At 41.8% G+C, this 72089-nt stretch overlaps 2 protein-coding genes across 3 annotated transcripts in view; both read left to right on the top strand.

The window, feature by feature from the left end:
- LOC130294195 (galactoside alpha-(1,2)-fucosyltransferase 2-like) overlaps positions 1-2406 on the top strand; it is a 3322-nt gene extending 916 nt beyond the window's left edge. Inside the window, exon 2 of the mRNA XM_056543729.1 lies at positions 1016-2406. Within this exon, the coding sequence (XP_056399704.1) occupies positions 1033-2088 (1056 nt within the window). The 5' untranslated portion in view covers positions 1016-1032 and the 3' untranslated portion in view covers positions 2089-2406. The remainder of the gene's footprint in view (positions 1-1015) is intronic.
- An 11757-nt stretch (positions 2407-14163) lies between these two features.
- Positions 14164-53827, top strand: LOC130293765 (galactoside alpha-(1,2)-fucosyltransferase 2-like). Of its 2 annotated transcripts, none has more exons than XM_056542839.1 (2): positions 14164-14194; positions 52080-53827. In XM_056542839.1, the coding sequence occupies exon 2, from the start codon at positions 52097-52099 to the stop codon at positions 53153-53155; it is 1059 nt and encodes a 352-aa protein (XP_056398814.1). In that variant the 5' UTR covers positions 14164-14194; positions 52080-52096; the 3' UTR covers positions 53156-53827. The 2 variants fall into 2 exon arrangements, with proteins under 2 accessions (XP_056398814.1, XP_056398813.1); XM_056542838.1 differs by lacking the exon at positions 14164-14194 and adding an exon at positions 51379-51603.
- The last annotated feature ends 18262 nt before the right edge of the window (positions 53828-72089 follow it).

Here is a 72089-nt window from a genome sequence, read left to right as displayed (position 1 = left end):
ATCTAATACCATTGCTCTATCACAAGCTGTTTGTTTGCAGCAGTTTTGTTAGCTAGCTATATCAAAACACCAAGGGGGAGATTTATCAAAACCTTTCCAAATGAAGAGTGGTGCAGTGGGGATATAGACAGTTTCACTCTTTTTTGCCTACCCGTAGAACTTTTTCTTTTTGACCATGCAGTGGTTACGTATTTATCATTTGCGACTTTTATCAAAAGTCGCTATTTTGTGTACAAAGGTACTTTTATAGGTGCAAGGCTACGCCACCTACCAGTAGGCATGAGAATCACTTCTATCTTCCACAATTCAACCTTTAACCTCTTTAACCCACTCCCCTTCCATGACAAGTGCTCAGGAGCTGAGCGCAGGTCATAGCTGGGCGGCTATCTGCCACCAGGACCCATCTCTAATGCCAGACATCACAGATCACAGTGATGCCCAGCTTTAGCCCCTTAGACACCACAATCAGATTTGATTGTAGCGTCTAAAATTCAAGTAAAAATGTCCCGGCAGCTCTGTTAAAGTAAGTAAACACACCTAACCTGCCAAATTCAGGACCTATGAAAGTGTCTACTTCCCTCCCTCACAAGCGTCTAGAAGAAGTGTATGTGGTAGATCCTTTCCCACCACAGCAGAGCTGCGCAAAATTCATCATCCTGCTGCACCTCCTTGATAAATAAGATGCACGCTAGTCAAACCCACCACCCAAATAGGAAAATAGCTCTACCGTAGACATTCTTTGATAAATCTGGGCCATTGTCTTTAGTAGATATTCAGCAATTAAACTGGTTGACCTCTTTGGGCAATCCCTTTTTCTTAGAAATATTCCCGATAAAGGTTTAATTACATTGTGGTGACCCATAGTTTTCTTCAGCAAGATATATGAGGATTCCAATATTAGGGCTATTTCTATGCATATATATCCTACACTTACAAACTTTTGTACACATTTGTATGAAATCTATGACTACATCTTTATCTATTTACTTAACATCTTTTTCTATTTCATTTGTAGCTGGAACCGCTGCAAAAATGAGCAAACTTTTTTTCTGGTTCACTATGGCAACTCTACTTATCCTTGTTGTCATGAGGTTCTCCTACATTTACCACTCCAAGCTGGACATAAACATGTTTATGACCGCGATTAGAGAACGGACTTTGAAGAACATAATGGAAGACAAACCTCCCAGAAAGGAGTTAGAGCCAGTAATAAGCAAACCCAAATCACTGACTGGTATGTGGACAGTCAATGCCATTGGACGTTTGGGCAACTTAATGGGCGAGTATGCAACACTATATGCCCTTGCTAAGATGAATGGTCACCAAGCTTACATTGTGCCAAATATGCACAACCAGCTGTCAAAGATCTTTAAGATTAGATTACCTGTGCTTCACCAAGATGTCATAAACCGCATTAAATGGAGACATTATGGACTACACGACTGGATGTCTGATGAGTACAGACACATTGAAGGGGAATATATCAGCCTTGGAGGTTACCCGTGTTCATTTACTTTCTACCACCATATAAGAGATGAGATTCTTCGAGAATTTACTTTCCATGATTTTATTAAAGAGGAGTCTAACGCTTATCTTGAGAAAATTCGAGGAGACAAGAAGAACGTCACCTTTGTCGGGGTTCACGTTCGGAGGGGAGACTACGTGCATGTGATGCCAAACACATGGAAAGGGGTGATTGCTGACAAAGGTTACTTGCAAAAAGCCACGGACTACTTCAGAAAGAAGTATGAGAACCCTCTTTTTGTGGTCACCAGTAATGGGATGGATTGGTGTAAAGAGAATATGGACAATTCATTGGGTGATGTCCACTTCGCTGGAGATGGACAGGAGGGCTCGCCTGCTCGGGATTTTGCATTGCTGGCACATTGTAACCACACCATCATGACCATAGGAACGTTTGGTATTTGGGTGGGTTACTTGGTAGGAGGAGAAACCGTCTACTTAACCAACTACACTTTACCTGACTCGCCCTTCCTTAGACTTTTTAAGTATGAAGCTGCTTTTCTTCCAGAATGGATTGGGATTCCGGCGGACCTCTCACCACTTCTTAATAAGAAAAATCCTTAATGAGTGCTCACCTAGTTGTCGGTAAGGCAGCTAGGACAATCTTTATTAGGACAAAAATTATGAGGTGCTTTAAAAGGTAAAAATACAGTTCGCAACAGAAAGTAAAATAATACCTTCAGGCACATTGATTTAAAACCCTGGTGCTGGAGCAAATTTTAATAACATTTAATACCAGTATGAGGCTATGTTTACATTTGTGTCTGAAGAAAATATTACCATTTTGCAGGTTATTGCTGTGAGTTATCGCACATTTTTTAAAATCATTATCTTTCATTTGAAAGCCATGTTTACACACTAGTTGTTTTTTTTGTTTTTGTTTTTTTTCTTAGTGAACACGACCACAAATAATTTTAACAACTGTAAGGAATTACAACTTATTGGGGAGATTTATCAAAACCTGTACAAAGGAAAAGTTGCCCAGTTGCCCATAGCAACCAATTTTTAACAATGCCTCTGTTTTTAAAGGAGAACTCCAGAATAGAAAAATGGTCCTCCATACTGCCGGCAGTAAAAAAAATAAAGAGGTGCATACCTTCCTTTGCTCCCCCGGAGCCTCCGGTAACCCACTCCGGTCTCTGCCGCGATCCTCTTCCTTGTTGCTGGTGGTCGGAGAGTCATACTGCACTCAGCCAATCACCGGCCGCAGCGAAGTCCCCACTCGGTCGGCGATAGGCTGAGTGGCAGTGTGACATTTTCAGCCCTGGTAGCAGGTTGGAGGACAATTTTTCTATTCTGGAGTTCTCCTTTAACTGTGCAGCTTTCATTTTTAACAATGACTCTGTAAAATGAAAGAAGCGATCTGATTGGTTGCTATGGGCAACTGGACAACTTTTTCTTTGCACAGATTTTGATAAATCGCTTGTTTTACACAGTGTAAACATAGCCTTAGTGTCAGGTATAAAAAAGAGAGGAGTAGAAGCCCAATTGAAATATTATGAATACATTTAGGAATATTTTTGATAATCTTCCAAAATCCCAACATTTTACATTCAGTGTTTCATCTTTAACAATATTCTTCTTAAATGGTTGAATATGATTTTTTAAATTCATTATTGGGGGTTTGTATAAATGTTGCAGCGCAGCATCTGTTGTTTTGTATATAAGTTGGGCTCGTCCACACTGCAGACATCTTACTGGCTAAATTCTACTGCAGACAATGGGGGACATTTCCTAATCTAGTCTATTCTGGGTATGCCTATAGACCAGCGTATGTGGTAGTCTCCTGTCTATTGTGCTCCTAATTTATCAAAGGTCTCACAGCCCTTGATAAATTCTGTGCTCAGACTTCAGGGTCTACAGCTTAAACTGCATTTAGACCTGCTCCAACATGGTCTGACATTTCAGCGTATTTTGGGCAGATGCGACTTGTCGCACAAAAGTCGCACTTGATAAATTCAGCACCAATGCATTTTCCAATGCATTTCCGTCTAAAATAGACTTGCATGCATCATGTTCTAAAAATCCTCTACAGCAAAAATCGCAGAAAAGTTGCACATATTTAGACTGCGACTTTCTGTGCGACAAATTTAGACAGGAAAAACCAGTCTAAATCCTTTGATAAATATCCCCCAATGTTTTTGATGTGATTCTGATTCTTTGTTCAAACTGTGAAATCGCGACACCGGAGTCCTTTCGGCTGACAGTTAGTCTGCCCAAAGAATAAACATGTTTATTCTTTGGGCAGAATTCTGCCAGACTGCACTGCCATCTATAAACCGCCAAAGTATTAAGTGGCATCTTCTACACGTGGAATTTAGCCAGCGGAATAGTCTGTAGTGTGGACAAACCCCAATTGTCTGGAAAAAGACACTGTGAAAAATTTGCTAAGCATTTTGCACCTTTTTCAGTGCTGCATTTTGCACTACAAGGTTTTTTTTAATGACTTTTTAGACACGTTCATCACCATTTTTATTGTGATTTTATTGTGTTTTAAGTGTCACTCCTTTTTTAGACACATTTAGGGTTGGGTAAAATCCACTGGACAAAAGTGCGGTGACAAATAAAAGGCAAATTCCTCCTATGCATCATGCAACGATATAATATATTTTGTGCAATTGATACAGCCATTAGGGAGAAAGTGCAAGTAGGTGGGGGGAAGTTATAAAAAATTAAATTCCCTCTATACAGTTGTATTTACACAGCATCACCCCTAGGTCTGAAAAAACATAATTCTGTATGGAAAATACAATGTGTTATTAAGAATTCAAAGAAACTGACATTATTCTATTTTATTCTATTACAATGGGTGTTCACATCATGATTTTACCTTCGTTTACCATATACATTGGGAAAAGTTCCTAACATATATATTAAATATGATAAACTGTCCATTTCCAACTTGTTTGCTAAACATAGGGGAAAAAAACATTTAGTAACACCCCTAATTCCACTTTCTTTCAATTGTACTTTATTTTTATGTGTCCTTCCTTCTGCACCCCCCATTTTTATATTGGCTCTATTGCATAGAGAAGAAAATAACTACCATATAAATATTGGTTCTATTCTTATTTATAATATTTATTATAGACAATTATTGGTTGATGCCACAAAATGTCCACCTCGAATTACTAGGCAGCACTGTAGTGACGCACAGCCCCCTGTTGTTCCTATACGGGAATGTAAGATTACAAATAATATTCACAATATTTTTCATTATTAGAACAATATTCATTGTGCCACTGGTGATAATCTGGTTGTTTTGACTACTGTTATATACTGGGAGGACTGGTAAGTTTAGGTTAAAGTTGGGATGATTTTCCATGGGAAAAAAAAAAAAGTCTATTTTGTAACTAAATATGGTTTATCTGACGGAGAAAAAAACTACAACCACGGCTCATGTACATCCTTTGCAAACCCTATGCCTTCATTGCCTTTCGAATTGTTCACACATTGTTTTTTTTACCATATTTTAAACCGTAAAACAGTAGTTTTACAACTCAAAAAAGGGAGAAAAAAATTTGTTGTCATGCCCTTTTTTCAACTGAGTCACGGCACAAATTGTGACAGTTAGTATGGCCAGTTAGTATTGAGGAAAGTACTTAACGCATACATCTGTTTTTTTTTAATTGTAAAATTACTGCTCAAAGAATAATGTGAGCATAGCCTTAACAAGCTTCTTCATAGAAGACTTAGGCTAAGTTTCCACTTTTTCTGGCAGTTTTTGAGCCAAAGCTAGAAGTGTACTCAAAAGGAATAGGACATATGAAGGAAGGACTTACACTTCTCCTCCCTTATGGATCCACTTCTGACTTTGACTCAAAAACAAGTGGAAACTTAGCCTTGGGGTGGCTTTATTTGATGCATTTATAGTCCCTGCCCATTGGATATCCAAGGGAGAATGGGCGTCAAAGACATTGACGCTAGTTTTAGTAGCAGTCAAAGAGGCATGTGATGAAACCATTGGTGAATGAGTAGTTATTAGGTGGTGGAGTTAAAGAAAAATTCTGGTGTAAAATTCTTCCTATATTGCTGGGGCTGTAACTCCGGTTGTGACTCTTCCCGATCCCCACTGCTCATCTCCTCTGCCTGCTTCCAAGATGAGAAATCAGAGCAGGAGCTGTCTATATAGTCATAGTCCCAGATATATAGTAATCATTTTAGAACATGAGAATGCGCCTTTAAAAACACATATGGGTAGATTTATCAAAACCTGTGCAGAGGAAGAGTGGTGTAGTTGCCCATAGCAACCAATCAGATCGTCTCTTTAATTTTTAAATAGTCCTGTGAAAAATGAAAGAAGCGATCTGATTGGTTGCTATGGGCAACTGCTCCACTCTTGCTCTGCACAGGTTTTGATAAATCTCCCCCATGGTGATGTAGTTAACACGGCATGGTTAGAGACTTTCCTTGTTGCTGGAGGAGAATTTTTGTAGCATACAAGAGAGAACAAGGCAGCTCATAGGACCCATCAGGAAATACAAAATGATTCTGTGATAGTGTCTATTACCCACCTTCTGACCTTCAGCAGACAGAATAATACAGTCCTTTATCATGTGCTGCCTGACACTCATGACATACATATGCCTGGTCATACCGCCCTGGTACCTCCCAGCCATTGTTTGAATTGTTTCGTTTACCACAGGAGACACCACACTGGGCAGTGATCGAGAAGTCTCATAAATACAAATGTCCGATATGGTTTCATAGATGCTGTGAGCCCTGCCGGTGCAGAGAGTTTGATTCTAATAGTAACCTGTAGGACTGTGAAGAAACTGCTGGGTCTATTGTCCTACAGCTATCAGCTGAGTATGCAGGGTACTGAGTGATCACATATTGTATAGGACATACTGTATGTATTCTGTTACAGGAACACCATTACATGTCATAATATGAGCACATAAATGGAGCAATATTGCATTGGCCCCTAGTATGATCTACCAGAAGCAACTTCTCTGTAGACGTTTCCCAACTGGACTGTGTAGAATAGAGATTCTGAGTGGGAGACCCTGCTGGGGTATCTCCATTATAGAATAGAAGAGTAGAATATTATTTTAGGGAACAATTGATTCATTATTAGATCTCAAACTATTTAAGTTATTATAGACTAAGTAGAGAAAATCTCTTGTCTATCGTGAACATGGAAATACATTCTACCATTTCTCTGCTAACACAGTTCTTTTAACCTATCTACAGAAATTCCTGTTTCATTGCCCAAGCCTGACTGTCGCTAGACCATGGATTGTATGTTTTTGGCATCCAAAAAAGCAATATATCTACTCATAAAATGTATTTCCATCTATCTCAACTTCCCTTTTCTTTTAGATACTTTTCATCACTGCCAGTAAACATGATATCTATAATATAATTTTTTTCCATAGGTACCACTATTGCCATGTCAGCAGTTTATTAGTAGGCACAGTAACATAGTACCCGATTAGGAAACTTCGAGTAACTAGAAAAAAGACTACCAGTTATCTATTAGACAGAATGAAGAACAAATACTGTACATATATTACTTTGCTTGTAACATACTTCGAAAGTGTGGGAGGGGCTCTTACCAAACTAGTAACCTACGACCCGAGCAACTCAAATGGCACCTATACCCACGGTGTCAAAAATTGGCAAATAAGTAGTAAAATAATTTAGGCTCAGGGTCTAGAATATTAGATAAATAAAAATTTTTATTTAAAATTGTGTTGCTAATACCAACAGTCACCAACCATTTTGTTTCATCATTTTTACAACTACTGCTGCTATATTTATTGGGATTATTTTTAAATGTGCACAACCTATAATCTATATGCTGGATAGCCACAGATGTGTGGCCACTAAATAATTCTGTATTAGACCTTTCTATTTTTATTTATTAGATTGTTTTATTTCCTTATATATGTATATTTTTTGCCATATTAAATATATTACATGTTTCCGTTGACCCACAAGGGCCCTGTGAGTCACGGTATACTTATATTTTATCCAATCATTTGGTACACACAACTTTAAATAAACAATTTTATTTATCCAATATTCTAGACCCTGAACCTCAATTATTTTACTATTTATTTGTAACGTACTTTGTTGACCTCTAGCCAGACATTCCCTGGGGTAGCTAAAATTTAAAATATTGCAACCCGGGCTCATGTATTGTATACCCTTAGATTAAGCACCTTTTATGGCCTTAATCTCCATTTATAACTTAAAGATGCTGCTTTATAAAGACTCAGTATTTTTTTTTTGGTCCCGCTGATATGAATGGAGAAACCATTGCTGACAGGGTAGGCATTATGGTGGCGGACCTTCAGTGGTGAGGGAGTTAACATGACATGGTAAGAGACTTTTTTTTTTTTTTTTTTTACTGGTACTGGAGGAGAATTTATTATAACATAGAACAGAGAACAAGGCCCTTAGGACCCATTAGATAGCCACAAGGGGCATGTTTCTCCGGAGCATCACATTCAACACTGAGTCTTTTTGTATCATGGTCTACTGCCCATCTTATCAGTTTCATCAGACAGGTGCCAGGATGAATAACACCTTACCGTGTGCTAACAAATGTCTAACCATGCCATCCAGGCCCCTCCCAGCCATTGTTTAAATTGTTTAGTTTACCAATGAGGCACCACACAGGAAATCCACATTTCCACCATTGTTTGATAAATGCCGTGAGCCCTGTCTGAGCATAGAATGTATCTTTTTATGTAATCTGTATATGTTTCTTGTTATCAGATTCAGCAAAGTAGAAGAATTTTGAATTTCCATCCAATACCGCAGTGGCCGGTAGTAGGGTCTTTAAGGAGAAATACCTCTGTAGAGGCTTTACAAGTAGACTTAATGGACTGGAAGTTCTCCATTGAAAAACAGAATAGAATTGTAGATAAGAAGACAACTATTTATTTATTTATTGTTGTTGAAATTTTTCGTTGCATTAGTAGTTACACAAGTTTCAGTCGGATTGTGGCTAGATCATGAATTTTATGTTTTTGGCATCCAAAGTGCAGTATGATATCTGCTCATAAAAATGTATTACCCTCTGTTTCAACCTCCATTTCTTTTGGAAACCTGATATCTGGGTCAGCACTATATGAGTAGGCATAGCAGCCTAGTACCGGATTAGGAAATTCTGAGTAAATATGGGAAAGACCACCAGTCAGGTTCCCTGTCTATTAGACAGAGGGCAGAACAGCTAAGGGCGTATCTCTCGACACATACATGCAGTACACTGTCAGCCCATTGATTTGAAAAAGAACCATGTAATGCTTCACTTCTCCTGCGGTGGCGCTCCAGGGGAATTGAACGAACTGTGTTAGGCCATGTTCACACGTCGGAATTTCCGTGCCGGATTCCACATCGGAATTCAGCACAAAGATTTAACGGGATACTGCTTCGCTGTGCAAACGGCAGAATTTCCGCACCAGATGTTTTCGCCACAGAAATTACGTTTTTCGTGTCCGAAGAAAGAATAAACACGTTCATTCTTTCTGCGGACATGGCAAGGAATGCATAGCCTTTTTTTGAGACGGCACATTCATGTGCGATCCTAGCGTCGGCATGTTAAATTGGCCTTACGGTCCCTCACTTGGCCTTACAGTCCCTCACACCCACAGTTTGTGAAATGTCTGCATGGAGACCCTCACATTAGAGGACTCGGTGGTGGAATACTTTTTGATAGGCTCACTCTCATGGGACCCTTCTTATAAAAACAGATTATCCAATGATCACAAGTCGTAGGCTTCAAAGTAATCTTAGATATAGAGCTGCTGACCCAAGTGTGGTGTAAAGGTCAAAATCCACTAGAGCAGTGGCCTCCAAACTGTGGCCCTGTGAATCCAATTCTTATTATTATTTTTTATTTTTTTTTAAAGCCGAAACAAAAGAAGAATCACACACTTGCATTCCGTGTGCAGCGAGCATGCAAAAGATGGCAAAGAAATATGTGGCTAAGCAGTATTATATTCTGCTTACACAAACAGCCAGACAAGATGCAAACCAGTCTAAGTTAAACATACGTCTGCTAGCTGTGTGGCCGAGGTGGAAATTTCCATTAAAAGTGACATTGAAAACATAGTCTGTGTGATCTGCTGGCATCAAGTTATAGAGCAGGAGGAGCAGAGCAGATTGATGTATAGATTTATGGGAAAAGATTCTGGATTACTGGTTTTAAACCTTTAAGCTAAGTTCACACCAGCGTTGTGCTCTGTTCACAACAGGACTTGGGTGGGAAAAAAAATACAGCAAGCAGTTATTTTTATCTCCACTCAACTCCTGCAGTACAATGGACACCTGATGGAGACCCAATTTAAAGTCAGTGGGACGCATTGGGACCAGACAGTGACAATCGTGCTTTGTTTCATTCAGGGTTCCTTTGGTACACAAAAAAAAGGGTGGAAGCACATGGGTGGACGCACAATGCTGATGTAACCCTTGCCTTGCTTAGTTAAATCTCTGCTTATTTTAGGCTAAATATACAGGTGGGCAGTCCTACTGATTCACAGCCATCTGAGAAACCTGTCGGTTAGGGAGTAAGAAAAAAGAGAAATGCCTGCCCAAAACAACACACAATTTCATACATTTCTACTACGATTTAATCAAATATTTGGCACTCAAATTCTCTTTAGGGCTCTAGGTGGCTTCCTACTAGTCACCTCCAAGTTTTGTTTAAAGGGGTAGTCCAGGGAACTGAATTTTTTTGACACCACTAGAATAGTTAATAAGTGTCTGATCGTGGAGGGTCTGACCACTGGGACCCCTGCAATCTCCTGTATGGGGCCTTAGCTACTTATGGGTCCTAAGTGCACTCTTGCCCCCACCTTCCTGGACAGGAGCAAGTGACAGCTCGCTCAGCCGGTGATTGGTTGAGCAGCCCGTCACTCTCGTCTGTCCAGGAAAGTAGGAGCCAAGTAGCCGGAGCCCCATACAGGAGATTGCAGGTATCCCAGCGGTCTGATCCCCCCCCCCCCCTGAATCAGACACTTATTCCCTGTGGATAGGGGTTAAGTGTTTAAAAAGTTCAGTTCCTTGGACTACCCCTTTAAGGTAAGAAAACAAAAAAACTACCAGAAACATTTTATTTATTATTATATATTTGTAAATTACTTTAGAATATTTTTAATTAAATGGTAATGTATAAACATGTTGCTTATATGATTACATGTTTTTTTTTTTTTTAGGGGATTATGGAAATGTATTAATGTACTGAAAAATAAATTCTCTTTCTGCATTAGGTGCGGCAGTGAATGATTGCCTTATTTCTATAAACAGTGTAATATGTTTACAGGAGATTTATATTGTGTTTTGTATTCAAATGTCTAAAAAAAATTCAAAAAGCTGTAAGGCTTGTCCTGCTGTAGATGATGATGTCAGGTTCGCCTTATTTATATCTTTATTGTTCTTGTTAATTTTTGACAATCAAAATAAAATATTTCTATTTTCATAATAAAGTTCAGTTTGCGTTTTTTTTTTCTTAAAGAATATGTACAATTAAGATAACCCCCCCCCCCACACACACACACACACACACACACACCAAAAAAAAAAAAAAAATGTTATATTGTAATATTTATATTAAGATAAAAAAATTATATTAAGATGAAACTTGGTATTATATTTAGACTATAGAACTAGGTTATTATTTATTCTGGTGGGGCTTTTATTGAATATGTATTTAGGTCAGTATTTTTTGCCAAAACCAGGAGTGGAACCACACACAGTAAAACTATAATAGAAAGATTTGCATTTTGTTTGTGTTTTGGACCCACTCCTGGTTTTGGGTACAAATACTGACCAAAATACTACATGTGAACATAGCCTTATGGCAAAAGAATTATAGTTTTATGGGATTCATTAATACTGTATAAATATTATTTTTAATATTATTATTTATTTTTAATATTATTTATTATTTATTTTAGTATCACTTTCTCACCAGAGGACCCAGCACCCCTGTGTAAAATGGGATGTATGGCTGACAATGATAGAAGTAAGGGGTATGGAGCAGCATGAACAATCCAGAAATTATTAGTGTGGCCCGGCCCGCAGGATACTTGAGTCATGTAATAGGCTTCTTAAACAATCAATAATCTGCTTATTCTGCCTATGTAACACCACACTTTTTAAGGCAATAAAGGAGAACTACATTGCATGCAACTAATACAAAATGTCTGAGACCGTGGTCATAGAAAATAAGGTCATTGTAACCTACTGCAATCTTAGTTGTGGCACATTATGTAAGAATTTATGCAATATATATATATTATGCAAAAAAAGGTAATAGGCAGGATTTTCATTAATTTATATATTAAACGGATTAAAACACAATTTTGTATTAGCAGAAACAAGTTTCTGGGGAAAGAATGCATGCTGTTAAAGGGGTACTCCACCCCTAAATCTCATCCCCTATTCTAAGATGTCCATGGGGTGGAGTACCCCTTTAAGTCTTCTAAACCTTGTTCACATTGTCAATAAAAAGGTAAAAGAGTAAAATTGGTTAGAAGTTGAACACTAGTCAGTTACAGGTTTCACACCAGTTACAAGTTGCACACAAGTAAGTTACAGGTTACACACTAGTTAATTACAAGTTGCACACTAGTTAGTAACAGGTTACACACTAGTTAGTTACATGTTGCACACTAGTTGGCTTTCTAGTGAGCAAAGCATCAGAAACCGTTAAATAAAAATCGCATTAACAGTAAGATGCACGTAATGTTAAGTATATTTGTACAAATATAATGTGACCTGCTGCATAACAACACGGCACCACAAACGTCAATAAAGCTAAAATAAAAAAATAAGCTGCCAGTGCCAGTTCATAATCTAGATTTTATGTCAGTTCATATCTGTTTGTTGCATGTAATAACATCGCACCTACAGACTAAATTTATACAGAATGTAAAGTAGTTTACAGAAATTGACTATTACCTATTTGATAGACAACATAATTTGAACAATCTTTGCATAAATCAATAATATAAGCTAATATATGAAAGTTTGTAATATATCTTATTAGACAAAATGCTTCTTTCTCCACTTATTAATCTTCCTCCCTTCCTCCTATGGCTACAACTCTGAAAATCAGCTCAGCTTTGTCCTGTGTCTGCAACATAAGTCTATGGAGAGAGACGCTCCGCCCACCAGCTCTGGGAGAACTGCAACTTAGAAATGATGTCTGCAGAGTAGAAATCTGCTGAAAACGGCCATAGACGAGTTATATAATGGCCGTAAATAGTGCTGCTCCTCATGTACACATGTACACAGCTTATTCTGAAAAGTTACCTGAAATTACAGGTACGCTTTAAAGCCAACTTGAGAAAAAAAGGATGCAATAAGAGATGTACATTCAATTTAAATGTGTGTCAACACAAGGATGTTCAACGTACAGTAATGACTAGACCTAAAATGAGAGACAAGCACCTTTTCGGACACTCAGGGGTTGGCCATGGTATTTATGTAACAACAAATTGCTAAGTGGGAGCTAACATCTAGCAAAATGACCAATAAAGTCATGGAAAACTTAAAGGGGTTATCCGGCCAAAGACCTCTTATCCCCTACCCAAACGATAGGGGATAAGATGTCTGATTGCGGGGGGCCCTCCACTAGGACCCCCCACGATCTCTATGCAGCAACCGCATTCTATGTGGGGCTGCGTCTCCAGTGTCGGAAAGCTCTTTTTTTCCGGGACTGGGGACGTGAGATAATACCACACCCTCTTGTGATGTCATGCCTCATCATATCTATGGAAGGGGGCGTTAAAGCAGTCACGCCCCCTTCCATAGATATGAATGGAGGGGGTGTGGCATGATGTCACAAGAAGGCGTGGTATTATCTCAAGTCCCCAGTCCCGGAAAAAAAGAGCTTTCCGAGCTTTCCACTTTTAATTTAACCACAGGATTTGAAAGCTTTGAAGTTTTTTCTCATTAAGGTATAATTTTTGCCCCATTTGTAGACTTAATTTTTTTGTCATTTCTATATTAGTAAAGTATTATTTTTGGTCATTTGAGCAGTTTAAAAAAAAAATACTAATAATAACAATTTTCATTATATTTCTTTCTTTTTTGGTTCCCTTAGGGCCGGAATGAATAGCAGAACAGGCCAGCGCCAGGACCACTCAGAAATGTGCCCTAGATGTCAATGCATTTCTGAGTGCAGTCTGGAGAGTCTGGAATTTGAATTTCCGCAGCAGAAGTTTTTGCAGTGAAAATACACGATGCAGCAGACATTCTGCTGTGTGACTGTGACCAACGCCTCCGGATAACCCCTATGCTGGATAACCCCTTGAATTGCTAACCCCCCTGATGTTTTAAGTCAAGGGGCAGTAGTTAAAAACTGCCCCACAGCTGGACCAACTGGGAGAAGGGGGCAGCCAATTGGCCATGAAGGGGAAGTTGGAAGAAACTTCAGATGTGTTTCTATGAGAGCGTTCCTAACACCTCAATAGGACCTCCACAGTAAATTGAAGCAATTTTGCACCAGATTTCGAGCTAAAGAAAGAGATGGCTGCAAAGCATGAGTTGCAGCAAGGCACTTGCCGGTGTTATGGGCAGGTGCCAGGAGCCAGAAGAGAAGCTGCATCCTGAAGCAGTTGGAATGACAGATCCCTAACAGCTAGAGCCTTCAGGAGCCACCCCATGCCTGAATTTCTGGAGAAGGACCTCATTGTCTGCTATGATGCAGGTAATGGCGCTGTTACACAGTAGCAAGCAACACAACCCTGAAGTATAATCACTGCTCGGCCACAATGAGTGGTAAATGTAAGGGCATATATCATTGTATGGAGATAAGCACAAATTACACTGTGTGTAGGAAGGGGCACACATGGCACAGTGTCCCAATGTATGGTCATATGAAGGAAGAATGGTGCCAGGGCTAGGTCGGCGCGTGCACAGTGCATGCAAAACAATAACGACAGGCTATTTGTATGGAGGAAATAATGATGCATTCTAGTTTATTTTAGCCGGAAAAATGCATTGGTGCTGAATTTATCAATAGCGAATCGGCCAAAAGTACGCTGAAATGTCAGACCATGCTGAAGCAGGTTAAAATACAGTTTAAACCGTAGATCCCGAAGTCCGTGCACAGAATTTTTCAAGAGCCGTGCGACTTTTGATAAATGAAGCGCACAATAGACCAGCCTTATGCTCTGTAGGTTGGTCTATATTGATGTGGCAAATAGAAAGCTTTGATAAATCCCCCCCCCCCCCCCCCATAGTATCAGAGCTGTAACTTGTAGCTCCTATGTCCCTATGCAAAATCTGGTGAAAATGGAAAAGGATTCCCCTGGATGAAGGCACTTGTTCTGATGGATTGATTAAGAACTTTTAATGCAACGTGTTTCGATCCTGAACTAGGATCGAAACGCATTGCAATAAGTTCTTAATCAATCCATCGGGACAAGTGCCTTCATCCAGGGGAATCCTTTCCCATTTTCCCCGTTCTTGTGCTTCCACTGGACTAGCTGACATCATTCCCGGGTCTTCCCCTTGGCGGCTACCCTGCACTTTCTTTTCCACACGATACTGTAGGTGTTGTGCCCTCAGCGCAACACCTAAGGGTAAGGACCCCAACTTCGGGCGCACCCTGTTGTGTTTTTTTTGTTTGTCTGCCCATGCTAAATCTGGAACAGGGACCCCTATCGACCACATAATGATGATGATGTCTTTCTATGTGACAAATGGAGACACTATGGATGGAATACGACTGCTACATCAGCACCCCTATAACTACACCCATGCTCAGTGTATTACTCTTTTTTTGTAAAATGTTAGATTCAATACAAAGAAACAGTCATATCAGTCATGGAATAATGTGGCGTTAGATAATATGACAATTGGCTATTGGCCATGTGTTGCATTTAAATATTTATTCAAAAACCTTAATAAAAACCTTTTGTAAAGTAAAAAAAATCTCTCCATTGGCCCCACAGGCCCATACATTTCTCTTGAGTATCGGAGTCCAAACTAGCTAACGCCTGAAATCTTGTGATTTGCTGAACGTTGTTCATTTTGGCTTAGAAGGGGATATGTATCACACCAATGCAAGTGAATATATGAAGAACAGTGGGTTGGTTGTATTTCAAGGGGTTGAATCGTGGAAATGGGACCCATAAAAAGATGGGACACATTGTCATAGAGACATTTGTCTCCTTCATAGGCACCATGGTGAAATAAGAAAACAACTGCACTCGACTGGTATGGAATGAAAAGGGTGGCTGAGAGGTCGATGGAAAGAATGCAGTGTGACCAGAAAAGAAAGGTTAATGTTTAATATAGGAAAACATACAAAATTATATTGTCATTTTTCTGTCTATGGAACTTTGTGGCTCATAGTTTTTTGCACCATGGTCTATAGTTTTAATTGGCAAATTCTCTTTTAAGTTAGATTTTTTTTTGATAATTAGTCAGAAACTTACCTTTCTTCCCTCCTGTGGCTCTTCCAGTGTGGGTTTCCCTATTGACCAGCCCTGTTAAGTGCAGAGCTCCTTGTCAGAATTTAAGGCATTCAGGGACTCGGGGACAACCAAGTGCTATATTTAAACAGGAATCAACTGGCCAATTTTTGGTTGTGGTCTTTCTCTTCACTAGCATTCCTAATGGTTTCCACATTCCTGACCATTGCAGGCTTCCTGACCTTCCTTTTGCCTCCAATTTTTGGGACTTGACCTTGACTCTCCTGGTTTGGCCTGTGCCTGTATTACTTTGTCTCTGGTTTTGATTTGGTATGTCTTTGTCCTCCTGGTTATGACCTCTAAGCCCGAGCTAGCTAATTAAGCTAGCTAGCAGTTTGCTGAGTCTGCCCTTGACATGTCTGTTTGGTTTTGACCTGTGCTGTCTAACCTTCCTCTTAGTTACCTGTGAACTTAGTGAGTATAGGGACCGTCGCCCAGTTTAGGGTCACTGTTTAGCATTGATCATCCAAGAAACTATGGACAGTGGTTTGGGTGGGTTGAGGGCTGCACTGTTCCCTGCATCACTTTTTTAAAAAATCGATGATGTGACCAAAACTCAGCAATGTATGGTATTTGTTTTATGCCATTCACTGTGCAGGATTATAAACATTCTATTTTAACAATTCAGACTAGTACACATGAGGTGATAACAAATATGTTTTCATATTGTTCTTGCTTAGACGAAAGGTCTATAAACCTGAAACGAGTCTGTGCTGTTTCTTCCTGTGCCTTGTGACAATTTTTATCCTGTATGTTTACCACATGCCTGTGGATTTTACGATGATCCAATAAAATCTGATGATTTTATTGGAACATCTTATACAAACATCTTCTTTCTGCAGTATGCCAGAGCACTCAGGGGACTGATAAGTATAGGAGTGAGAGGGGGCCCCATACAGGAGATCGTGGGGGGGAAGGGGGGTGTTCTACTGCTGACTTGCCCTGGGTGCTGCCAATGTACGGTATGCCACTGGTTTTAAGTAAGCTTGGTTATCAAGAAAGTGGTTTCAATTTCTCATTTCTACATATTACTTCATGTTTCTGTCTATATAGATCATAATATCCAGGTTGAGCCCTTAGCTGTTTTGATTGGTAGTTAGTGATTTGTGGTATTTTACAATATTTGGCTTATCAACAACCCTTTTATTAGACTGGTTATTCCGACTGTAATCCAAAGAAAATAATTAATATGCAATTCAACCAAAGGATAGGGGATAAGATGTCTGATCGCAGGGGAATAAAGAGCTATAACTCATCTCTTCACCACTCACCTCATGTCTTCACCACTCACCTCATGTCTTCACCACTCACCTCATGTCTTCACCACTCACTCATCTCTTCACCTGCTCACCTCATGTCCACATCATTTCAGAAGGATAAGCAGATGGTGGCAAGTGACCCTTCTTCAGGACCTCAGTGAAGTAAGAAGAATCGTGTTTTCAGATGGGATTATCTCCTTCTAAACCCTAGGTCTTCTTACAGTGTTGCAAAACTACAACTTCAAGCATGCTAGGAAGTGTAGTTTTGCAACATCTTGAAGTCCACAGTTTGAAGAGCACTGGTCGAAACAATGCTGAAGGTTGCACCAGTCCCAACATGTTTGGTGGATATGCCTCATTTTCCAACCCTATTGAGTGAAAAAAAGTATGGGAATTCACAAGATTTGTAAAAATATGATCATCCTATTGACACAAAATCTCATCACCCTTCTACATATTACATAATACACAACCAAAAACATATACGATGAATAACATGTAGGAGGTGGATGAAATCGCAGCCGTATACTCTTTTGAGCAGTCTCTTACGGTAATAACAAAAATGCAGCAGGACACTTCTGTTTGTGCGGCTAAAGTCGACTCTATACTATGTATCCACCACTAATCTACCAACTTCCCGAAATAAACACACTACAACCATTTTTTCGTGGAAAGGCCACAGCGGGCTTTTATCAAACAAGAAGAAATATTTATAAACCGTGCAAAAAAAATTGTTCAAAAACTGTCTCTCCTGCTGCCGGACCAGCGTGATAGTAAAGTATGAATTAACTGTCCGGCAGGCTGGTGCAGAGAATAGTTAGTGTGGGGGATGGGATTCTGGATCTAAGTACTCAATATATGGATGGAAATGAGGTTGGGATATGAGGATGGGATATGAGGGCAGGATATGAAGTCGGGATAGGAGTACGGGATAGTAGGATGGGATATGAGGTCTGGATATGAAGTTGGGATATGAGGACAGGATTTAAGGTCCGGATTTCGTAACGGGATATGAGGTCTGGTTATCAGGACACGATATGAAGATAGGATATGAGGATGAGAGTGTTATTGTTGCTTTTCCTCTCCCACAAGGTTTAGATAGGAAGACCAGACAACAACGGGTATTCTGCTAGTATGATAATAAACACACTCGGTCATTAACAATTAATGGTTAGCCAATCAGAATTAGGGGTCCTTGAAAGCCATATTTGTCACCCTAAATACATTTTTGCAGCTATTCTCTGACTACTTCCCTCAGCAATGCTACAAGGTTCTGCCCTATACTCTTAAGCCTTTTTCCACCTAAACTCCTTAGGTGGAGAGCACCTGCTCATTTCCCTGAAGTGTGCCCCTTTTGTTACGTCACTGGCTACACTCTAGGGCTTTGTTTCCTACTCGAAAAAAAAACACATATTCTTTTCTTTTATCTTTGGAGCGGTCTATGGCCAAACTGGTTATTCAGGTTTAAAACAAAGTGGGATTACAGGATTGTTAGTTCCTCTCTACATCTCCAACATCTACTCTATGTGGAAGATTAGATCTAGATATATGACAGTCACCTTTTTGTCCCATCCCTGACCTTTTCCTACATCTGTTTGAAAATCTTGTGGTAAGCTAAGGAAATACCCAAATGTGCTGTAGGGGGTACATACAGGGCTTCCAAAATATTATGCATATCATAAATTCTTATACTGACTGGTCATTTTATTACCATATCCTTATTACACAGCACTGCTGTTGTTTTCAGAGTGATGCATTCGGCTCGTCTCCTCTTATGGGAGTGTTGCTACCTGTATGTAGATACTGGCACGTGAGTTGCACTTTGGCCGGTAGCATGACCTCACACCATTTTTAAGTAATCGTCCTCTTTTGTCTGGGTGGGTTTGGGAGGAGTAGGTAGATCTCTCCAGCAGGTAGATAGGTCTCTTTAGTAGGTAGGTCCCACCACTATGAAGTTTCCCTCAATCGCTAGGGGTCCCTAATATGTAGTTTCCACCTGTAGGTATGTGTCGTCCAGTAGATTTTTTTTCTCCCTAGTAAGTAGGTGCCCCCTTGCCAAGATAAAAAAAAAAACATACAAAAAAAACATACACTATGCTTCTCTGCACAGACCCTCAACACCTCTTCTTCCTTTCTTGTTCTGTAGGGGTGTATGAAGAATGACATCATCATGGGCCTTTGCCGAAGTGCCAAGAAGGCGACGTAGTGTGGCCTCTTGTGGCTGTAGGCATGAAGCAGCCTGTGGCTAAAGGATGGAGCAAGGAGCCAATGCTTCTTTGCACCATGAAATTCGAGATTTTCCTAGTTTTTATGAAGGAAAATATAGATTTTATAACGACAGGAGGCGAATAATATGCTGTCCAAATTCTTTACTACTCATAGCAGCTGAATAACATAGTACAGATACAGGAGAGAAAAACTTTAACAGTACAACCAAACATGTTGAACAGGTATAGGTGTGTTGACCAATCATACATCATGAGAGGTAATATAAGTCCAGGTGACCTAATAACGTCTCCTTTCTTTGATGTGTGTAGGAGAAAACAATCCATATTTGCATCATAAACAGTTAGGCAGGTCAAATCTTCATCTTAAAGGTATGAAGGTTGAATCCATAATGACTTGACTTAGGAGGTAAGATTAAAAGAAGAAGAGTCATCCGAGGGAGAAGTCGTCGTAGGCTGGTCATTTCGTCGAATCTAGTAGGCTGGAAAATATAAATGAATAATATCATTAGGGTTGGGTATGGGTGGGATATTATTCGCCTCCTGTCGTTATAAAATCTATATTTTCCTTCATAAAAACTAGGAAAATCTCGAATTTTATTGCCGACTAGGAGGCTCATAATATGCAAGTTTAAAGCTAAAACATAAAAATTTTATAAACAGTCATAGTATCATATATACAATTAATATAATTTAAAAGACAGACATAGAAACATGAGGTTCAGGGCGGAAATAAAAAGTTCTAAAAGTTGCTTCAGAAGACCAGTCTGCGGCCTTCAAAATATCTGATAGAGAGCCACCTGTGAGTGCTGTTTTTGTAGCCATGGCGCTACGAACTGAATGGGCACCGAAAAGGGATATGTCAATGCCAGCTAGGGACATGGTAGACCTGACCCATCTAGCTAGAGTAGAAGAAGAAACGGGTAGATGAGGTTTGCAAAAGGATATGAGAAGTTGAGGAGAAGAAGAACGAAGAGAGGAAGTTCTTTGTTCATAGGTGCGTAGACAAGAGACCACACATAGATCAGGACGGTTAGGGAAGTAAGGATAGAAAATTGATTGAATAGAAGTTTTGGTGCGTCTACAAATTTCAAAACGAACACCGTGAGGAGAAAAAGTTCTTCTGGATATGTCCAGAGCATGTACATCTGAAATCCGTTTGATAGAAATAAGACATAATAGCATGGTTAATTTGAAAGAAAGAAATTTTAAAGGTATAGATTCATTGTCTGACCAAGATGAAAGTAAAGATATAACTAGGGAGACATCCCAAGTAGATTGATATTTGGGTCGAGGAGGTCTTTGGAGTCGAATGCCTTTAAGTAATTTACAGATAAGAGGGTGTTTGCCTACAGGAGTGTCTAAGAATAAAGAGTGATGAGCAGAAATGGCAGAACGATATAAGTTAATAGTACGATAAGCTTTGCCTGAATCGAATAATTCAGACAGGAAATTTATGATGTGGGGGATAGATGCTTGAAAGGGATCCAGGTGTCTTCTAAAGCACCAATTATCCCAAACTTTCCAAGCTGATCGGTAAGATTTTCTGGTGCCTGGAGCCCAGACCTCGGCCAGAATGTTCTTAGATGACTGTGAAAGTTCGATATCGTCTGAAGGTTGCCCGAAATGAACCAAGCCACTAGAGACATGGAATTCGAATGGATTAGGGGATGAGGATTGAAGTATGGGTCTAGAAGGATGTGAGGAAAAGAAGGAAGGATCCTCGGAAAATCTATGGTCATGCCCAAGATCTGAGGGAACCATGCCTGAGTTGGCCACCAAGGTGTGATGAGAATCAACGTAGATTGAAGTGACATTGTTTGAAGAAGAACTCTGGGGATCATTGCGAAAGGAGGGAAAGCATAGAGAATGCCTGAGGGCCAAGTTTGAAGGAATGCGTCCTGAGCTATAGCTTCCGGATCTGGGCGCCAACTGTAAAACATTGGAACTTGATGGTTGAGGCGAGACGCGAAGAGGTCTAATATTATTGGACCCCAAAGGTTGTTGATAGTCTGGAAAATTGTACGATCTAACATCCAATCGCTGGAATCTATTAAATAACGGGAGTTCCAGTCCGCGATTGAGTTGTATAGGCCCGGAAGGTATTCTGATTTCAAAATTATGTTTCTGGCTAAGCAAAAATTCCATAATTGGGTGGCTATGTCTGATAGGGTTTTGGAACCCGTGCCACCTAAGCGATTGATATATTGAACCGCCGAGATGTTGTCCATGCGGATCAATACACAACAATGCGATCTGAATTTCGCAAAGCTCTTTAGGGCGAAGAAACCAGCCAACAGTTCTAGACAATTGATGTGGAGTTTTTGTTCTGTCTCTGACCAATTGCCTCCTGTTGAAGCCGAGCCGCATCGAGCTCCCCAACCTTGGAGACTGGCGTCTGATTCTATCACCAGGTCTGGTCTGCAGTTGAAAATTGCTTTCCCATTCCAAAGTTGGATATGAGTTAGCCACCATTGTAGTTCCTCCTCTGCTTCTGGAGATAAGGAAATCTCGTCTGCATAAGATAAGCCTTTCTGGAGGTAGTACTTTTTCAATCTCTGTAGAGCTCTGTAGTGTAAAGGTGCAGGGAAAATTGCTTGGATGGAGGCCGAAAGAAGGCCTACGATCCTCGCGATCGTTCTCAAAGAAACTGATTGTTTGCGAAGAATAGAAAGAATTTCTTTCTTGATAGTGAATAATTTTTTGTTGGGGAGGCTGAGAGTAGATGATGGGAGATATGATTGAGTCGGGGGGTATAGAAATTCTATCAGATATCCTGAGATTGTCTGAAGAACCCAGACATCTGTAGTGATGGAAGCCCAAGCGGGGAAAAAATGTTGGAGTCGACCACCTAGAGGAAGAAGGGAAGAAAGTTTTAGAGAAAGGCTCACCTGATGTTGGTCTGGATCTGGGGAATCCGCGTTGACCTCGGGATCTCCATGGACGTCCTCTTGATGGGAAAAACGGGGTTGGATTCGGTTGGAAGGAAGGTCCGGGGTAATTATATTGTTGTGGTTGGAAAGAGCCTCTATTGGATTGTCTATTAGGGAAGGGGCGGCCGGGAAAACGGCCCCTACTTCTCCCGGCCTTCCCAAAAACTCTTTGGGAGAACACTTTTTTCAAAGAGTTTTGGGCTTTATCTAGGGATGTGAAAATATTGACATATTTGCCTATCTCTTTTATGGCATCATCACCGAAAAGAAGTCCCTCATTGGAAGGTTCGGATTCTGAGTTGGCTAGATAAGCTAACTGTGGATCAAGTCTCATCAAGAGAGTTTTCTTTCTCTCAGAGCATAATGCTGCATTGGCATTGCCGAAGTGACAAATGGATCTCTGGAGCCATCCTCTCATGACCTCTGTGTCCAGAGTAGTGCCTGAAGCATGTGCATGTTCAACAATGTCCATCATCTGGGCCAATGGACCAAGTAAGTCCAATAACTTATCCTGACATATACGAAGTGATCTGTCTAGACCCTTTTTGGGGTGTTTGCCCGTTTTTAGCATGTATTTTACAAGTACGGGATCAATATCAGGGGTAGAGGCTGCCTTTCCTGGTAAGGTAGGCCTGGGGCATTCAGCCCTAAGTTTATTCCTGGCTGTCTTATCTAATGGTTTCTTAATCCATACAGACAGGTATTTAGATACAATAGGTTGAGGAAACCATTCGCCAGATCTGGGATGGGATATAAGGTATGGGTCAAATAGAGGGTTCCCTTTCTCATCATAAACAATGGTTTGAGATTTTGATGTTTCATCAGGGACCTGATATTCAGAGACCTCTCCTTCCTCGATATCAGATTCCTGAACGAGGTCAATATAATCATCATCATTATCCTCTTCCTCATCTGAGGAATTAGAGGAAAGAACATTATATGAGTCCGGTTTTGCTCTGGACTGAGCTTTTCGTGCCCTTTTTATTTTATCCACCTCCAGGGCTGAGGGTCTGTGGTGAGAAACTGAGTCACCTGTCATATTTACACTGACGTTAGCAGTGGGGTCTTTATTCTCAGAAGAGGTCCCTAAAGGGTTAGATATTCTGGGGTCTGTGTTGCAATATCGCCTTTTATGAGTTCTTTTGCCTGTCTTTTTATGCCCTCTGGCTAATTTAGATACTGAGTCATCTGCTGACCAGAAAATGTCAGAGGGGGTATTAGGCTGAAGGGTAGAAGTATTGGGATTATTCATAGCTAGAGACTTTGTAATTGTATCTTGAATAGTCTCTATGGCCGATTTGAGAGCAGTCTGTACTGACTGGTCCACTAATTTTTGTATATGAGTGGGGTCATTATTGCCCTGTTCAGGAGTAGGGTTGGTAGACATATTAAATTAATATAATAGGGTAGTCTATAGAGAATACTGTCTATAAAGAATACTGTGAGGAGAGTAGCGAAATGTATGTAACCTGCTGCTGAGTATCGCGGCGACTGAGGAGAATTGAAAAAGAGCGCGAAAATAGCGAGAGAGGGAGTGGACGCGAAATCTCGCAGACGCGAAATCTCGCGAGAGGACGTGCGTGAGGGAGAGCGCGTTCAGATAGGGAACAATGGCGCCGGCGGAGATGCGAGAGCGGAACACTGCGCTAAGGTGAGTAGATTCGTTAGGATGTGAATTACCAAGTGAAGACAGAATGAAATACAAAGGAGTTATGTATGTATATAAATATATAAGAGAAAATAATGTAATGATAACTGGAATGAAAGGGGGGGGGGGGGAGGGGAGGAGGGGGGGGAATGGATGTATGGAGGATATATATATAAAAATAAAGACCGATAGGAATATACTAAACGGGGAAAGATGATGTATACATAAGAAAGTAAAGAAAATATAAAATATATAATATATATAATGTGTTATCACACTGAGGAAAAAATTGAAGTATATATATGAAGTACTTAACTCTCCTGTGGAGCAGCAAAGAAAGGAGACGTTATTAGGTCACCTGGACTTATATTACCTCTCATGATGTATGATTGGTCAACACACCTATACCTGTTCAACATGTTTGGTTGTACTGTTAAAGTTTTTCTCTCCTGTATCTGTACTATGTTATTCAGCTGCTATGAGTAGTAAAGAATTTGGACAGCATATTATGAGCCTCCTAGTCGGCAATAAAATCTTTCAACTGAGCACCATTTTACACTGTACATGTGTCAATTGAAACTGCTTACAGTAAAAAGTGGTGCTCAGCAGGAGAAATCAGACATTTTCTTCTGCGCCTCTTCTGCACCACAGCTTGGGTTGCAGAATTGGCAGTCATTGAACGCAAAGGATGTGTATCCAGATACTAATGATAATAAATATAATAATAATAATGATGTCAGTTTGTGACATATCATAATTATCCTAATAATCATAATAATTATGTCAGTTTGTCCAATCCTTTTGAGCCTCCAAAAATAAAGGGACTATATGGTTAATGTAATATTGTTGATAAATCCCTTGAAATATACAGTATCATGGACAACATGACTTAGATGCCCAATATGTGCAACGGATATTGTTTCCTATGCAACCATTACATGGTGGGGTAACTACAAACATCTACAGCTAAATTGCAGACATTTTCCACAGAGAAATATTGGTCAGGGTCAGGGTAGGGTCAGGGTAGGGTCAGGGTACATTCCCCGAGATCTATGGCAGAAATTGCAGTCAGAAAACTGGTTTTGTTTACACAACAAAAGACGAGCAAGTAGTACAACGAAAATATTAATACCTCTCTTGTAGCTCAACGCTTCCCCACCTGCAATAAACATGGAGCGGCCTAATAAAAGAAATATTATATACAGGATTAAGGAATTCATGGACTACGTTGAACATTGGTGTATCTTCGTTTTAGAAACTTTGCAGCCTTGAACCTCTTATGTTAACGATAAAAATGTGGCAGAACCGGTCTGTTAATAGATCAACACTTTTAACTAGTTGTCCTTTCTCAGCTGGAAAAACACGGAATATGGATCTTTATTCAACTGGTATGCTGTTAGCCGACCGCACCTGAGGCACCGTCTGCTGCCCCGTTCTGTAAAATTGTAGCTCCCCCATTCTCCTGTGTGCTTGTTGGTTTCCCAGTACATATGCAGCACCCTGAAGAACGGGAGAGTGGAACAGAGCTACAATTTTACAGCACGGGGATGGGAAAACTACCTACATGGGCAAACTATCTCCTAGGGGTCCTAAGTATAACTACAGGGAGGGGGAGGGAGGGGAACTACCTACAGAGGGAAAAACTACTGACAGGGGTTTCTACTGACTGCGGAGGGGGAAAACTACCTACATGGGGCAGACTATCTCCTAGGGGTCCTAACTATAAAGAGATTCGCAGAATGGGATTTTGGAGCTTGATGTCCACGCTGCCAATGGGATGACGATTCCAAGGAGGGACTCGACCAGGAGAGGGTAAGATAATATTTGTTTTATTCACACACAACGCGTTTCTGGGCCAGGCTGGCCCTTTCATTAGGCGTGTATAAAAACAATGAATGAGTCAATATATATAAAGAATCAATGGAGTACGTCATCCACCGGATATGATAACACCATTGTTACGCCCAGGATTGTAAATTTACATCACATAAAACAAGCATAAAACCTAATAACAAGAACAAAATAAATATATAAATAGAAAAATGTATATACTAGCAGGAACAGATTATACAAATATCAGATACACCAAAAATATATGTCATATAGTTGTCCTTTCAATGGTTTCATTCAAACCCTCAGGGTATAATGAGTTAATTTTGAAAATCCAAAAAGATCCTCTGTTAATGAGCTGTTGCTTTCATTTAAAGCTTCATTAAAAGCTGCTGTCGTTAAAATTGTATTGATCTATAGAATAAAAATAACATGTCAGTTTTACTGTAAACCAAAACTCACATTTTATTTTTACTGCACAAAAATAAAATCCCCAAAAATGCTATTTTATTTTATTTTTTTAAATATCCTCCCACAATTATTATTATTTTTTTTTGGTTGCAGTACATATTTTATAGCAACATGAAAGGCGTCCTCACTAAGTACAATTTATTCCATAGAAAACGCACTAACACGGCTCTGTGGATGAAAAAAAATAAGTGTTATGTCTCGACATGTGCACAATGCAAAAATTTGTTTCTACTAGTTTTGTTAGGTTTAATGTCTTCTACAGACCGGGCAGATAATGGTAATTCATATATGCCATGACCAATAATATGTGGTATGATAAGTATTAATGTAAAATTTATATATTGTCCTGTAGTAAAGTTATCACAGTATTAGTATTTATACCAATTCCTATATTAATGTTATAAAGCTGATATGGGGGTACGAATAGAAATGGGGTCCTAGTAATTATATAATAGTCATGCACTGTCACAGTAAGTCACTTTATTAGCACCTTTTTTGTAAATAATTGTCATTGGCACTTGCACTTTATAAATGCAATTCACCCAGAAGTAATGTGATATCTCACAATTGCCATTACTTGCTGATGCGCTTCATGTCATAGGTCGCGCGCTCTCAGGATATCACAGAAGCGCGATGCACTCAGGGGTCTAAAGACACTATGCTCGGCTATGAGAAAGCCGGGACATGCGCAATGGTATGGAGAAAACAAATAAAACAAACTTTAACTCCCCTTCCTACGTTCCCCCGTTGCTCCGGTATCAGTGTCCCGTTCCTCCGCTGCTGGGCTCTGTGCTATTTAGGCTTGAAACGTCAGGCTGCCGTCAGTGTATCGCCGGCCACAATGATGTCCCACCTCGGCAGGTGATAGGCTGAGCGCACTGTCATGTTAGGAGCTCGGGTCGGCTCCTTACATGACAGTGTGCTTAGCCTATCACCGGCCAAGGCGGGACATTGCTGCAGCCGGCGATACACCGACCGCAGCGTGATGTTTTGAGCCTAAGAAGCAAGCATCCCGGGCATAGGGGGACATAAAAATGTCATGCTGCATATATCTTCTTTAAATGGACACTGTCAGATTCAAAAACTTTTTATATGTTGTACATCTTGGCAAAACATTAACCTTTCAAATATACTTTATAAAAAATGTTACCACCTTTTTATAGAAATAAGGAGCTTTGAAAAAAAAAAAAAAGACTGCAAGGGGTCCCCATACCATCCAGAACATAAATTCGTCCAGCTACAGCACCATTTTTATCCCAGCTGAAACACAGGCAGGGACAAAGTCCAGGAAGTGAGGATGGGTCTAGTGCTCACTCCTGTCCTATAAGACTGCAGCATGAAAACAGAAAGAGAGAAAGGGTTACAGACCATCCTGCAGTGATTGGTTGAAGAGACCCATTACAGCACAAAAGACTCAGGGAGGAAGTGAATGCATGGTGAGTGATGGCGGACTCAGTGCTTGTCTTAGAGTGGTTTCACACCACGTTTTGTACTTACGGTTCCCGTATACGGTTGGGAGGAGGGGGCGGGGCTTAATCGCGGCGCCCGCACTCAGCCGTATAGGGGAACAGTATTTAATGCATGTCTATGAGCCGACCGGAGTGAACCGCAGCCACCGGTCGGCTGCGTTTTTGGCCATATGCGGTTTCCCTACGGTCGGGAAACCGCATACGGCCAAAAACGCAGCCGACCGGAGGCTGCGGTTCACTCCGGTTGGCTCATAGACATGCATTAAATACGGTTCCCCTATACGGCTTAGTGCGGGCGCCGAGATTAAGCACCGCCCCCCCTCCTCCCAGCCGTATACGGGAACCGTAAGTACAAAAGGTGGCATGAAACCACCCTTAGACATGCCCCTTCCTAAGCAGTGGATGTCAGAATGAGTTGACAGAATGGAGGAATTTGTCAGCCAAACACAGAAGCTACACACAAAAAAAAAGACTCGTAACGAATTAGCATGACTTAGTAACATATAGAAGCATTATTTTTTTTCCTGTGATATGACAGATATACTTTGTTTTCTTTTTTTTGTTATTTCTGACTATAATTGATGACCCTCACATGTGGAAAGGGGTGAAGTTATGTATAATATACATACATACTTGCAAGATGTGGAGAGATGTTCAGGCCCCCAGTCCTGACTCTTAGGTCAGCATATACAGGCCGCGTGCACTTTAGGCTGCTGAATGTCTCTCTGACTGATGTTCCTAGGTTAAGGATCCAATCTAATAGACATAGGAAAGTAACCTGAATATACAAGCACTGTCTGACTCTGCAAAATTACAAAAAAAATAAATGACAGGACGCGCTCCGTAGTGTGATATCTTCAGGGAAAGAGATAACGCAACATGTAAATTTGTGCTTACCAAATCAGGTTCTACTCTGTCCAATTACAATCATGGATAAGGGTATAATAGTGATGGGTCTCTGCTGCCGCTCCACCTCATAGAAATGAAGATACAAAAGAGAACTCCTCTAAACCCAGCAGAGTATATGAGGTGCTGAGACCAAAGTAAAAGCAAGATATTCTTTATTCCCACAATGCAACGTGTTTCGCGGAAGTTCTGCTTCATCAGGCTGATGAAGCGGAACTTCCGCGAAACGCGTTGCATTGAGGGAATAAAGAATATCTTGCTTTTACTTTGGTCTCAGCGCCTCATATACTCTGCTAGGTTTGGAGGAGTTCTCTTTTGTATCTATATGCAAAATTTCAGGCAGTTTTTCAAAATATAATTTCTACATGTTTTGCTAGACCTTGCTAGGAGATGTGTACAAAGTGAAATAAGATATGTAAATGCCTTCCTGGTAAAACTGAATTTTCATAAACCGGAATGTTCCACTTCCCTTTCTTAAAGTCATGTGAATATTGATGATTAAACTGATATATTAAAAAAAAAATACATGAAATGTGGTGTATCCTGGAGAAGGGTCACCTTTTGCTACCATAAACACTGTTCAGGTGGCTGTTGCCTCCAAGGTCCCCAGCTTACTCTTAGGTCTATTACTGTAAATGTTTTGCTATGCAAGTGTATTTTTCTACATATGCATATGTCTTTATGCACTGAGACAAAACAAGTGCAAGGGGGTTAACTGTCTGCACCTTAAGAGTAGGGTCACTCATGCGTATTTTGCTGCATATTTGCTGCTGTGTATTTTCCTACCCATTGAAGTCAACAAAATCAGCTGCAGCAAAATACGGCATGTGAGACCCTACCCTTAGTAATAGTCTGCATTCATGAATATTCCAGGTCTAAACAGCAAGCTGCAACCTTTGTGGTTTGTCCCTTTACAGGGGTAGTACCAACAAAAGTGGATGCTTTAGGGATAAGAGCAAAGCTGATGTACCCTCTAGCAAAGGGAGGACTGGGTTCGGGTATCCTCTTGGCCAGCCTGTACAAAGCCGCAGATTAAAGGAGTGCTCCAGGATCTGAAAATCACTGCACAAAGTGGCAGATAACACGCCCTCTCAATGCAGCGCTATGGCAAAGCTGGAGATTGCCCAATGCAGCGCATTGAGGGGGCATGTCAGCAGCCACTTCTTGCAGTGGGCGACATGTGTCCTTTGTGCGGACTTCTGGGGCTCCGTACGGGAGATCACGGGGAGTCCTAGCTGTCGGACCCCCGCAATCTGACACTTATCCCATGTCAGTCTAAAGTCAAGTCTGAAGTTGTAGTGTAAAGTTTCAAGTGTCTAATCTTATCCTGAAAATGCAGAATAGTACAGGCCAAGACTGCCGCATGCCAGCTCTTACCCCTAGGGATAGAAAACCAGTCTACTCAGGATGAATACAAGTCAAACAATTCCCAAGTCTATATTCTTCATAGTTACAAGGACTGCGACAGTGATATACTACAAGCTATCGCTACCTAACGTGTCTATCATGTGTGATATTCACAGTCTTTGTCATCATCACTGTCTTCTGTTATAATGGATCTGCAACATTAGTAAAGAACAAGCTGTTATGCATAATTCCTGACTTTTGAGGTATTTATTCCTGGGGCTTCAATATGAATAGCTGCTTTATTTGAAGTATTGGTTAGTGGACACTGTCAGTTAACTACCAGGTTGTTAAACTTCAGCCACAGGACACTACAACCCTCATCATCATTCATACTAACTACAACCCTACTTCTGATGTCACAACATGATAACCTGCCAGCCAAGTGTCCAAATCCATTTCACAGCATTTATGCTGGATCCCTGCTCATCACCACAAACGCTAGTCCCGTAGTCTCCACTTCTATTCAGATATTTTTTAAGTTATCTTGAGTCTCCCAGATGTCGGACAGATGCAGGTGACTAAATCAATTAGAGGCGATTACAAAGTTCTATATCTATTGATTTCTGCAACTCATTGTCAGATTGACCACAGGTCAATATTTGACCACTATTTAACATGCCGTCTGTGAGAATACTGGTGACAATTCCTATGGACTCTGTAACGTACTCTCTACGGCTAGAGAAAAGAGGGTTTCACCATCATCACAGACAGAGATAAGAGCAGTAAGAGCAGTAAGACAATGGAAATCTCTGCCGCATGATGTTGTGATGTCTGACTGAATAAACAAGTTCAAGGGAGGTCTGGAAGTTTTTAATTGAAAAAAATATATATAATATTACAGGTTAAAGTGTACCTGTTGCCAACAAAAACTTTTGATATAATGTAGATAATACCATTATGTATATATTTGTAATACACATTGATTAAAAAAATGTGTATATTTTTGGGTGAAAAAAATGCTGACCACCACATTGGAGCCACGGTCCTCCCAGGCCACTTTATGGTGGCACAGCATATTTGACACATGGCCGTGGTGCCAACATTGGGATCCTGGCCACACTTCACCTTCTGCCGACATATCTTGCATGTGGCTAGGTTAACCTCCTCTGGATGCTTGATGAAAAACTGCCACACTGCCGAGTAGCTGATTTTTCCACCAACATTCTGCACTAATTGACTGCTACTGCCGCCGTCTACAGGAACCCCTGTTCCACTACCTCCCGGGAAGGTGGTCTCCCCCTGCCACGTTTGGCTCCAGACATTCCACTTCTGCCACCATGCTGACTGTCAATCATGCTACAACCTTGCTGGCTCAGCTTCTGCCTCACGGGTAACCTGCAACCCTCTTCTCCTGATGATGATGAAGCCCCTTCTGCACCTGGCTCCCAAGTGCGATCGGCTTCATCATCATCGAGTTGTGTCTGCACGTCACTGATGTCCTCCTCAGGTTCCTCAACAGTGTCTGCTTCAGGACCCTGAACGCTGGCAACACCACATCCCATGTCACTCTCCTCATCACTACTTGCCCGCCTAGCGGAGAAAGCGGTGGATGTCTCCCCTAGTCTGCTGCGACCTCTGCCTGCACCTGATGAATTTAGGCCCCTGCCACTCCTCTGTGCACATCCTGATGGGAGTACAATACTCTTCACTGCGCTTAAAACAGTAGGTGTGTACTTTTGGATGGCCTTTTACAGTAACTGGGCCCTTAAGACTTTATCAGGAACAAAATAGTACACCACTTAGATATGTGGTACGCACTTATGAGGGCAGAAACATGCGCTACAGAAAACGTAAAAAGTATTTGGGTAAAACACCAGCCGGTGAGTACTTTTGCCTGGACTTTCACAGTATCTAGGGCTTTGAGAGTTTAACAGGTACAAACTAGTACACCGCTTAGATGTAGGTATGTGGTATCCACTTATGAGGGCAGAAAAATGCGCCACAGTACGCTTAAAAAAGTATTTGAGTAAAACACCAGCCGGTGATTAATTTTGCCTGGACTTTCACAGTATCTAGGCCCTTGAGAGTTTACCAGGTACAAAATAGTACACCATTTAGATGTAGGTATGTGGTATGCACTTATGAGGGCAGAAAAATGCGCTACAGTATGCTTAAAAAAGTATTTGAGTAAGACACCAGCCAGTGATTACTTTTGCCTGGCCTTTCACAGTGTCTAGGCCCTTGAAAGATTAAAAGGTACAAAATAGTACACCACTTAGATGTAGTTATGTGGTATGCACTTATGAGGGCAGAAAAATGCGCTACAGTATGCTTAAAAAAGTATTTGAGTAAGACACCAGCCAGTGATTACTTTTGCCTGGTTTTTCACAGTGTCTAGATCCTTGACAGATTAAAAGGTACAAAATAGTACACCACTGAGATGTAGGTATGTGGTATGCACTTATGAGGGCAGAAAAATGCGCTACAGTATGCTTAAAAAGTATTTGAGCAAGACACCAGCCAGTGATTACTTTTGCCTGGCCTTTCACAGTATCTAGGCCCTCAACAGATTAACAGGTACAAAATAGTACACTACTTAGATGTAGGTATGTGGTATGCACTTATGACGGCAGAAAAATGCGCTACAGTATGCTTAAAAAAGTATTTGAGTAAGACACCAGCCGGTGATTACTTTTGCCTGGCCTTTCACAGTGTCTAGGCTCTTGACAGATTAAAAGGTACAAAATAGTACACCACTTAGATGTAAATATGTGGTATGCACTTATGAGGGTGAAAAAATGCACGCTACAGTACGCTAAAAATAGTATTTGAGTACAACACCAGCCAGTGATTACTTTTGCCTGGACTTTCACAGTATCTAGGCCCTCAACAGATTAACAGGTACAAAATAGTACGCTACTTAGATGTAGGTATGTGGTATGCACTTATGAGGGCAGAAAAATGCACTACATTATGCTTAAAAAAAGTATTTGAGTAAGACACAGCCAGTGATTACTTTTGCCTGGCCTTTCACAGTGTCTAGGCCCTTGAAAGATTAAAAGGTACAAAATAGTACACCACTTAGATGTAGTTATGTGGTATGCACTTATGAGGGCAGAAAAATGCGCTACAGTATGCTTAAAAAGTATTTGAGCAAGACACCAGCCAGTGATTACTTTTGCCTGGCCTTTCACAGTATCTAGGCCCTCAACAGATTAACAGGTACAAAATAGTACACTACTTAGATGTAGGTGTGTGGTATGCACTTATGAGGGCAGAAAAATGCGCTATAGTATGCTTTAAAAAGTATTTGAGTACAACACCAGCCGGTGAGTACTTTTGCTGGGCCTTTCACAGTATCTAGGCCCTTGACAGATTAACAGGTACAAAATAGTACACTACTTAGATGTAGGTATGTGGTATGCACTTATTAGGGCAGAAAAATGTGCTACAGTACGCTTAAATAAGTATTTGTGCCCAACACCAGCAGTAGACAACAGTGTACTAAACTCAAAATTGCACTCTCTCTCTCTCAAAGGCTATTAGGAATGGACTGCTGGGTATGCATTATACTGTCTACAGACTAGTATAACCAGCAGACCATTTGTTGTGGAACAAAGACACAGAGTTGTGCTAAATACTTTTTCCTCCCTCCTCTCCTAACGTTTCTCCAGGTGAGCCAGCTTGTTCAAATGTATGAGTCAACACACAGCTCTATGCCCCTCTCTGTCATACAATGCTGTAGAAAGTGACTAGGAGGTTAATTGCTGCAGTAAAAAAAAAAAAAAAAATCGGTGAAAAACGCACTGCTCCCTGTCCAACAGAACACTGACGTGACTAGGAGGTGAAACGCTGCTGGAAAAAGCATTTCTGTGTAACACACACAGCGCTGTCTGCCCTATCTCTCTGCAGTGAAAGGATAAAGTGACTAGCCAAAATATGGCTACCGATTATATAGGGCTGAGACATCACAGTGGTGACTGGCTGCTGATAGGCTGCATCCTGCATGTGATTCAGGGTCATCCCGCCTACCCTTGTTCCCGCCTTCCCAGGATTCCTTACCCCATGTCCTCACATGTTGTCAGGATTTGGCAGGCTGGAGGTGGATCCTCTGTGTCAGAGAGGGATTGGCCTGGACTGTGTCAGTGGACCGGTTCTAAGTTGCTACTGGTTTTCACCAGAGCAGCCGCAAAGCGGGATGGGCTTGCAGCGGCGGTAGCAACCAGGTCGTATCCACCGGCAACGGCTCAACCTCTCTGACTGCTGAGATAGGCGCGGTACAAGGGAGTAGACAAGAGCAGGGTCGGACGTAGCAGAAGGTCAGGGCAGGCAGCAAGGATCGTAGTCAGGGGCAACGGCAGGAGGTCTGGAACACAGGCTAGGAACACACAAGGAAACGCTTTCACTGGCACAATGGCAACAAGATCCGGCAAGGAAGTGCAGGGGAAGTGAGGTATTTTAGGAAAGTGCACAGGTGAAGATACTGATTAAAACCCATGCGCCAATCAGTGGCGCACCGGCGCTTTAAATCGCAAAGACCTAGGGAGCGGGGCCGCGCGCGCCGGGACAGCACAGACGGGGAACGAGCCTGGTAAGCGGGTCGGGATGCACATCGCGAATCGCATCCCGGCTGGGGACATAATCGCAGTGCACCCGGTCAGCGGGTCTGACCGGGGCGCTGCGAACAGGAGAACACCATGAGCGCTCCGGGGAGGAGCGGGGACCCGTCGCGCTCAGCGTAACACATGTGGATCCCCCATTTTAGATGCCCTGTAGCCTGGACTGCACTAAATGGAGTTTAATGAAGCGATTCACACTATAGAATTGTGGCAATATTCGCGTTCGATGCAAATCGAATTTTTCATGAAATTTGTAACGAATTTTGATTAGTCAGATTTGATTCGCTCATCTCTAGAAGTGACCAAAAATGCGTAATTCCAGACTATGTTTTTAAGTTTACAACAGGGATGATTCAAACTATTATTAGGAAAGGGGCTTATTTACATTTATTAACATTTTTTTTCCACATTTTATTCACTATTTTTAAGTCTCCATAGGGGATTATTACATGTCATATTAGGATTGCATACATTGAACAAAGCTGTACCATAGCAGAGCATTGATCAGTGTTATCAGCACTTTGTTAATGTAGGCTGCTTAGGCTACATGCATTATTAGAGCACTGATTGGACAAGCCAAAGGCAGGTAGGGACCCTCCGCTCCTCCTCTTAACTGATCGGAACCCTGCAATGCTGTCACAGTGGTCCCGATCAGCTCCCTGAGCTAGTCAGCAACGCTATCGTCTTGTTTAGATGCCGTTGACAAATTTGATTGCAGTTTCTACTGTTTTAATGCTTTACATCAGCCTGATCGGCGATTTCCGGCATTCGCCATGGGTCCCGGCTGCTGATGGCAACTGGGACCCACCAGGAGCTGGAGCTCCACCAGAGCTGAACACGCTTTTATACAACCAAAGTGGGACTAGGGCGTACATTTACGCTCGATGTTCTGATGGAGTTACGAACTGGTTTGAAGCTTTTATTCTTTTTGCATGCTACAATAAAACATAACTTTTAGACCAATATTCCAATTTTTCTATGAAACAGCATAGAAGTCATATTAAAACTATTGTATTAGAGGAGACATCCCAAGATTATAACATATCATCAATCCACATGATAGGTGTTAAAGGAGTAGTCCAGGTCAGAAAAATGTATCCCCGGCTCTCCTCCTGCATGGACTTGTGTCAATCACTGCACAAAGCGGTGGTCAACATGCCCTCTCCATGCATCTCTATGGGAGAGCCAGAGATACCCGAGCTCAGCGATTCGGCTTGCTGACCCCACCTCTGTGCAGGAGGAGAGTCGGGACGCCAGGCAGGAGATTATGACGGTCCCAATGGTAGACCCCCCCCCCCCCAAACTGATATTCCCTTTGGATAGGGAATACATTTTTCTATGCTGAACAACCCCTTTAAGTATCTGATCAGTGAAGGTACAACCACTGGGACCTCTGCCGATCATGAGAGAAGGGTTTGATTGCCCCCTCTGTGTAAATATAGAGGTGGTCAAGTATGCATGCTGCTTCTCCATTCACTCTTTATGGCAGTGTTTTTCAACCAGTGTGCCTCCAACTGTTGGCATGCTGAGAGTTGTAGTTTTGCAACAGCTGGAGGCACGCTGTTCTACAATATGTTTTATGGCAAAGGTGTCCAAAGGTGTCCAATTCCCTGCTCTGACAGTCAAAGGCTGTTCAGACATGCTGGTAGCTGTAGTTTTACAAGAGCTGGAGGGCCGCAGGTTGGACACAGCAGTTCTATGGGTATGTTCATTGCGGACTGGCTGCAGATTTTCCCAATTAAATTTAATAAGGAAGTTAAAATCTGCAACAAATCTGCAGCAGATCTGCAACAAATCCACAGTGTGAACTCACCCCAACTCACTATATTTATTACTTTTATTCCTTATTGCAGCTTGTTCAGGAGTATATTGTGAGTTGGATTTCCCTATAGCTTTACCGACACTGTGTTCATTTTATTACCAGCTGTAAAGGGGCTTATATAGATAACAGGAGTATATTGGGAGTATATTGTGAGAACACAAGGTCACACGTGTCACAATTATTACCAAGACACAACTTGGTCGTTTCCCTATAGATGGTCACAAGAGACTTTTTGTCTCATAAGAAAACATTGACGTTTGCATCATGCTCTTGGGAATCCTGCAATATTTCCAGGAAAATTAAAGGGGTTATCTAGTATTAGAGAAAAAAAAAAAAAAAACATAGATACTGTCTTCCAAAAACAGCACCACCTCTGTCTTTAGGTTGCATGTGGTATTGCAGCTCTGCTGCATTAACTTTAAAGGAACTGAGCTGCAATATCACAGACAAACTGAGGACAAAAGTGGTGCTGTTTCTGTAATAAAGCAAATCTATGGGGGAGATTTATCAAAACCTGTGCAGAAGAAAAGTTGCTGAGTTGCCCAAAGCAACCAATCAGATGGCTTCTTTCATTTTTCAGAGGCCTTTTCAAAAATAAAAGAACGTCTCTGGAGCAATGGAAAAGGTCCGGGATCTTCGGCATGTACCGTGCAAGTATCACAGGAGCGTATTGCAAAAGGTTTCTTTATTGCCCAATACACTTAAACGCGCTTCGAGGCTTCCTGCCTCTTTTTCAATAAGACATAGGCTTAATAACATGTATAGTGTGCAGCAAGCTTTTAAAATGGAAAAAACCTGCAAAATTCTCGGGTTCCTCGCCGCCCACTTGTGACGTGCGCACACTTGTGACGTATCATATTTTTCGTCCTATAGGACGCACCGGCGTAGAAGACGCATCCTATTTTTAGGTGCAAAATCAAAAAAATTAAAGATTTTGAACCCAATAGTGGTCTTCAACCTGCGGACCTCCAGATGTTGCAAAACTACAACTCCCAGCATGCTCGGACAGCCGTTGGCTGTCCGGGCATGCTGGGAGTTGTAGTTTTGCAACATCTGGAGGTCCGCAGATTGAAGACCACTGCATAGGAGGTAATACTCACGTGTCCCCGCCGCTCCGGACCCGTCACCGCTGCCCTGGATGTCGCTCCATCGCTGTTGCCGTGTCCCCGTCGCTCCGGAACGTCTCTGCTGCCGGCCGTGTATCCTCGCTCTCCGTCGCCGTCATCACGTCGTTACGCACGCCGACGCACGTACCCGACGACGTGATGACGAGGAAGGAGAGCGCCGGCCATACAGGGGATCCCTGAACGGAGAAGACACCGAGGAGGCAGGTAAGGTCCCTCCAGGTGTCCTGTAAGCACTAACCCGGCTATTCAGTCGGGCTGTTCGGGACCACCGCGGTGAAATCGCGGCGGTCCCGAACAGCCCGACTGAACAGCCGGGTTAGTGTCACTTTCCCTTCAGATGCGGCGGTCACCTTTGATCGCCGCGTCTGAAGGGTTAATACAGGGCATGACCGCGATCAGTGATGTCCTGTATTAGCCGCGGGTCCCGGCCGTTGATGGTCACAGGGACCGCCGCGATAGGGGTGTATTCGCCGTATAAGACGCACCGACTTTTCCCCCACAGTTTTGGGGAAGAAAAAGTGCGTCTTATACGGCGAAAAATACGGTAACTTGCATAGTCACCAAGTTGCTATTCATTCATGCGTTTGTAGTGTAAACATCCTGTCCACGTCGTGTCCACACGTCGGGCGTTTTTTAAGACAGGAGTTGCTCCCAGAATGGAATACTAAAAAGGTACATATAAATCAATGAATAAATTAAAACCGCAATATAGACAACAACTGACAAACAAATGAATGCATATGCATGTATAAATAAGAGAAAAATTGAAATAAAAAAATAATAAAAGGAGCTAAATTAAAAAACACTATTCCGTTCTGCATTTTAAGCAGAGGTTAGAATGCCGGCGCGTGATGATCACTGCTGCTCGTGGTAAAAGTGTCGCGCCTGTCTATTAATAGTAGGGTACCGTAACAAGGGATATAGGTTGTTCACAAGAATGTGTCTATACGCTCCTGTGAATATATACAGTAGTAGTTAGGGTGTAGCGATAATGTTACAGTGTGTCGAGCATTCAGTGGCAATATAAGTATACAGTTTCTATACATTGCAATTGAATGAGGTTATACATCTAGTTAGACCAGAGTGTGTGCTAAATGATACGTGAATGATGATATAAATGCCTAGTCTTACACCATCACGGTGCTTACTGGTTTCACAGGGGTTGTATTTAAATTTTGTTTGAATTTAAACAACAACGTGACGAAATAGGAATTAAGGGTAGATATATGTTTGCAACAGAATGTCGCTGTGCTTAAGAGAGGTTTTGGAGATTATGAACTGCATGATGGGTAATTATTTTAGTACCGACCGATGTGCCTACCCATATTATCATTAGGAGTGATTATATGATATAGAGGTAATCAAAAACCGATATTCTTTCGTTCAGAAGGAATATGTTGGTAGCAAAGTTTTAATAGGCAAATGTCAAAGAGGGTGTGTGGGCTGTTGGTAAATAGCCCATTAGGCTTGAATTGAGGTGGATAACGTTATAAGTATATTATATACATATATATCTCTCCCTACACATATCATACATGTATATGTACACATACATATATATATTCTACGCATTACACGTGTAGGAGGGGGGCTAAACAAAATGCCCTAAATGCTGTTGGAGTGGCACTAATCATCGTAACTGTACCACAAACACCAAAATTTACCATCCTATACACCCTCCAGGCATTTGTTAAGTCCCAGAGGATGGAGAGTATTCATCCTATAGATCCAATATGACTCCCTCTTGCATAGGCTTCTAAACCGATCTTCTGAATCTTCTGGAATTTGTTCTAATGCAGTGACTTTGAAATCTTTAAAATTACTTCCATGCGATTCCATCGCATGTCTAGAGATACTGTGTTTTAAAAATTTATGGCTAATATTATACCTATGCCCATTGAATCGGCTTCTAAGTGGTTGAGATGTCCGGCCGATATATTGCAACCAGCAGATGCATTCAATGAGATAGATGATGTGAGTGGACCCACAGTCCATGTGGGATTTAATAGGAAAATACTCCCCTGTCTGATAAATGTAATGGATGCATGATTGAGGTTTACACATAATTTGCAAGTTTTTTTTTACCACATCTGAAGCATCCTTTTGTAATTCCTATGGTCTCAGTACTCCCATTTCTCATTGGTTTCTTTAATTTACTTGGTGCAATATTATTCTTAATTGTGGAGGCCCTCCTATATGTAAAGTTGGGTTTCTCCGGGAGAGTTTTTCTGAGTATGGGATCCTGCTGTAGAATTTTCCAATGGGCTCTCACTATATTACCAATGGTTTTAAATCAATATAGCGTTTATATAAGACAATGAGATTCCTCCAAGGGTGGGTTTTATAGATATATTTATTTTCGAAGTCCCCCATATAAAGGTTAGCGAATGAAGGTGCGAAACGCGTCCCCATCGCGGTCCCCGTGATTTGTAAATAAGTCTTCTGTTCAAAATTACAGTAATTGTGGGATAGAATGTGGGCAATGCTATCGGTGATGAATGTTCTCTGTTCCGGAGGCATTGTGCTGCCTTTGGATAGTATGGATGATATGACCTCAATTTCCATTTTGTGTGGAATATTAGAGTATAAGGCCGACACATCTAGGGTTGCCCACTTGTAATTGGGTTGCCATGGTATCGGTTTCAGTAAGTTAATCAGAGTAGGAGTGTCTTTCAAGTAAGAGGGTAGATTTATTACATATTTTTGTAGCATGACATCTACATAATTAGAAAGATTATTGGTGATGGAGTTTACTCCGGAAATGATGGGGCATCCGGGTGGGTTGACGGGGTCCTTATGTAATTTAGGGAGATGGTAAAATATGGGGACGAGGATTTTTAATTTTGATAAAATCTCTCTCCTTTTTGTCCAGCACTCCGATATCATACGCTCTATCCACAAGATGGTGGCATTCCTTCTGGAATTCTATTGTAGGGTCTGTAGGAAGTGTTCGATAATAATCACGTCACACGGAGCTTCAGCCTATCACCAGCCGAGGCGGGACATCGCTGCGGCCGGTGATAGGCTGAAGCTCCGTGTGACGTGCCGGGCTAACAGGAAGAAGAATACAGCCCAGGGACCGAACACCTGCACCAGAGTGTACCGGAGCTCCGGGGGCTCGGTGGCAGGTAAGAAAAAGTGTGTTTTCTTTTATTTTGCAGCCCGGACAGGATTAAAGGAAAAAAGTGTGCGCCGGAGTACTCCTTTAACCCCTTTAAAGGAGTTATCCAGGGAATAAGACCTATCCCTATCCACAGTAGAGGGGATAAGTGTCTGATCATGGGGTCTGACTTTTGGGACCCCTCCGCAATCTCCAGAATGGGGAACACCTCTTATGTCAGAATACTACGGCCCCCACCGAACAGGTTTCGGGAGTAAGGGCCCGCCCCACCAATCACCAGCAGCGGAGTTTGTCACGGAAGGTGGAGGCCAGAGTGTTCAGACAGCCACGTTCATGAGATCGCAGGGATACCAGCGGTCAAAACTCCCTGCTGCCCCCAGATCTAAGCCCCAACCGCCACATGTGGATAAGGTTTTAATGATCTTCCAATCTGTTATTAACACAAGGGAGAAGATCTCAGGGGTGAAGTCTGTCATCTTCATCCAACACATAATTTTTAGAACGAAAGAAATCTGTACAAAGGCCAAACACCTTGCATACATTGTATACCTCCTGCCCAGCAAGAACATACAGTAAATCAGTGATTCGTGCAGTGCAACTTAACTTCTTAAGGATTCAGGGTGTACCTGTACACCCTGTGCCCGCTCCCACGATATAATGCGGGGTCACGCGGTGACCCCGCATCATATTGGGTCATCCCAGCGGCTAATGGTAGCCGGGATCCGGGGCTAATACCGGACATCACCGATCACGGTGATGTCCAGCATAAACCCTTTAGATGCAGCGATCAAAGTTGACCGCCGTGTCTAAAGTATAAAAAAAAAAAGCATTCCCGACAGCTCAGTCGGGCTGATTGGGACCACCGCAGTGAAACTGCAGGTGTCCCGATCAGCTGAGGATGCGCAAGGAGGGTTCCTACCTTCCTCCTCAGAGTTCGATTGACGATTAATTGCTCTAAGCCTGAGATTCATAGGTATGGACCCAAAGAATAGGGGATAAGATGCCTGATCGCGGGGGTCCCGCCGCTGGGGCCCCCGTGATCTTGCAGCTGTCACGCCCCCTCCCATAGGCTTGCATTGAGGGGGCGGAGCGTGATGTCACAAGGGGGCGGGGCCGTAACGTCACAATGCTCCGGTCCCCATGATTGCCAGTAATCAGACCCGGAGCGAACATGCTTCGGGGACTGATTGTAACGGGGTGCTGCGTGCAAGATCACGGGAGACTCCAGCGGCGGGACCCCCGCGATCAGGCATCTTATCCCCTATCCTTTGGATAGGGGATAAGATGTCTTAGCGCCGGAGTACCCCTTTAATAGGTCTTTATTATTTTTGAGTTCTCTCAAGGCATTTTTTTCTTTCTTAGTGATATTTTCTCTCCTTTTTGCAATCTTGCTTTCCAACAAAAATAAATTCTCCATAATTAGATCCTGGAACCTATGAATGGGTAGGCATCTTGAAGAAACAGGTTAAAAACCCGAGTTTTTTACAATAAATCTGCCTGGCTTAGGGGAATGTTCCCAAGAATCAGATGAGTTGTTTTCAAGAAGACGTAGATCGCGCAAGGCAATCCGTTCTCGATTCTACAATTACCATGTTCTGATATAGGTATAGGACTAGGGTTGTCTGGCATAGGTGTGTGATCATCATTAATGCCGAGTAAATGTCTCCTTAAAGTTAATGCACTTACAAATTTATTAATATCAATAATGGTGTCAAAATCATCAAAATGCTTTGTGGGACAAAATCCCAGACCCTTACATAGCAAGCTTATTTGGGGTTCTGTGAGAATGAAGGAAGAAAGACTTATGACATTTTGAGTTACTGCCTTCTCCTCCGCTCTCTCTGAGAGTGACTTGGACCGGTGTTTTCTCACAGCACGCCTACCGCGTTTTTTGATTTCTTGCTTTGGGGTCAGGGATTACGGGCCATATAATTAGTATTTTCAGAACTAAGATCAGATGTATCTGACTGGTCTGACACAGAATCTGTGAAATCAGAGTCCCCAGAATTAACTCCTTAACTATGAAGGATGTGTATTTACGCCCTGCGCCGGCTCCCACGATATGCCGTGTGGTCACCCCGCGTCATATCGGGTCGGTCCCGGCGGCCATCAATGACCGGGACCCGCGGCTAATACAGGACATCACCGATCGCGGTGATGCCCTGTATTAACCCCTCAGACGCGCCGATCAAAGCTGACCGCCACGTCTGAAGCAAAAGTGAAAGTATCCCGGCTGCTCAGTCGGGCTGTTCAGGACCGCCGCAGTGAAATCGCAGCGTCCCGAACAGCTTACAGGACACCAGGAGGGACCCTACCTGTCTCCTCGGTGTCCGATCGGCGAATGACTGCTCCTTGCCTGAGATCCAGACAGGATCACATGCATGTTAATACACGCCAGTGATCTGTGTAAAAGATCAGTGTATGTAATGTTATAGCCCCTATGGGAACTATAACATTGCAAAAATAAAGTTTAAAAAAAAAGTGTTAATAAAGATCATTTAACCCCTTCCCTAATAAAAGTTTGAATCCCCCCCCTTTTCCCATAAAAAAAAAAACTGTGTAAATAAAAATAAAAATAAACATATGTGGTATCGCCGCGTGCGTAAATGTACGAACTATAAAAATATATCATTTATTAAACCACACAGTCAATGGCGTACACGTAAAAAAATTCCAAAGTCCAAAAAAGCGTGTTTTTGGTCACTTTTTACACCATTAAAAAATGAATAAAAAGTGATCAAAAAGTCTGATAAAAAAAAATGGTACCAATAAAAACTTCAGATCGCAAAAAAATGAGCCCTCATACTGCCCTGTACGTGGAAAAATAAAAAGTTATAGGGGTCAGAAGATGACTTTTTTAAACGTATACATTTTCCTGCATGTAGTTATGATTTTTTCCAGAAGTACGACAAAATTAAACCTATATCAGTAGGGGATCATTTTAACCGTATGGACCTACAGAATAATGATAAGGTGTATTTTTAACCAAAATAGGCACTGCACAGAAACGGAAGCCCCCAAAAGTTACAAAATGGCGTTTTTTCTTCGATTTTGTCGCACAATGATTTTTTTTTTCAGTTTCGCCATGGATTTTTGGGTAAAATGACTAATGTTACTGCAAAGAAGAATTGGTGATGCAAAAATAAGCCATCATATGGATTTTTAGGTGGAAAATTGAAAGGGTTATGATTTTTAAAAGGTAAGGAGGAAAAAACGAAAATGCAAAAACTGAAAAACCCTGCGTCCTTAAGGGGTTAAAATAACCTTTTGTTCATTTTTTGCAGGTATTTTCTTTTGTTTCTTCAAGATGAATTTGGGGGTGGTAAACACTTTTTCCCATTTCTCCCAAGCATAAACAAAGTTTGCTCGAAACTATATTCCTTATATGATTCAGACTTGCAAGGGTTCATTCTGGATGTCTTATGATATGTGCTATCACATAATTTTTCATGTATGGGGGCTAAGTAAATTGGTTTGTTTTTTGGTATGAAAATCTGTATATTTTCAGTGAAACCAATCCATTTTTGCACCACATAAAGTGTTTCGGTAGATATGTGGACGACATTGTTGTCATACGGACAGGTATGGAATCCGAAGCTTCGGACTTCGTCAGCTACATGAACAACAATGTCCACAGTCTCTGTTTCACAATCAAGGTTCCATTCCTTGATTTTGCCTTAACTACTAACACACCATTATCCAGAATGGACACCTGCACTTACAGTAAACCTTTCACTGGCAACACCATTTTACATGCCACTTCTTGCCATCCCCACCCTACAATAACAGGAAAACCGGTTGGTGAATTTAGAGCAAAAAGAACCTGCTCAACCAGAGACAACACAGTTACAGAACGGGACACAGTATGTAGTCGTCTCAAAGCTGGAGGGTAAAAAACTTGGATGTTAGAGAAAGCTAAACACAAAATTCATGATAGATCAAGAGCAACCCTGCTCGAGAATCGGAAGGGGGCACAAACCAACAATCAGTTGGATTACCAGAATAACGTTTCCTTTGTCACTACATATAGTGTAGAATTTGGTGCCATTAAAGCCATTGTAAATAAATACCTTCCAATTATCAGACAGGTTCCGGCTTTGGATATTATTTTAAAAGAAGGGTGTAATTTTTCTTCCCGAAAGGCCCCAACACTAGCCAGTATTCTCTCTTCAAGTTTACTACCTCCATCAACCCTAAAAATGCAAGTAACTGGATCAAAACGCAGGGTTTCCATAGATGTGGACAGGCAAGATGTGTAGTGTGCCAGTATGCCATAAAAACGTTTTCCTTTTCTGATGCACGTTCTAACAAAATCTATAAGATCAGAGACTTTCTTAATTGTGATTCTTGTTTTGTAATATATAAGGTAACATGCTCCACTTGCAATTTGACATATATTGATTCTAATAAAAAAAAGTGTACAAAAAAAGCATTCAGGAACATATCAGGGGTGCAGTCAATTCACTTAATATGAATGCGTCCAATGTACCTCGTCACACCCCAACAGGTGTCGACCATCACTGTCAACCCCCCCCCACCCGCCCACTGACTATAAATATGTTACAATTTTGTACATGCTATAGGTTTCGTTAAAGAGTCGTAGACTCGAAACACATCAAATGTGCATACTGAGTGTTTGTTCACCTTGTTCCTGATGATTTTAAAGCTGTAATAAACTTGGAGTATTAAGTCTGCCGGCTGCGAAACTTTTCCTTCTTCTGCTTGACGAGAGTGTGACCGTTCACCCCGCGCCCCAGTGTGTTGACAACTTCCTTGCTGTTTAATTTACAAATCTGTTTAACTTTCTGGCACCAGTTGATTGAAAACATTGTTCCACCGGAGTACCCCTTTAAGTCTTCTGTCAACATACAGATACATATCTCTACAGATCGCTATTTTACTCCGGAGCTAAAGATACTCAGTGGAGCTAGTCTCTACTACTTTTTCATGAGGGTCCTAAACAAGAAGCCCCCTTTATAAACTCAGAATATCAAAAATAGGTTTTCTACATATGCTAATTCCTTTAACATATTTTCCATAGGGTTGTTTTTGTGCAGTCATAACTTTTCACTGTGCAGACTTTCATGGCATGCCAGAAGTTGTAGTTTTGCCACAGCTGAAGAGCCTATTTTGTTTTTTAATTTCCCCGAGTGTAAACACATCATATGATCAAAGTAGTGTATTAAGGTTATGTGCTGCCCTAGGCCTGACTTGTAATGTAACTACCTTTGTAATGTAAATTTGATTGCCCCTTCTTATTAAGACTACACCATTTCCTTAAGACCCACCCCTTCCTGTTTTGACCCCACTTACCCTCTTTATGCTTCACCCTTTCCTCGTGCTCTACCTTTTCCTTTTTTTTTTTATGGATGGTAATTTGTATATTTTGTTGTTTTGTATACCCTTTCAAATGTTTATCATTTTAGGAGCTATTGTTCTTTAAATAAAATAATAAAAAGTGTAAATCCAACCATTTTAACCAAGATCAGTCATCCATGTCAGGGTTGGGGATGAGTTGGTGCCAGAATGTCTCTGTCCCTTCATTGCTATTTACAATTGATCACTAAGTGATCACTAGAACCCTAAATTTACCACCCACTAAATTAAATATGAAACCTAAAATATAACTTTTATTGACAATCCATTAAAATTTTTTGTGTATATGTCTCCAGTTAATTGCTGCAATAACATATCTACTGCTAGTACATGTTAGTGTTTAATGTATGATTCCATTGCCTCGGCTGCAGTCCGACTGGCAATTTGAACTAGGAGCACACTGTAGTTAAAAACAATCACACATAAACCCTCCCCGACGTTTCACCACAAGCAGTGGCTTTATCAAGGACTAAAGGGTCAATGGTATGTGGTTGAGCTCTGTTTGGGGTTTTATAACCTCCTATTTAGTGATGTCACTAACAGGAAATGATTACACAGTTACTTTGCCCATCTGGTTGGTTTACTAATTTTGACTGACAGCACTACACCCAATAAGAAGTCCTCCATTGGATGTACACTTAACCAAGTTACACCTCTTGACAAACCATCCAATCGCTAAACACTGCACATTTATGATCTATCTGATTGGACAGGATTACATCCACGTATATGCGCTGATGGAGCTGCGCTAACATTTGTCTTCTACAGCGCTCAATTGTTTATATACGCAGGCGTCACTTGTATTGACATGCTATGACGTACTGTGTCCTGAATGGATGTCCCTGGTGTGATGTAGCTGCGCCGATGAACCTGCGCCAGCACTTACACTCCTGGATGAATTGGGCGCAGCTACATCACACCAGGGACATCCATTCAGGACACGGTACGTCATAGCATGTCAATACAAGTGGCGCCTGCGTATATAAACAATTGAGCGCTGTAGAAGACAAGTGTTAGCGCAGCTCCATCAGCGTACATACGTGGATGTAATCCTGTCCAATCAGCTAGATCATGAATGTGCAGTGTGTAGCGATTGGACGGTTTGTCTAGAGGTGTAACTTGGTTAAATGTACATCCAATGGATGACTTCTTATTGGGTGTAGTGCTGTCAGTCAAAATTTGTAAACCAACCAGATGGGCAAAGTAACTGTGTAATCATTTCCTGTTAGTGACATCACTAAATAGGAGGTTATAAAACTCCAAACAGAGCTCAACCACATGCCATTGACCCTTTAGTCCTTGATAAAGCCACTGCTTGTGGTGAAACGTCGGGGAGGGTTTATGTGTGATCGTTTTTAACTACAGTGTGCTCCTAGTTCAAATTGCCAGTCGGACTGCAGCCGAGGCAATGGAATCATACATTAAACACTAGCATGTGGTTACATGTAGTAGATATGTTATTGCAGCAATTAACTGGAGACATATACACTAAACTTTTAAATGGATTGGCAATAAAAGTTATATTTTAGGTTTCATATTTAATTTAGTGGGTGGTAAATTTAGGGTTCTAGGGATCACTTAGTGATCAATTGTAAATAGCATTGAGTAAATTAACCCTCCACCCATTGGTCCCTTTTGTTGTTATCTGTCCCTTCATTGGCTCACATTTCTGCCATCCCCCTTTCCCCATCAGGGCTGGCCACCCGGAACAGAATTATCATCAGGCGCTGCCCCCTAATAAAGGTCTGCCCTAGGCATGGGGCTTGATGACCTAGCTAAAGATACAGGGCTGGTTTAATGTTTAAAAGATTGTGTGACTTGGTCATTTACCAAAAGGCGGAGTATACCATAGTCGCTCTAAAGAAAGCTGCCTTGAGGTTTCCTGTGCCATATGCTTGTTGGACTTCAATCTCAAGATGCAGCAGGAGGATTGTCCATCTTTTATGGCGTAAGAAGATAACATTATTCCTGAGCTGCTGTGGAATGTCATTCTGCTCCTCAAGAATGGATTTCACTTTTAAGATCCATATCTGAGCTTGTATTTTTGTTCATGGTAAGTTCCTGAACTTGTCATGATGGATGTTGTAATGTTTAAAGAATTGTGGAGGCAAATCGACACATGAGATGAGTGAATGGTAAGAGAACCTGCATACTCATTGTTGTTCGGAATGTTGTTTAATGGGACATTATGCTTATTGTTCACGTATTGATGTAGCAGAGCTGAATTTGTAAAGTGGTGCTGCTCTGTTAGATAGAGCCATGGACTGGCAACCCTAATGTGATTTTACAGTAAATGAAATAAACTCTGCTGAACATGACAAACTCAGCTCTATTATATCTGTGTGCGGAGTGCAACATATGTTTATAGAACATATTCCAGAGATAACTATTGTGGTGGGCTTGTAGGGGTAATGGTGAACAGGGGTGTTGCAGAGTGGTAGAGTGTAGGGTATAGGTTTAACCCTTAATTGTCGTGACGCCAGGGTGCGGACTTCCTCAATGTAACTAGTCTTACCGCCACCCGTCCCAGGAACGATAGGGAGGAATAAAGGATTGTCCACAGCAGAGCTTGAAGTAAACCAAGGACGAACTTTACTGCAGATTTTATGCAAGTGCAGATAATATACAGTCTTTTGTAAGAGGACCGTTGTACAGGCTCCTCACAGGTTTGCTGGGACTTTGTAGCTGAATGAGTTTGGATTTTGCTAGCCACTGTGTTACTGAATTTAGGGGTAATTTCGGTTTAGTAGTCACACAGGAATTGTAGGTGTTGAGCTGGATTAGCTCACGCTTTGTGGCTGCTGAAGGAATAGGCTTCAGACCTAGCTTGAATTGTAGTAGATGATACAGATCTGTTGTTTGCTTTGCAACCAGGAACTAAGAGAGAGAATTAAGTGGCAGCAGCCCCTTATATATGGAGGGGGCAGGATCAAAGCTCATTGGTTTAGCAAACCTGTCAGTCCTGACCTAAAGCATTATGGGAATATCACATGACCCAAAGGTCCTTGAACCTTAGCATAACACAATTTATTAACAGTCACATGACATAAGGTTCTGTACATCAATATACTATAATAGAAAAATATATAAATATATATATTAAACACAATATTAAGAGGCGACTAGGGGTTAGCCCTCCAGGAGATCCCTGAGAGCACGGAGGGACTCTGGCTGTGGGGACTTTAGACAGAGGGAAAGGACCAAGTCCTGTACCGGGACACCACACTATGACATCATGGAAATGGTTATACAGGCTATCTATCTATCTATCTCATATCTATCTAATATCTATCTATCTCATATCTATCTAATATTTATCTATCTGTCTATCAATTTAAAATAAATAGTAGGCAGCTCTCCAGAATTAAGTGAAACAAAACTTGTGGTTTATTCCATGATGTGGTAGACAACGTTTCAGCGGTCTCTCACTGCCATTTTCAAGAGACCGCTGAAACGTTGTCTTCTACATCATGGAATAAACCACAAGTTTTGTTTCACTTAATTCTGGAGTGCTGCCTACTATTTATTTTGTATCAAGGTGAACCGGAGCACTGAGGCTCTTTTGTGCCTGCACTCAACTCAATCTCGTCTGGATGTGTTGCTTTCTATTAGACTTTATCTATCAATTTATCTATCTGTCTATTAATCTATTGATCTTACACATTATCTAGCTTTCTATTTTATATCAATCTACCTACTATCTATCTATCTATCTCAATCTTATACCTAATTATGTATTTATTTTTTATTTTATTTGTTTATTTAATCTTTATGTCCCATCTATCTATTTATCTATCTACCTACCTATCTATCTTATACAGTGACCCCCCCGACCTACGATGGCCCCGACATATGATGAAATCGACATACAATGCTTTTTTATGTCGGGGCCATCGCATTAAGTGCTATCCAACAGCGCCAAATGCTTAAGCTGCTGCCGGATAGCAGCTTAATGTTCCCCGTGTGGTGCGGTAAGTATTACTTACCCCTCCACGATGCTCCGGGCTGCCCTCCGGGTCCAGCGCTGGTCTTCCGGTGTCTTCTCGGCCCTCTCCGATGACGTCAATACTCTGCTGCGCACGTCATCCAATAGGAATGGCGTACGCAGCGGCGTAATGACGTCGCTACGCAGGCCCAGTAAGGCCTTGCGGAAGACAGCAGAGGACCGGAGAAGACAGAAGAGGACCGGAGAAGACAGCGGAGAACCGGAGAAGACAGCAGAGGACCGGAGAAGACAGAAGAGGACCGGAGAAGACAGCGGAGAACCGGAGAAGACAGTGGAGAGCCCAGCGGAGGCCCGGGGACACCATCTCGAGCGACGGGGACAGGTGAGTACAGCTTCCTATACTTTACATTGCACGAATCCCTCAACATACGATGGATTCGACAAACGATGGCTCGTTTGGAACGAATTACCATCGTATGTTGAGGGACCACTGAATCTATCTACCCAATATATTTATTTGTCTATTTATCTTAAATCTATATACATACCTATTTCTAACTATCTATATTTCTTTTTCATATAAATCTACCTATCTATCTATGATCTAAGACTCCTTAGAATAACTATGAGCAATGTAGATATAGTATTACGCTTATTCATTTAGTATGGACATGGTTTCCCTTTTGGCACTAGTATATTTATATTGCTCTATCACAAGCTGTTTGTTTGCAGCAGTTTTGTTAGCTAGCTATATTAAAACACCAAGGGGGAGATTTATCAAAACCTGTCCAGATGAAGAATGGTGCAGTTGTCCATAGCAACCAATCAAATTCCTGCTTTCATTTTTCAGAAGCCTCTTTAAAAATGAAAGAAGCGAGCTGATTGGTTGCACAGGTTTTGATAAATTTTCCCCCAAGTCTATAGTTTTCTACCTTGTTCCAGTGTTCAGATCAAGGAACAATTCATTGCTATCACACCCAAATGCTCCTGTGGTCCCTTGGGGTTAATATATAGAATCCAAGCATGAAAGCAGAGCATATAATACACACTTGCTAGACTGACCCACTGGGGGAGATTTATCATTGCTTTTAGAGAATTTATTTTCGTCTATGTTTTGGCGTAGTTCAGGCGCAAGCAGCATATTTAGCGACTTTTATGCGCCTTTTGATATAGACAGTTTCACTCTTTTTGCCTACCCGTAGAACTTTTTCTTTTTGACCATGCAGTGGTCACATATTTATCATTTGTGACTTTTTTAGGCGCAAAGCTATACCACCTACCAGTAGACGTGAGAATCACTTCTACCTTCCACAATTCAACCTTTAACCTCTTGTGGACGACAGCGTCCCACTCCCCTTCTATGACACGCGCTCAGGAGCTGAGCGCAGGTCACAGCTGGGTGGTCCTGGCGGCTATCTGCCACCAGGACCCATCTCTAATGCCAGACATCACCGATCACGGTGATGCCCGGCTTTAACCCCTTAGACTTGATTGTAGCGTCTAAAATGCAAGTAAAAATGTCCCGGCAGCTCTGTGAAAGTAAGTAAAAACACCTAACCTGCCAAATTCAGGACCTATGAAATTTTCTACTTCCCTCCCTCACAAGCGTCTAGAAAAAGTGTATGTGGTAGAGCTTTTCCCACCACAGCAGATTCATCCTGCTGCACCTTCTTGATAAATAAGATGCTCGCTAGTCAAACCCACCACCCAAATAGGAAAATAGCTCTACCATAGACATTCTTTGATAAATCTGGGCCATTGTCTTTAGTAGATATTCAGCCATTAAACTGGTTGACCTCTTTGGGCAATCCCTTTTTCTTAGAAAGATTCCCAATAAAGATTTAATTACTTTGTGGTGACCCATAGTTTTCTTCAGCAAGATATGAGGATTCCAATATTAGGGCTATTTCTATGTATATATATCCCACAATTACACAGTGTTGTACACATTTGTATGAAATCTATGATTACATCTTTATCAATTTACTTAACATCTTTTTCTATTTCATTTGTAGCTGGAACCGCTGCAAAAATGAGCAAACTTTTTTTCTGGTTCTTTATGGCAACTCTACTTATCCTTGTTGTCATGAGGTTCTCCTATATTTACCACTCCAAGCTGGACATTAACATGTTTATGACCGCGATTAGAGAACGGACTTTGAAGAACATTATGGAAGACAAACCTCCCAGAAAGGAGTTAGAGCCAGTAATAAGCAAACCCAAACCACTGACGGGTATGTGGACTGTCAATGCCATTGGACGTTTGGGCAACTTAATGGGCGAGTATGCAACACTATATGCCCTTGCTAAGATGAATGGCCACCAAGCTTACATTGAGCCAAATATGCACAACCAGCTGTCAAAGATCTTTAAGATTAGATTACCTGTGCTTCACCAAGATGTCATAAACCGCATCAAATGGAGATGTTTTGGACTACACGACTGGATGTCTGATGAGTACAGACACATTGAAGGGGAATATATCAGCCTTGGAGGTTACCCGTGTTCATTTACTTTCTACCACCATATAAGAGATGAGATTCTTCGAGAATTTACTTTCCATGATTTTATTAAAGAGGAGTCTAACGCTTATCTTGAAAAAATTCGAGGAGACAAGAAGAACGTCACCTTTGTCGGGGTTCACGTTCGGAGGGGAGACTATGTGTATGTTATGCCAAACTCCTGGAAAGGGGTGATTGCTGATAAAGGTTACTTGCAAAAAGCCACGGACTACTTCAGAAATAAGTATGAGAACCCTCTCTTTGTGGTCACCAGTAATGGGATGGATTGGTGTAAAGAGAATATAGACAATTCATTGGGTGATGTCCACTTCGCTGGAGATGGACAGGAGGGCTCGCCTGCTCGGGATTTTGCATTGCTGGCACATTGTAACCACACCATCATGACCATAGGAACGTTTGGTATTTGGGTGGGTTACTTGGTAGGAGGAGAAACAGTCTACTTAACCAACTACACTTTACCTGACTCGCCCTTCCTTAGACTTTTTAAGTATGAAGCTGCTTTTCTTCCAGAATGGATCGGGATTCCGGCGGACCTTTCACCACTTCTTAATAAGACCAATCCTAAATAAGTGCTCACCTAGTTGTCAGTAAGGCCGTTAGGACAATCTTTATTAGGAGAAAAATTATGAGGTGCTTTAAAAGGTAAAAATACCGTTCACAACAGAAAGTAAAATAATACCTTCAAGCACATTGATTCAAAACCCTGGTGCTGGAGCAAATTTCAATAACATTTAATACCAGTATAAGGCTATGTTTACATTTGTGTCCGAAAAGAATATTACCATTTTGCAGGTTATTGCTGTGGGTTATTGCACATTTTTTAAATAATTTCTTTCACTTATAAGCCATGTTTACACACTAGTTGTTATTTTATTTTTCTTACAGTGAACACGACCACAAATAATTTTAACAACTGTAAGGAATTACAACTCATTGGGGAGATTTATCAAAACCTGTCCAAAGGAAAAGTTGCCCAGCTGCCCATAGCAACCAATTTTTAACAAGGCCCCTGTAAAATGAAAGAAGGGATCTGATTGGTTGCTATAGGCAACTGGACAACTTTTTCTTTACACAGATTTTGATAAATCGCTTGTTTTACACAGTGTAAACATAGCCTTAGTAGGTATATAAAAAAAAAGAGAGTAGACGCCCAATTGAAATAAATAAATGTAAGAATATTTTTGATAATCTTACAAAATCCCAACATTTTACATTCAGTGTTTCCTCTTTAACAATATTATTCTAAAATGGTTCAATATGAATGTTTTAATTCTTTATATAATAAATAATTCTTTATTGGGGGTTTGTATGAATGTTGCAGCGCAGCATCTGTTGTGTTTTTTATATTAGTTGGGCTCGTCCACACCACAGACATCTCACTGGCTAAATTCTACTGCGAACATTGGGGGAGATTTATCAAAACCTGTCCAGAGGAAAAGTTGACCAGTTGCCCATAGCAACCAATAAGATCGCTTCTTTCATTTTTGAAAAGGCCTCTGAAACATGAAAGAAGCGATCTGATTGGTTGCTATGGGCAACTGGGCAACTTTTCCTCTGGACAGATTTTGATAAATCTCCCCCATAGTTTTAAACAAAGAGTAAACATGTTTATTCTTTGGGCAGAATTCTGCCAGACTGCACTGCCATCTATAAACCACCAAAGTGGCATCTTCTGCAAGTGGAATTTAGCCAGCGGAAAAGTCCGTAGTGTTGACAAACCCCAATTGTCTGGAAAAAAGACACTGCGAAAAATCATGCAACGATATAATATATTTTGTGCAATTGATGCAGGGAGGAGAAGTGCAAGTAGGGGGAAAAAGTTATAAAAGATAAAGTCCCCCTATACAGTTGTATTAACACAGCATCACCCCTGGGTCTGAAAAAACATAGGGGGAGATTTATCATTGCTTTTAGAAAAAAAATTTTTGTCTATGTTTAGGCGCAGTTCAGGCGCAAGAAGCATATTTTGACATTTTTATGCGCCTTTTGATATAGATAGTTTTACTCTTTTTGCCCTATTTGACCGTGCAGTGGTCACGTATTTATCATTTGTGATTTTTGTCAAAAGTCGCTATTTTGTGTCCAAAGGTACTTTTTAGGCATAAAGCTATACCACCTACCAGTAGGCGTGAGAATAATTTCTACCTTCCACAATTCAACCTTTAACCTCTTGTGGACGACAGCGTCCCACTCTCCTTCTATGAAACGTGCTCAGGAGCTGAGCGTAGGTCATAGCTGGGTGGTCCTGGCGACTATCTGCCACCAGGACCCATCTCTAATGCCAGACATCACGATCATGGTGATGCCCGGCTTTAACCCCTTAGACACCGCAATCAAATTTGATTGTAGCGTCTAAAATGCAAGTAAAAATGTCCCGGCAGCTCTGTGAAAGTAAGTAAAAACACCTAACCTGCCAAATTCAGGACCCGGGAAAGTGTCTACTTCCCTCCCTCACAAGCGTCTAGAAGAAGTGTATGTGGTAGAGCTTTTCCCACCACAGCAGAGCTGCGCAAAATTCATCATCCTGCTGCACCTTCTTGATAAATAAGATGCACACTAGTCAAACCCATCACCCAAATAAATGTGGGGAAATAGCTCTACCGTAGACATTCTTTGATAAATCTGGGCCATAATTCTGTATGGAAAATACAATGTGTTATTAAAGGGGTATTCCAGGCCAAAACTTTTTTTTTATATCAACTGGCTCTGGAAAGTTAAACAGATTTGTAAATTACGTCTACTAAAAAATCTTAATCCTTCCAATAGTTATTAGCTTCTGAAGTTGAGTTGTTTTCTGTCTAACTGCTCTCTGATGACTCACGTCCCAGGAGCTGTGCAGTTCCTATGGGGATATTCTCCCATCATGCACAGCTCCCGGGACGTGACATCATCATTGAGCAGTTAGACAGAAAACTTCAGAAGCTAATAACTATTGGAAGGATTAAGATTTTTTAATAGAAGTCATTTACAAATCTGTTTAACTTTCCGGAGCCAGTTTATATATATATATAAAAAAGGTTTTGCCTGGAATACCCCTTTAAGAATTCAAAGAAACTGATATTATTCTATTTTATTCTATTACGATGGGTGTTCACATCATGATTTTACCTTTTTTTACCATATACATTGGGAAAAGTTCCTAACCTACATGATAAATATGATAAACTGTCCATTTCCAACGTGTTTGCTAAACATAGGGGAAAAAAACATTTAGTAACACCCCTAATTCCAATTTCTTCCAATTGTACTGTATTTTTATGTGTCCTTCCTTCTGCACCCCCTATTTTTATATTGGCTCTATTGCATAGAGAAGAAAATAACTACTAATAAATATTGGTTCTATTCTTATTTATCATATTTATTATAGACAATTATTGGTTGATGCCACAAAATGTCCACCTCGAATTACTAGATAATACAAGACTTAGGCTAAGTTTCCACTTTTTCTGGCAGTTTTTGAGCCAAAGCTAGAAGTGTACTCAAAAGGAATAGGACATATGAAGGAAGGAATTACACTTCTTAGCCTTGGGGTGGCTTTATTTGATGCCTATTGAATATCCAAGGGAGAATGGACGTCAAGACACTGACGCTAGTTTTAGTAGCAGTCAAAGAGGCATGTGACGAAACCATTGGTGAATGAGTAGTTATTAGGTGGTGGAGTTAAAGAAAAATTCTGGTGTAAAATTCTTCCTATATTGCTGGGGCTGTAACTCCGGTTGTGACTCTTCCCAATCCCCACTGCTCATCTCCTCTGCCTGCTTCCAAGATGAGAAATCAGAGCAGGAGCTGTCTATATAGCCATAGTCCCAGATATATAGTAATCATTTTAGAATATGAGAACGCGCCTTTAAAAACACATATGGGTAGATTTATCAAAACCTGTGCAGAGGAAGAGTGGTGCAGTTGCCCATAGCAACCAATCAGATCGTCTCTTTAATTTTTAAATAGTCCTGTGGAAAATGAAAGAAGCAATCTGATTGGTTGCTATGGGCAACTGCTCCACTCTTCCTCTGCACAGGTTTTGATAAATCTCCCCCATGGTGATGTAGTTAACACGGCATGGTTAGAGACTTTCCTTGTTGCTGGAGGAGAATTTTTGTAGCATACAAGAGAGAACAAGGCAGCTCTTAGGACCCATCAGGAAACACAAAATGATTCTGTGATAGTGTCTATTACCCACCTTCTGACCTTCAGCAGACAGGTACCAGGATATACAGTCCTTTTATTATGTGCTGTCTGACACTCATGACATACATATGCCTGGTCATACCGCCCTGGTACCTCCCAGCCATTGTTTGAATTGTTTCGTTTACGACACAGGCAATTGTTTAGTTTACCACAGGAGACACCACACTGGGCAGTGATCGAGAAGTCTCATAAATACAAATGTCCGATATAGTTTCATAGATTCTGTGAGCCCTGCCGGTGCAGAGAGTTTGATTCTAATAGTAACCTGTAGGACTGTGAAGAAACTGCTGGGTCTATTGTCCTACAGCTATCAGCTGAGTATGCAGGGTACTGAGTGGTCCCATATTGTATAGGACATACTGTATGTATTCTGTTACAGGAACGCCCTTACATGTCATTATATGAGCACATAAATGGAGCAATATTGCATTGGCCCCTAGTATGATCTACCAGAAGCAACTTCTCTGTAGACGTTTCCCAAATGGACTGTGTAGAATAGAGATTCTGAGTGGGAGACCCTGCTGGGGTATCTCCATTATAGAATAGAAGAGTAGAATATTATTTTAGGGAACAATTGATTCATTATTAGATCTCAAACTATTTGTTAAGTTATACACTAAGTAGAGGAAATCTCTTGTCTATCGTGAACATGGAAATACATTCTACCATTTCTCTGGGGTAGCTAAAAATAAAAATATTGCAACCCGGGCTCATGTATTGTATACCCTTAGATTAAGCACCTTTTATGGCCTTAATTTCCATTTATAACTTAAAGATGCTGCTTTATAAAGACTCCGCTGATATGAATGGAGAAACCATTGCTGACTGAGTAGGCATTATGGTGGCGGACCTTCAGTGGTGAGGGAGTTAACATGACATGGTAAGAGACTTTTTATTTTTACTGGTACTGGAGGAGAATTTATTGTAACATAGAGAGAACAAGGCCCTTAGGACCCATTAGATAGCCACAAGGGGCATGTTTCTCTGGAGCATCAGATTCAACATAGAGTCCTTTTGTATCATGGTCTACTGCCCATTTTATCAGTTTCAACAGACAGGTGCCAGGATGAATAACCCCTTACCGTGTGCTAACAAATGTCTAACCATGCCATCCAGGCCCCTCCCAGCCATTGTTTAAATTGTTTAGTTTACCAATGAGGCACCACACAACCGAATCTCCGGATTCCGCATTGGGATGCTGTTGCGCTGTGCAAACGGCAGAATTTCCACGCCAGATGTTTTTGCCACGGATATTACATTTTTCGTGTCCAAAGAAAGAATAAACATGTTCATTCTTTCTGCGGACACGGCAAGGAATTCATAGCCTTTTTTTTGAGGCGGCACATTCATGTGCGATCGTAGCGCCGGCATGTTAACTTGGCCTTACGGTCCCTCACACCCACAGTTTTTGAAATGTCTGCATGGAGACCCTCACACTAGAGGACTCGGTGGTGGAATACTTTTTGATAGGCTCACTCTCATGGGACCCTTCTAACAAAAACAGATTATCCAATGTTGACAAGTCGTAGGCTACAAAGTAATCTTAAATACAGACCCAAGTGTGGTGTAAAGGTCAAAATCCACTAGAGCAGTGGCCTCTAAAATGTGGCCCTTCCGCCGGTGGCTGTCCGGGCATGCTAGAAGTTGTAGTTTTGCAAAAGCTAAATGGCAATAATTTGAAGACCACTGCACCAGAGCTGACTACATACAGTTCAATTTGAGGTCCATAGCGTGACTACAGATAAGTCTGTGAATCCAATTCTGTTTTGCAGAATTCTTCTTCTTATTATTATTTTTTTTTTGTAAAGCCGAAACAAAAGAAGAATCACACACTTGCATTCCGTGTGCAGCGAGCATGCAAAAGATGGCAAAGAAATATGTGGCTAAGCAGTATTATATTCTGCTTACACAAACAGCCAGACAAGATGCAAAAGTTAAATATACATCTGCTAGATGGCCGAGGTGGAAATTTCCATTAAAAGTGACATTGAAAACGTAGTTTGTGTGACCTGCTGGCATCAAGTTATAGAGCAGGAGGAGCAGAGCAGATTGATGTATAGTTTTATGGGAAAATATTCTGGATTACTTGTCTTTAATTAATTGGGCACTGTCAGATATAAAAACTTTTGATATCTTTGATATCTTGTATAACCAATAGGTTTTGCAATTGCTTTCTTTAGAGAATTTTCAGTATATCATACTGAAAAACCAAGTCAAACAACTGCCAAACCCCTCCGCCTGCTTGGACACATACTAGTCCTGCTGTGTCCATGCATCATCACCTATGCCATGGACACACTTCCTTGATTGACAGCTGTGAGCGCAGGGCTCAGAGCTGGAGGAAAAATCCTCCCACTGTCAGCTTGTGTCCCGCTACTGTCTGGGAGTTGTAGCTTTACTAATGCTAGGGGAGATGTGAGCAGACAGCATACTGAGGGAGAGGGCGGAGACCTTCACAGTGAGGCCACACCCCCTCCCTTTGAGAGGAATTCAGACGAGTGAGCTAAATTAAAAGTGTAATAAAAAATAAAAATAAAGGTGCTAGACACATAAAATATAGATGTACATGGTCAGGATTAGGTACTGAGTGATATATTTAAAAAAAAAAAAAATTTTGTTGGATCTGATGGGTACGCTTAAAGCTAAGTTCACACCAGCATTGTGTTCTGTTCAAACAACAGGACTTGGGTGGAAAAAAAAATACAGCAAGCAGTTATTTTTTTCTCCACTCAACTCCTACAGTACAATGGACACCTGATGGAAACACGACGGACCCAATTTAAAGTCAGTGGGACCCATTGGGGCCAGGCAGTGACCGTTGTGCTTCGTCCCATTCAGGGTCCCTTTGGCACAAAAAAAAGCGGAGCAGACCCTGAATGGGTGGAAGCACAATGCTGATGTAACTGTTATCTTACTTAGTTAAATCTCTGCTTATTTTAGGCTAAATATACAAGTGGGCGGTCTAACTGATTCACAGCCATCTGAGAAACCGGTCGGTTAGGGAGTAAGAAAAAAGTTTGTGTTTTGGACCCACTCCTGGTTTTGGGTACAAATACTGACCAAAATACTACATGTGAACATAGCCTTATGGCAAAAGAATTATAGTTTAATGGGATTCTTTAATACTGTATAAATATTATTTTTAATATTATTATTAATTTTTAATATTATTTATTATTTATTTTAGTATCACTTTCTCACCAGAGGACCCAGCACCCCTGTGTAAAATGGGATGTATGGCTGACAATGATAGAAGTAAGGGGTAAGGAGCAGCATGAACAATCCAGAAATTATTAGTGTGGCCCAGCCCGCAGGATACTTGAGTCATGTAATAGGCTTCTTAATGAATAATCTGCTTATTCTGCCTATGTAACACCACCCTTTTTAAGGCAATAAAGGAGAACTATATTGCATGCAACTAATACAAAATGGCGGAGACCGTGGTCATAGAAAATAAGGTCATTGTAGCCTACTGCAATCTTAGTTGTGGCACATTATGTAAGAATTTATGCAAGATACATATATTATGCAAAAAAGGTAATTGGCAAGATTTTCATTAATTTATATATTAAACGGATAAAAACCCAATTTTGTATTAGCAGAAACAAGTTTCTGTGGAAAGAATGCATGCTGTTAAAGGAGAACTCCACCCCTTAATCTCATCCCCCTATCCTAAGATGTCTATGGGGTCTAGTACCACTTTAAGGGTACGTTCACATGCGCTGATTTTTTAGCGGGTTTTCCGCTGCGTATTTGAAAGTGGGCGGGCTCTTCTCGGCTGTCCGCAGCCGATTTTCCGCGGCGGAATGTACACTGTGGAAAATCCGCCGCAAACCCCATTGAAGTCAGTAGGGACTGTGGTGGGTTTTCCACAGCATAAATTCCGCCACGGAAAATCTGCTGCGGACAACCAAGAAGAGCCCGCCCACTTTCAAATACGCAGCGGAAAACCCTCTAAAAAATCAGCGCGTGTGAACGTACCCTATGTCTTCTGAACCTTGTTCACTTTGTCAATAAAAAGTTAAAAGATTAAAATTAGTTAGAAGTTGCACACTAGTCAGTTACAGGTTTCACACCAGTTAGTTACAAGTTGCACACAAGTAAATTACAGGTTACACACTAGTTAATTACAAGTTGAACACTAGTTAGTTACATGTTGCCCACTAGTTGACTTTCTAGTGAGCAAAACAACAGAAACCGTTAAATAAAAATCGCAGTAAGATGCCCTGGGTGATCAGGGTGACAGTTTTCCTTTAAATCGTACCTGTCATAGTGCAAAAAAAAAAAGAAAAAAAAGTGATATGTTACTCAGGACCCAATCCTGATCATGTGCATATAATGTTTATGTGTCTCAGACCTATATATCCAGAGATATAAGCATTTATCTGCTGGTGAGTTACTTTTTCATTGTGCAGGCTGGAGGGGGCGTGTCAGTCGGTCTCCCTCACAGGAGCAAGCCTGTGCAGTCAGCCAATCAGTACTCTCTACTCTGTAACCCTTTCCTCTCTGGTTTTATGCTGTACATGTTACACAGAGGAAGATGCTTGGAGCTTGCCTGCAGTAATCAGAAGACATTATGGTGAATTCATAACAGGATAAAATGTCTAAATATAACAATAGATCTTTATAAAATTAGTGCAAGGATTTTTTAGATAAAAGTACAGCATTTTTATGAATACATGTTCTATCTGTTTTATCTTCTCCTAGTAAAGCTGGATGCTAATCAGCATAGCTGTCACTGTGTGTGGCATTCATCTTTCACAGACTCCTGAATGTCTTATCAACTTCTTTGTCATTCAGGAGTCCAAGAAAACTTTGACTATTTCAGCATGCTGGGAGTTGTAGTTTAGTAACAACTGAAGCTGCAATGTTTGTAAATAACTGTGTTAGAGCAGTGTTGCCTCCAGCTGTTGTAAAACTACAGCTCCCAGCATGTCCACACATCCTTTATCTGTAGTTTTGCATACACAATAGAAATCTCCTATACTGGATACCGGTATGCTTTACGGCCGGTATCCAGTATGCTGTAAAATCTAGACGAGTCTGTCTGGCTAAAAGACAGGCGACCCCTAGTGGTGGCTATTTTGAGCTTGAATTTCAGGTGAAAATGTAAAAATTTTTAACAGGTGTATATTGTGATATGTCATATTATAATGAGTCCTGCAATATATGAAAAGTTTTTAACAATGACAGTGCCTCTTTAAGGGAAGAAAAATTACCGGAGCTCCGCAGATTTTTCTTCCCTTAATCTCCTTGCTGTGCATGATATGTGGAATCGGAATTAAAGCATTTATGCATCTAACCTGGTGAGTGCTGCACTTAATTTTTTCTACTATTTTACCTGATGATATGTGGGGTGCCCTTGGTGAAGAAAAGAGGCCAGACACTTGAATAAATTAGCTACGAAAGAATCCCCATATTTATTATTTTGGTAGAATTCTACCCAGAAATGAATTACCATCTATGGGGAAGCATGTATTGACCAACAGAAAATTGGCGTTGATTTGGCGCCTGCTAAACACCAAATCTCGACCTGGAATTTCTCCTGGCATAATGCACAGACCCTTACTCCAAAGACCCCCAGTCCCGACTCTCAGGTCAGCAGGTACAGGCTGTGTGCACTTTAGACTGCTGAATGTCTCTCTGACTGATGTTCCTAGGTCTGTGTGAACCAGGTAAAGGATCCAATCTAATACACATAGGAAACTAACCTGAATATACAAGCACTGTCTGACTATGCAAAATTACAGACTCTTTTTCAAAATACCATTTCCTCATGTTTTGATAAACCTTGCTAGGAGATGTGTACAAAGCAAAAGAATTTACGTAAATGCCTTCCTGATAAAATCTGATTTTCATAAACCAGATTGTTCCACTTGACTCTGAACTATGTGCTGACTTGGTACAGACAACCTAGAATAGACTGGATTGTAGCTGATCTTGACTTGTGACTGGAGGTAATTTAGCGCTCTCTTTGTTTTGCATTTGGGCTCAGAGGCTTATAGGGTTTTTGCTTTTGCTTGTTCTTACTTTCTTTACTTTGGGCAGGTTGAGATACTAGTTGGGTACTGCAGACACTCAGCTGGGATCTTAGTAGCAGTAGTAGTATTTACTGCCGAGATTTTCACAAGGGAAGTCTGTGACTATTTGAAGATCATCTTTTCCTCACTTATGTTTCCTTTGGTGTAGAAGGAGAATCAGTGTAGTGTAGTATGGTGTGAAGTTGGGGGTCAGTGCAGTGTTAAAGTCAGAGGAGTCAGTGGAGTCTGAGAGGAAGTCAAGTGCCAAGCAACTACACTAAATCCCAAGTTGTGGGGAGAAGTTCCTGAGAACCAAAAGGGCCCCATAGGGCAGGTCAAAGATATTGAGAGTGAAAGCCTTTGGCAGCTCCGGTACATAAGTCAAAGTTTACCCCTGGAGGTAAGCGCATCTGTGAATGCATCATGAAGTACTCCAAGTCTGTGTTAGTTGTCTCCAAAGTCAGCATTGAGTCCAGTTCAGCCATAACAGCTGAACTCTAATTACAAGTCCCAGAGTGCCCAGTGATCTAAAGTGACTATCTTTGCAACTGTATTGCGCTACCAAGTTATATTGCATGGATTGTAACATCTGCCTGCAAGAACTTTCAGTAAAAGTGGTTTCTGTATCCAGTATCTGTGGTTTTTATTGCCCCAGTGCTCGGCCAAGGAAGCTGCTTATCGTTGGAGTGTGGAGATTAACACTACCCTAGTGTCACAAATTTTTGACTCTATGTAACAACACCCCTGCAGTACATTTTACAAGCCAACACCCTTTAGCCACCCCACATCTAGCAGAGAGACCCTAGATGTTAGTCCAGCACAGGGACAGATTTGGCCCTGAGGATTCATCCACACACTGAGACAAAAAATATGCGCAATATGGGGGACATTTATCAAGGGATTTAGAGCTCTCTTTTTGCTTACAAATGTCGCACAAAAAGTCGCATAAGCACCTAAGCAAATTTTTGTGCAACTTTTGGCTGTAAGCAAAGAGCTTACCAAAGTGAATTTTATTTTTCACTTTGTAGTGGTCAAGGATTTATCAAGTGCGAAAGTCACATAGAAAGTCGCAACCCCTCAAAAACACCCGGACCTGGCTTACAAAACGGCTTTGGAGAGCAATATTTCATATTTCCATGCTGCACACCTCCTATCTGTCTGCTAACTGTTGAAAGACTACAACTCCCAGCATTTTGGGGCATGCTGGGACTTGTAGTCTTGTAGCAGGTATTAGATGTGCGGTGTGGGAGGGTGGGAGACAAGCAAAGGGATGTAAATCAGTGTCCCTGTCATAAGTGAGGGTAGGGGGGATAGAATATGATGGAGCCCGGGCGGGCATCACTCGCCAGCGCCTACTCTGAGGCGCCTACCACAGAGTTTCTTCCCTATGTAATTTCACATTTCCCGCTGGGTCACGTGATTGGCTGGGACCAAGCAGGCAATCACGGGACCCAGCGAAAAATTTGATATTACAGTAAGGGATCCTATGCTAAAAGGAGCTAGGTCTGGCATCAGTCTGCGGGTGCCAGGGACTCCCACAGCCGGGCCGGGAGATGTGCAGGAGCCGTCCCTGTCATCCCTCAGCACTATGGTACACGCTGGAGGATGGCAGGGACGGCTCCTGCACATCTCCCCTCCCGGCTGCGGGAGTCCAGGGCGGCTGCAGTGTTATGTCAGCCCGGGCTCCCTTCGCTACATCACCACAGAATTGTATTTTCAAATTTCCCGCCGGGTCCTGTGTCACAGAACCCAGCGGGAAATATGAAATTACAGTGACTACCTTATCACCGCCAGCCAGGGAATGGAGCGCATTACTACCCGCTTCCTTGGCTTGCACAACTACAACTCCCAGCATGCCCTTACAGTAAGAACATGCTGGTGTGATAGCCTCGGGGAGTAGGGTATATGGGGTGTAGCTGTGCGTTGACTAAAGGGTGTCTGGTTAACCCTTGCTATTCGTGATGCCAGGGTGAGGGCTCCTCTGTAATGTTTGTCCTACCGCCACCCTTCCCAAGAGCGATAGGGAGGTATAGAATAATTGAATGTCCATAGCCGGAGAGTTTGCTGAAAACAGTTGGAACTTTTACTGAAGATTTTATGCAAACTTCACAACAGGAACAGTCTCTACAAATGCAAATTCTCTTGGAGATTGACAAAGGTTGGGACCTTAAGCAATTTTGAGCAAGTTTTTAGATTGATATGCACTGTTCCACTGGATTTAGGGGATTTAGTTGCGGTACAATAGTCACGCTAGCTTTAGCGGGGATTAGTTTAGAACTCACGGTTTAGTTTAGCTGAGGCCGGTAGGTTTTCAAGCCTAGTGTGTCTTTGAAAGTTGCGCAGATCCATCTTGCTAGTCCGGCATCCATGAGAGCAGCAACCCAAGAGAGCGATAATTGGCTACAGCTCCCTTATATGGGCAGGGGCTGGACTACAGCTGATTGGTCCATTGCTGATGTCAATCACCTTTACATAGGATTATGCGTAGCATGTGACCCAAGGACCTCCAAAGGTCCTCTAACATACCATAGAGGATTTAACCCAGTCACATGACCGAAGGTCCTGCGACACTAACAAGGTAAGTATACTATACATTATATTAAATATACATTACTATTAAATGTGTACATGTAAAACATCACAGAATTAGAGTAGAGGAGAGGCGACTAGGGGATGTCCCACCTGGGGGACCCTACCTGAACGTAGTTACTCTGACTTTGGGGACCACCATACAAGGTACGGTATGCAATACGGTACCGGGACACCACGCTGGGAGTTGTAGTCATATGGTGTGGGAGATGTGTGGGCAAGTGACAAGCACGACTACAACTCCCAGCATGCCCTTACTGTAAGGGCATGCTGGGAGTTGTAGTAGTGCAGTGGTGGGCAGGAGACAAGCTTGTCACTCGCCCGCACTGCACAACTACAACTCCCAGAATGTCCTTACTGTAAGGGCATGCTGGGAGTTGTAGTCGTGCTTGTCACTTGCCCACACATCTCCCACACCACATGACTGCAACTCCCAGCATGTCCTTAAGTGGAAAAAAAATTAATAAACACACACACAGACACACACATATATGTGTACATATTTATATATATATATATATATATATATATATACACATACACATATATATGTATATATCACATTTTTTTTTCACAGCTGCTCCTGTGGTCGTGACAGAAAATAAATCCCAAAAGAATTTCCTCTGTAGTATACAGCCGCTAATAAGTACTGGAAGGATTAAGAATTTTTAATAGAAATAATTTACAAATCGGTTTAACTTTCTGGCACCAGTTGATTTAAAAAAAAAAAATGTTTTCCACTGGAGTGCCCCACTCCCTGGTGACGTAATGCTCCGCCCCTAAAGGCAGCTGCCAAGCCCCCCTCCCATAGGCTTGCATTGAGGGGTGGAGCATGACATTACAACGGGGCGTGGCCATGGCCTCACAATACTCCGCCCCCTGTTTCGCCCGTCATCAGCCATGGAGCATTCTGTGCTCCGTGCAGCTGGTGAACGGAGGGTGCAGCAGGAGAGATCCCGGGGTCCCCAGCGGCGGGACCCCTGCGATCAGACATCATATCCCCTATCCTTTGGATAGGGGATAAGATGTCTAGGGGCAGAGTACCCCTTTAAGTGGGTTAATTGGCTTATTATATATAGTCCACTGTTAAAGTTGGAGTTAAGGTGTAAGTTGACCTAAAGCTGTCTCTTTAAAGTGTACTTCATAGCCTAAACAAGCAGAGGGCTATTAGAAAAGTCATAACTAAAGTTTTTGGGATTCAAATGAACTGACCCCAATTGGGCTGATCACCAATGACCCACTCCCGTATGTGACAGCTTGTCACCTAGATCTGATTGTCACACTGGGAAAATAGCATCAAAATGGAAACTGGTGTCTCTAATGTTAGGAAAAAGGGGGTTGCAGCTGCCTAAACCTGTATCATTGGCAAACGGTTATTGATTAACAATGTATGTATTTATGTATTATAATGGACACAATGAGCTACTACTCATTGCCATAGAAGCATAAGAGGCTACTGCATACAACAGCAGCTGATTATATTGTGAATACAACAGAGAACTCAATAACAACAGATAAAGGGTTACCTAAGTGATAGTCCTTCACTTCAGGGAAACTTGCTGCCAGCCGTCCCCGCTGAGTGAGAGGGTCTGTCTACTGACAGTACAAGGATCCCCAAATTCATGCAGATGTGGATACCTTAACAAGCCCCCTACTGGAAAAGGGAAACTGTCTGATCGCGTTAAAGTGATAACAGGCTAATCCTGTACCATGTGGCTAGCCAATCTAGTAAGAGTAAGTACTAACAGACAGAACATTGAATTAAAATGAACATACACTACCACCCCGACATTTCACCGGACCTCTGGCTTTCTCAAGGTTGTGAGCAGTGTCACCACTCCAAAGAAAAAAACGTTATAACCCTCTTGCGTGGTGATCAGATGAACTGTTAACCAAAAAGAGACAATAGTTACCCCAGTGGGTGAATACCAGATCAAGAGGCATGAGTGTAAGCCAATAGGTGTGAGCAACATTCGAGTGGGCTGTGCTGTGCATTCCTGTTTAATAATTACCTGTAGTTATATTCACCTTGATTTCTTACAAAGTGACCCCCCCCCCCCCCCAGGCATACGTCACATCCTACTCCTGACTTCTGCACTGTCCCATCAGTATCAGACCACCCCTTAAAGGGGTTCTCCACTGCCTTAACCTACTTTTGGCAGTTAGTTCTGTGGCTATATGTTATTATGGCTTTTTTTCATGTTGCTAACCAGGGTGCCTCCAGCTGTTGCAAAACTACAACTCCCAGCATGCCCAGACACCCCAAGGCTGTCTGGGCTTGCTGGGAGTTGTAGTTTCGCAACAGCTGGAGGCACCCTGCTTGGGAAACACTGCCATAGCAAACCTTCAGGAGCTGTCCAGTGTTCCGGGACTCACCTCTGGCCAGGTTAGGGTTAACAATCCTCCAGCGCGTCAGGCCCGATGCTGACATCACTATGGCACATGCACAGATGATCCTCCGGATTGAGGACCAACTGCGCATGCGCCCATCACGGCATCCAATTCGCCGAAAGCAGCCCAATCTGCATTCAGCTTAGAAGAAGCTGAAAGTAAGGAGGGTGCGCGCTGATGACAACAGAGGATTCTGTCGCGCGGGAGGCGGGCACGTACGGAGCGAGGGGCAGGCCGGCCTCCAACACACCACCCTCCACGGTGACGTCCCGATGGCAAGATGGCGGCGGAAGAAAAGAAAAAAAAGTGGTCGAGGCAAGGCAGGAAGCAAATGAAGAAACCAGCTTCCGGGTCTGGAAAAAAGGTAAGTAAAACACCACATACAGAACCATTAGCAACATGAAAAAAAAGCCATAATAACATATAGCCACAGAACTAACTAACTGCCAAAAGTAGGTTAAGGCAGTGGAGAACCCCTTTAATCCCTCCAACGTCTTGTGTCTTACCATCACAGGTCCAGAGTGCTTTGCCTGACAAATCACTAGTGCGCATGACTAACACTAATATAACACTAAAGTGCAGGACTCCATGCAACTGAAAACTCCATCCACTTGAAAACTGGCTTACAGTAGATATGCAGCCTAAAACTTTTATGTCCCCCTGTGCCCGGGCTGCAAAAATAAATCAAACAAACTTTTAGTCACCTTCCTACATTCCCGTTGCTCTGGTATCGGCATCCCGTTCCTCAGCTGCCCGTCATGCTGCGGTCAGCGTATCGCCGGCTGCAAAGATGTCCCACCTCGGCTGATGATAGGCTGAGCGCAGTGTCATGTAAGGAGCTCGGTTCAGCCCCTTACATGACAGTGCGCTCAGCCTATCACCGGCCGAGGTGGGACATTGCTGCGGCCGGTGATACGCTGACTTCAGCGTGATGTTTCGAGCCTAAGAAGCACGGAGCCCAGCAGCACAGCGGACTAATGGGACGCCGATATTGGAGCAACGAGGAACATAGGAAGGTAAGTTAAAGTTTGTTTTATTTGTTTTTGCATCCCGGCACATGGGACATAAACGTTTTATGCTGCATATCTCCTTTCAGGACTGTACCCAGAAAGTGGTGATCAATGATTCCTATTCTGATTGGTCCCTGGTTATTAGTTATGTATCCCAAGGTTCAGAATTGGGCCCACTTTTGTTTAACTTATTTATGAATGATATAGAGCGTGCTTCAAGCTGCGGTAACAGGACCAGGGCATACAGGTATGCCCTGTGTCCTTAACTACCAGGAGGCAAAGGCGTACCCATATGTCCTGCGTCCTGAACCCATTAAACTGCAGGTTCCTGAAAGTAAACTTAAAGTAGTTTCTGTAACCCTGCATCTGTGGTCTTTATTGCCTCAGCACTTGGTCCAGGAAGCTGCTATCCTTGGAATGTGGAGGTTAACACTACCCTGGCATCCCAAACTCTTTTCTGGTCACTACACCCTGTCACTACACATGCCACCCCAGTTAGCTACCACACTTAAATGATTACCAAAGCAAAGAAAATAATGAGTTTACCAGTCCATGGCTGCTTATTTGCATCTCACTATCAAGGGCTCACAAGTCTACATACTCAAGGATAAACCAAGGATAAAACCAAGGATAAAAGATACTGACACCATTTTATATCAGAAGACGCTGTCTGTTTTCATTTTCTATCCTTTGTTCACTATGAAGGATACCTCAACCTAAACCAACCAGAATACATAGAAAGTACCCTGGGGGTCTAATACCACTATCTTCTCAAAGGCAACTCTCTCATCACTTTGCTAGCCCAAGGGGCGTAAGAGGTCTGGAGGAAAGAGCCCAACCACTGCGGCCACGATGAACTAGACTGTGACAACCTGAGGATCCACAACCTTCATTATCCACCTGCGTTCTACTAGGCCTCCACCCCACACACTCCCAGAGCTGCCGTACATGTGGATTGAACTTGGCAAATACAAAATATAATTGCACAAAAAAAAAATGCCTTGAAGTGCTGTGAACTGGATTCTCAGATCTATTGCCAAATTTTTATAGACTTAGATTTTATGAAAGGACTGTCTGAGAACATGTGGAGGTAGAGTGTGTATCTTGTGATAGCTTGCATGTCTTTGGCATTTTCATTAATTTTATTCACCAAATGCTTAGCTATGTTAAATAAGCAGTCTTGGTGTTGGGTACTATCGTAAAAGTATAACACTCTCTAGGCAATGCAGCTGCTCTTTCCTTCTGTTGAGTGGTAAGGGTCCTTAGGTAGAGTTGGAATGTTCCTTTTCCATTGCTATTATCTATTTTACAGAATAAAATGCTTCAAACACTATAATAATATCATAATAATTTTGGCTTGTATTGTCAAGATGTGTATTATACAGAAGTGTTTAACTCCGCTGAAAAGATTTTACTATTATGAAGAAAAAAAATACTTTAAATGGAAAAGCAAAAATCTGAAACTATCATTTAAGGTAAACATACACATTAGATTGTTGGCCAAACCCAAAAATTCTGACTCTTCAGACACTTCTCCATCCAACAGCAGATATCAGGGGAGAGAAGGATCAGCGTGTTGGATTTTGACTGCCCAATCATAAGGCAGAAAAGCTTATTCTAGAAGATAGAAGAGTCTGGCAGCGTCTTTCGACCACTCTTCCAATTCAGAACACATGCATGCTTGGCCAAATGTATGGGGGGGGGGGCGGGGGGCGGGACTGCTGACCAAACTTTTAGCTGACTATTATTTTTTGTATATGGCTGGTTTCAGGAATTACAAAAAGAAGCAATAGCAGAGAGGACAGAGGGGTCTTGAGCAGAGGGGCCTGAAGGGGGACAGATGAGTATGGAGGAGTCAGAAGGAGGGAAAGAGAGGTCTGGGGAACAGAGAGGGGTCTGAGGGGTCTAGAGGGAAGAGAGGATTCTAGAAAGTTCTAAAAGGGAGAGAGGGGTCTGCATGGGGAAAAAGAGTTTTCTAGTGAGAACCTTAACTATGAAATCATTAGTAAATAATGACAATAAGGACCATCAGTTTTTTCATCACATGTCCATTTTACTTCTTCTTCTAGTTCAAAAGAGTTTCAAAAGTTTTTTTTACTATAACAGCTTTATTTGCTATTTTTCAAGTCCTTAAAGGAGATCTTGGGCGATAAGTTATTTTTAATTTTTATTTTTTTAATCACCTATCCACTGCATAGGGGATAAGTAGCTGATCGGGGGGAGTCCAAGCACTGGGGCCCCCCCAGGATCACTGAGACGGGACCCGTTGCTCAGTGAGGAGTGCATGCTGCAGTCAGCACACGCTCCATTCCTTTCTATGGGAGAGCTGAAAGCACCCGAGTACAGCTCTAGGGCATCATCGGTGCTCCCATAGAAATGAATGGAGGGTGTGCGGCCTACCGGTAGACGACACATGCTCCTCAGTGAGTGATCGTGGAGGGGCCCCAGCGGTCGGATACGGGATAAGTAAATTTTCACTGGAGTAAACAACATCAGTATGTTAGTAGTAGAATCTACTGAAGGAACCTACTCGCTCCCGAGCCCAACGGACAATTTCAAGTGACGAGTGAAGAAAACAAATGGCTGTTAAAAAGAATATGGTGGTGAAAAACAAATAACTTGAGATGATGATGATGATGATGATGATGATGATGAAAATTCAAAAAGTCTTTACAATATTTGGGCTCCAAAGTCAAAAAAATGAAGGGAACATTTAAACAACACAATGTAACTCCAAGTCAATGACACTTCTGTGAAATCGCACTGTCCACTCAGGAAGCAAAACTGATTGACAATCAATTTCACATGCTGTTGTGCAAATGGAACAGACAACAGGTAGAAATTATAGGCAATTATGGAGTGGTTCTGCAGGTGGTGACCACAGACCACTTCTCAGTTCCTATGCTTCCTGGTTGATGTTTTGGCCACTTTTGAATGCTGGCGGTGCTTTCACTCTAGTGGTAGCATGAGACGGAGTCTACAACCCACACAAGTGGCTCAGGTAGTGCAGCTCATCCAGGATGGGATGCGAGCTGTGGCAAGAAGGTTTGCTGTGTCTGTCAGCGTAGTGTTCAGAGCATGAAGGCGCTACCAGGAGACAGGCCAGTACATCAGGAGATGTGGAGGATGCCCTAGGAGGGCAACAACCCAGCAGCAGGACCTCTACCTCCACCTTTGTGCAAGGAGCAGGAGGAGCATTGCCAGAGCCATGCAAAATTACCTCCAGCAGGCCACAAATGTGCATGTGTCCACTCAAACGGTCAGAAACAGACTCCATGAAGGTGGTATGAGGGCCTGACATCCAT

This window comes from Hyla sarda, chromosome 10 (genome assembly GCF_029499605.1).
Source record: "Hyla sarda isolate aHylSar1 chromosome 10, aHylSar1.hap1, whole genome shotgun sequence".
In the NCBI taxonomy this organism is placed as follows: domain Eukaryota; kingdom Metazoa; phylum Chordata; class Amphibia; order Anura; family Hylidae; genus Hyla; species Hyla sarda.
The sequence above is the reverse complement of the archived record's forward strand: the minus strand, read 5'-3'. Positions and strand labels throughout refer to the sequence as shown.

Bases quoted from the DNA above. Each gene is read 5' to 3' on its own strand.
- LOC130293765 (XM_056542838.1), top strand. From the start codon at position 51,528: ATGCCCGGCTTTAACCCCTTAGACTTGATTGTAGCGTCTAAAATGCAA. The intron at 51,604-52,079 runs GTAAGTAAAAAC...TTTCATTTGTAG, and splicing joins GTCCCGGCAGCTCTGTGAAA to CTGGAACCGCTGCAAAAATG.